General features: G+C 38.6%; 1 protein-coding gene across 1 annotated transcript; it reads left to right on the forward strand.

Annotated features, from left to right (window-relative positions):
* The first annotated feature begins 3,742 nt into the window (after positions 1-3,742).
* Positions 3,743-34,404, forward strand: dbpa (D site albumin promoter binding protein a). The gene is made up of 5 exons (XM_054605577.1): positions 3,743-4,691; positions 9,723-9,979; positions 10,932-11,157; positions 29,221-29,474; positions 32,229-34,404. Exons 1-5 carry the CDS (start codon positions 4,514-4,516, stop codon positions 32,442-32,444), a joined length of 1,131 nt encoding a protein of 376 aa, XP_054461552.1. The 5' UTR covers positions 3,743-4,513; the 3' UTR covers positions 32,445-34,404.
* The last annotated feature ends 37,685 nt before the right edge of the window (positions 34,405-72,089 follow it).

A 72,089-nucleotide genomic window follows, 5' to 3' on the forward strand; every position in this document is an offset into this window, starting at 1 on the left:
AACAAATTGAAATAATTAATAATAATATAAATAAATACTATTCAACACAACATTATGCTTTATAACAAGTACATAAAATAGCAACTCCAGGGCATAGAGAATAAGTACTACACACAAAAATATGATGATTTTTTAATATTTAATATTTTATTTTTATTCCTGTATTTATTTTGTAATTTAATTAAATTAGTTAATTTAAAAAAAGAAATGTACTTTAGTATTATACATTTGTAATTTTTTTATGTTTTATATTTATTTTAATTTAATTTTTTTACATTTGTTATCAAGAAACAAAATGTGATTTTCTATAAAAGGTACATAAAATAGCATCTCAGGGGGCATACAGAATAAGTACTACATACAAAAATATGATTATTTTTTAATATTTAATATTCCTGTATTTATTTTGTAATTGAATTTATTAAAAAAAAAAAATTACTTAAGTATTATAATTTTAACTTTTTTTATGTTTTATATTTATTTTAATATTTTTTTTTTTAATTTGTTATAAAGAAACAAATGTGATTTTCTATAAAAGGTACATAAAATAGCATCTCAGGGGGCATACAGAATAAGTACTACATACAAAAATATGATTATTTTTTAATATTTAATATTCCTGTATTTATTTAGTAATTTAATTTAATTTGTTAATTTTTTTTAAAATATTTTTTACTTTAGTATTATTATTTTAACTTTTTTATGTTTTATATTTATTTTAATAATTTTTTTAAATTTGTTATAAAGAAACAAATGTGATTTTCTATAAAAAGTACATAAAATAGCATCTCAGGGGGCATACAGAATAAGTACTACATACAAAAATATGATTATTTTAAAATATTTAATATTCCTGTATTTATTTAGTAATTTAATTTAATTTGTTAATTTTTAAAAAATATTTTTTACTTTAATATTATAATTTTGTCTTTTTTTATGTTTTATATTTATTTTTATATATTTTTTAAATTTGTTATAAAGAAACAAATGTGATTTTCTATAAAAAGTACATAAAATAGAATCTCAGGGGGCATACAGAATAAGTACTACATACAAAAATATGATTATTTTTAATATTTAATATTCCTGTATTTATTTTGTAATTTAATTTTAAAAAAAATAATAATAACTTTTTTTATATTTTATATTTATATTTTTTTTTTATAAGTATTATAATATTGTCTTTTTTTATGTTTTATATTTATTTTTATATATTTTTTTAATTTGTTATAAAGAAACAAATGTGATTTTCTATAAAAAGTACATAAAATAGCATCTCAGGGGGCATACAGAATAAGTACTACATACAGAAATATGATTATTTTTAATATATAATATTCCTGTATTTATTTTGCAATTGAATTTATTAAAAAAAATTGTACTTAAGTATTATAATTTTAACTTTTTTTATGTTTTATATTTATTTTTTATAATTTTTTTTAATTTGTTATAAAGTAACAAATGTGATTTTATTTTTCTCAAACACTAACCCCCCCCTCCTCCTCCTCCTCCCCCTCTCCAGACGGCCTGTCACGAGGCAGGAGCATGGGGAAACCTGTGGGCGGAGTCTGTGACCTCATTCTGACCAATGGGAGGCCGAGAGAGGCCGAGAGTGACCTACATTCAGCCAATCAGGACGCGGCAGGGTCGCCGGTAGGCAACAGTCTACGCGTGTCGAGGCCATGTGCTCCTCAGTGTTCTGAGAGACGGGGACATTTAAAAAGGAGGAAAACAGAGCTTCTAATGGGATTAAACACAAATAAAACACTTTAAATTATATGATTTTGAAATGTAACAGAGTATAGTTGTTTTATGAGTAAAGACACGTGTTAATATGTTAAAAAAACATTTAAAAATATGTTTTTTTAGCTTAGATTTATGATAAATGACAAAGTAAATGTGTTTTTTGGTATTTAATGTTTTTTATATGTTGTGTGTCACGTTGTGGGAAAAACAACAATCACAAATCCCACACTTCTCTCTCTTTATGGGTTTACTACTCATACTTTGGGCCTCCCTGTTTAAAAATGACAGCGTGAGAGAAGAACAGAGGGGCGTGGTGCGTTCACGGCCCAACCAGGAAGTAAATCGGCTCAGGTGGGCGTGGCTTACCTCAGCTGCTGTCTGTGATTGGCTGAGGTTGCTGGGACGCGTTGTACTTTATGCAAATGTATGCTGCGTTCAGGAACAAGCGGAGGAAAACTAGTACGTGTAAAAAAACATTTTGGGTTCACATTAAACACTATACTGCTAAGTGAAAAAAGTGGACTGAAAATTATACTATATATATAAATAATTAAAATATATAAAATAAATGTAAAAAATATAATTATAATAGCTTCAGAATTCTGCTCAATGTACATTTTTTAGGCTACAAGTTGGCTTTTTTATTGCATGATTGAAGTCCAAGTTAAAGTCTTATGTTTTTAGTTATTCTCACTTTTGTCTTATTTGTAATTAATGTTATTAAGATAGTGGTGAAGCCAGAGACAATTTTCCACATTGTGTACAATATAGTTTCTAAATAACTATTATAATAAATTTAAAATAAGTAAATTTGAGTTGTGTTTCCAAATCAGATTAATAGCTAAAATCCGTCGAATACAATAGAAAATCCCTAAACCTTGCCAGAAGCCATTATCATAAACAAATTTCTTCAAACCATGATTCCTTTATGAAACAGACATTTCTGTATAATTATTTTTAAATTTGAGCACCATTAGTGCCTTAGAGTCCCATTACATTGGAGTTATGCGGCCAATTTCTCAAAACAATCTAAATTCACAAAAGTACAAGAAAGCGTATATATATATATATATATATATATATATATATATATATATATATACATTTTTTCCGTAACCTGCTTATCCAGTTAAGGGTCACAGGGTGCTGGAGCCGATCTCAGCTGTCAATGGGTGAAGGCAGGGTTCACCTGGACAGGTCGCCAGTCTGTCACAGGGCTGACATATAGAGACAGACAACCACTCACACTCACATCCACACCTACGGGCAGTTTAGAGTCTTCAATGCACCTAAGCTGCATGTCTTTGGACTGTGGGAGGAAGCCGGAGAACCCGGAGAGAACCCACGCTGACACAGGGCCCCTCTTGCTGTGAGGCAACAGTGCTAACCACTACACCACCGTGCAGCCCCTATATATATAAATATATATATATATAATATATATATATATATAAATATATAAATATATATATATATAAATATATATATATATATATATATAAATATATATATATATGTATATATAATATATATATTTATATATATAAATACAGTACAAAATGATATATATATATATATATATATATATATATATGACCCCAAAATGATATATATATATATATATATATAATTTTGGGGTCAATATTAAATATTTAATGTTCTGTCAATATATATAATATATTTATATATATAAATATATATATATAATATATATATAAATATAGTACTAATATATATATATATATATATATATATATATATAAGTTGACCCAAAAAATGATATATATATATATATATCATTTTGTGTGTTGAAAACTCATCTTTCCCATCTTTCCCATGCGTCCGTGAACGCGTGAGGAGGATGGAGGGGGCGTGGCCTCCGTATGCAAATCAGCCACGCCCCCTTCTAGTGAGCGGTGACGTCACACCAGCAGCCCGTGTTGGTTCCAGCTGACTGGCAGAGAGAGAGAGAGAGAGAGAGAGGGAGGGAGGGAGAGAGAGGGAGGAGGATAAGAGCCACCAGTCTCATCTATCTGGCTCTCACACTACTGGATATTATTGTTTTTTTGGGGGTTTCTCTTCATTCTCTTTATATTTTTCATTTCACAAGTTTATTTTTTATTCTTTGGAGACTTTTATTCCCGCAGCGCCTCTCTGGTCTAATCCTGTGTGTCTGCTCTGCATGGGACTCCACTGCCGCTTCTCTGCTTCTGCTTCTATTCCATTGCTTTTCCACCTCGGGATTAAGCTCAATCAATCAAATCAATCAATCAATCAATCAATCAATCGATTAATCAGGCAGAACAGAGGGTGAGTTCATGAGTTTCTTTTTTTTATCTCCAACAAACTCAAATAGAAAAGAGGGTGGGAGGACTTCTGCCTGTGTCCGCTGCAGAGCTCCAGGACCAGCCTCCCTGTGCGTGTTTATTACTGAAATAAATAGAAATAAATACATAACACATGACAGGTCTCAGTGTGAGAGGATGCATTATGCACTACACTCCCTGAGCATGGTGCCATTTTGGAGATAAGTGAATTCTCTTTTTGTTTTTCTTTACATTTGTCTTCTTTCCTTCATGGGACGCGCGCAGTGGACAATCAAGTGGAGATCTTGAGCGCGCACCTTTTTTGACGACGCGCCTGTCAATTAAGTGTCGCTAATTGGATTATTTTGATCTTGAACTCACGGTCTGCAGGTTTCCCCCCCCTCACCCCCTCCTCCTCCTCCTCCTCCTCCTCCTCCTCCTCCTCCTCCTCCCTTGGAGTTATGTCAAGGCCTCCTCTCACTCAGCTCCTGCCCCCGGACCTCCCCTCAGGGGCCACCAGCCCGGCTGGCAGCGGCCCCCAAGGCGGACACCTGACCTCCATGACCAACCTGAAGACGCTGCTGCAGCTGCCAATCAAGGCCGACCAGAGAGCCGCCAAGGACTGCTGCGAGATGAAAGGTGAACGTGTGTGTGTGTGTGTGTGTGTGTGTGTGTGTGTGTGTGTGTGTGTGTGTGTGTGTGTGTGTGTGTGTGTGTGTGTGTGTGTGTGTGAGAGAGGGTTCCTGTAGGATTCTTAAAGGGACAAACCACAGCTAACAAGTCACTGCAGGATCATACAAGAGAAAGGAACCTTAAATGTACTACAAGTGCATTCACATGTACTACAATAGTACTTGAATGTACTATAGGTGCATTGGAATATACAACAATACCCTTTAATGTACTACAAGTGCATTTAAATGTACTACAATACACATTAATGTACTACAGGTGCATTACACTATACTGCAGTACACTTTAATGTACTACAAGTGCATTTAAATATACTGCAGTACACTTTAATGTACTAGAGGTGCATTTAAATACACTGCAGTACACATTAATGTACTACAAGTGCATTACAATATACTGCAATACACTTTAATGTACTAGAGGTGCATTTAAATGTACTACAATACACATTAATGTACTACAGGTGCATTTAAATACACTGCAGTACACTTTAATGTACTACAAGTGCATTACAATATACTGCAGTACACTTTAATGTACTACAAGTGCATTACAATATACTGCAGTACACTTTAATGTACTACAAGTGCATTTAAATATACTGCAGTACACTTTAATGTACTACAAGTGCATTTAAATATACTGCTTGAATTACAATATACTGCAGTACACTTTAATGTACTACAAGTGCATTACAATATACTGCAGTACACTTTAATGTACTACAAGTGCATTTAAATATACTACAATACACTTGAATGTACTACAAGTGCATTCAAATACACTAGAATACACTTGAATGTACTACAGGTGCATTACAATATACTACAGAACACTATAAAACTACATAATCCTCAACTATAAATGCACCTTAGAGACTTTTGAAGCCACTTCAGAAATAGTATCGTAATATTTTATTGATATAATATGAAATACAGCTTAAACCAATAATTGATTAATCAATTACTTGATTAGAGAACATTTTTCAGGTCAAAAAAGGCCAGAAACTCTTTGTTTTAAGCTTCTCGAATGTGATGATTTTGCTGCTTTTCTGCATTTATTTGGGTTGAAGGTTGTCGGTCGGATAAAACAAGCAATGTGAGCATGCCAGCCATTCCTTTAAAATGTTATAATCTACATTTTTCATTATTTCTTTGACATTTTGATTAAAGAAAACAAACGGTATATGAATCAATAATCAAAATGATATATTAGTTGCTGCTCAGATATAATAAGTATTTATTACACAGCCTCTATCTATCAATATACGTCTAAATACCACAGGAATATTACCGTGATAATTCACTGCTGTGTGTGAGTGAGTGGGTAGGTGTGATTGTAAAATACAGAGGCCCTACTTGTCCAACACACACACACACACACACACACACACACACACACACACACACACACACACACACACACACACACACACACACACACACACACACACACTCAGTTTTCACTTCAGCTCTCGTCCTGCTGGATTTTCATATTAAACACTTCCTTTTTGCATTTGGTGGAAAAATGAAATGATCATGAAGAGGAGGAGGAGGAGGAGGAGGAGGAGGAGGAAGGGTTTAAAAAAAGAATTGCAATCTGTAACGGATTCCATCAAAATGCAGCAGCAGCAGCAGTTTGCGTTCTGATCCTCAGCTCTGTTTAAATAAAGGTTAGTGAGTGGGATTGAATTGTTTCCCATCCACCAGCTGCCATGACAAATATTAACCAGGCTGCCTCTCCTTCCACTCTCACTCTCTCTCTCTCTCTCTCTCTCTCTCTCTCTCTCTGTCATATCTCCCAGTCTGCCGCCGTCACACACTGGTTTTCTGTTGGGCTTGTAAGGAAACGTAGATTAAATCCCTTTGAGGTGTTTTTAAGGTCTAATGTCTCTTTTTTCTGTCTCGGTGAGGACGTGATAATGTCCTCACCAGCAGAATGTCTGTCAAAGAGTCGGCCCTCATAAGTATGAATAGAGAGAAACAAAGACTCCCTGCTGGGGTTTCTGGCGGCCCCTAGTGGCCTCCTGGTGCAACTACAGCTCCTTTTTTTTGGTTCCGTTGCATGAGGAGGAGGAATGAGGAGGAGGAGGAGGAGATGATGGTGAGCTCGGCTGACAGGCCCTCCATGGAGCCAGAAAGCAGCTCAGAGAGGCCCCGGCTTCAGCCTCTTTGTCAGCTCCCATAGAGTGCACTCTCTCCTAATGATAGGTGATGCATTCAGGGGTCGTGTTGAAAAAAAGAAAGAAAGAGAGAGATGTTGCTGTGTGATGTTTTTTTGTTTGGTGTCTTTCCGCGATGCAGAGTCAATGTTTCGCTCCTTCGTCCCCTCCTGGCGTTGCTTTGTGTTTGACGCCTTCACAAACACCCACTCCATCCAGCTCATCTCTTCCTCTCTTTTGTTTTTCTTCCTGTCTTGCTCTCCTCTTCCTCTTCATCACATCTCTTCCTCGCTCCCGTAGCTGATTTACATTTCTTTTACAGTACGCTCTCATCTCTCTCTGTCTTTTTTTTCCCATTCCCCCTCCTCTTCCTGCTGCTCTTAAAGGGATTTTCCTAATTTCTCTTAATAAAAGTCACATTTACATTGTTATTTTTCTTTTCCTTATTTGGAGCCTGCAGGTGCATGTTTGTTTTTAATCTGTGTGCAAAGATTTAGTCATTTGAATGAATCACTTGTGCAAACAAATGAGTGATTTATACTCCTGATTATCTTAATTATGTGCTCTTAAATGATCATCACGTCACTGTAGCAGGAAAGTTAAAGGTTGTTGTGGCTTCACGGTCCGCCTATCAGCTGTGTTTTGGTGAAGTTCCCATATTTATACAGTTGTGAGGCTGCACAGTATGTTTGACTCTAGCTGCTATCTGCTGTTATACCACTTTGAAGCCTCAAGCAGTGAAATCTAAATAAGTTGCTTTGATTTAATGCAGCTTTGTTTGGACATAAATGGAAATGCGTTGTTTTTTTATGCCTGTGCAATCCTTTAAACATAGATTCTGTACTTATTCGCCTAAAACACGCAGAAAAAAAACTCGAAATATCGCAAAAAACGTTTTTACACTTGGTCAGGGTGGAAAAGTTTGTAGTGATAAAATCAAAATGCAACAAACTGCAGTGAAAGCAGACTTCTAGAATAAATCACAACATACATGAAGTGACTTAAAAGTATACTGATGCTGCAGAAACAAAATGTAACGTTAGTCAGATTAATGCACCGTATTTCCACCATGTTTCTGCAGCAGTTCTGTCTGCTCTTTTTTCTTTCTTTCACTATATAGTCCTTTGAGTCTGGCATTGGACAGACTCATTTAAAAGAAACTGTCAGGTAGAGGAGGATGATGAAGATGATGATGATGGTAGAAGAGAGACTATGATGGTCTTGACTCTGCTTCCTTTCCTCCCTCCTTCCCTCCTTCCTCTTCTGTTTCCACGTTGTTATCTCCCGTGTCTTTATGTTCTTTAATCCCTAAATTTAAATTTCCGTGCCTTCCTCATGTTCTCCTCGTTCTCTCTCTCTGTCTCTCGTTCCCTCTGTATTATTACACACATCATCCCAGCCCAGTTAAATATGCTCTTTTATTACTATTTCATTGGGTTTTTATTATTTATTCAATATTCACTGTTGGAGGCGTGATTCTGTAGAATAATATTATCAAAGGGATCAGGGCACAAAAACAATCGCTCCTCTTCTTTCCGTGTGTTTCGGGTTAAGTTTCGGTTTCTCGCTTCACTTGCAGCGTTAATTTCTTTCTGTTGATTCTTTATTGACGTCTACATCTATCTTTCCATCAACCCCCCCCTCAGGTCAGAGTGCACGGTCAGTCAAGTCGACTTTATTTATAGATACCTTTTAATGATCGCAACTAAGTGCTTTTCAGAAAGCAAAGGACAGCGGCTTAAACCTCCAGCACTGTTCATCAAACAACAAAGCCCCCTCCCCCCCCCCCAAGCTGTTTGTTGATCGCTGTTTGTCTTTTGAAGGGATTTTTCTGATAAAGCTGCACACGATTTTTTCGTATTCTTGTAAATAAATGCAAAATCTGGATCAAACATCTGAAACATTGGGATCGAAAAAGCTATTTGCCCCTCAGAAATGACCCAAACTGTATCACTTTCTGAGTTTAAACCAAAAAAAAGGTACTTTTTCTGAATTGTATAGTTACATGTGGCATTAACAGACAAATACTAAAATATAGCATAAGAGATTCATGAAGTCAGCAAAGTGACATCTAAAGTTAGCATTAGCCACCATAAGCTAAAGAAAAAAAACAGAGTGTCTTTGCACATTAACATGGGTGTTTTGATATGCATCATGTGCCGCTAGTGTGTGTGTGTGTGTGTGTGTGTGTGTGTGTGTGTGTGTGTGTGTGTGTGTGTGTGTGTGTGTGTGTGTGTACCCTTAGGAGATCAAACCTGTGACCATCTGGCTACCACACTCTTTCTTTAGTGTGTGTGATGGAATTTCGAATAAATCGGTCTGTGTCTGCAGTTATATCAGATTTTTTTATTTTTTGGGGGGTAATTAGGGATGGAAATCAGCAGATGAACAAAAGGATAACTTGCTTCTTTAGTTCATCATATATTTGATATTCAAATGAGCTGTTTTAGAGATTAAATTATATGACTGCTGCTGTTTCCAGAGTGAACACAGTGGGATGGACTGCATTCGTTGTGCTTTTTCTACAGTCAATAAATCACTGCCACATTAAGCTGAAGACCGTTTGATCACCGTAAACAAACAAGATAGTCAGTCTTTCTCTGCACTAGCAAGTCCTTTTTTTTTTACAGCAAGAAACAGCTAGTGACCATTTTCACTTCCTGAAACTCAATCTCATTCTTTCTATCTGCATACTTTCAGCCGGTATCGTCTCTTATCTTTCTCTTCAGCCCCCAACACAAACCCACTGATGAGTGATACGCTGCATTACCGTCTAGATGAGCTAATCAAACATACCTCTCGTTCTCTGTCTCCAGACAAAGACAAGCCCTCGGAATCTGACGAAGACTCGCAGGGTAACAGCGGCGGGGCCGGAGGGGCCCCCGTGACCGGAGCGTTGAGGCCCAGTTCCCAGTCGGCGTTCCTGGGCCCGCTGCTGTGGGAGAGGACCCTGCCGTGTGACGGAGGCCTGTTCCAGCTGCAGTACATGGACCTGGAGGAGTTCCTGACGGAGAATGGGATGGGGATGCACGGCAACGGGCCCAGCTCCACCAGCGCCCAGATCCCCTCCCAGGTAAAGACTGATGGAGACCAAAAACCCACAGCGGGGAAAAGAAAAAACGTCACTTCAACCTCGACGGGCTGCAAGAAAAAGGTTTATTTTTATTTGAGAAGGTGTGGCAGTTAAAAAGATGTATAAAGAGAATTGAATCAGTGCTGAAGATGGCGCCCAGTTGATGTTGCTCAGTGGTGCATGAAGCAGAAAAAGCTCACTAGCGTTTTCTTTAACCAGCCTCGTTCTCAGGCTCATTCACACAATTTACCTTAAAAGAAGAAATGATCCACTGAGTTACAGACGTCTCTTTTCCAATGTAACTCTATGGGAAGAAGTGACGGACCTGTGAGTTGTAATTCCACCGTGTGGCCACTACTTCAAATTTGCATCCGAGCCTGGTGAAAAGTTAAAAAGCACAATATTTGTGTCCTTCCATCATCTGTTTTGCTCTGAATCCTTACTAGCTCATGTTATTGTTTGCGTTCTGCACCAAACTTTTAAGTTCTTTCCACTAGAACAGATGCTTGTAGGCTAGCCACTGCACAGAAATGAAATGCTTCATATCTAGTGACAAAAAGAGTCTCGCACTGAGAAATTGAACATAATTTGCTGGTTAGCTTGTCAGCTTGCTTTCTCTCTAGGGGGTTATTTGCCTCACTCTGTTATGCTGTGTTTAGGTGGCAGTTACGTCTAAGTAAAATTCAATAAAAACACCAATAAAATTGACTCAGCTAATTAAGAAATGGCTACAAACATGTGACACAATAATTTGAAAACAATAAAAACGTCTAAATTTGGCATGTGGTCATAAAAAAGGGCGGTCAGAGAAACTGCTGCTATGGACAAAGTTTGACCAGTTTCATTTTGGATAATTGGACGAATCTACAGGAAGTAAAGGAGAAAGGATTTAATGCTGTTCTCTGTGTTGATGCTTTGATTTTGACTGATGATACTTTTCCTCTCCTCCCAGAGCTCCCAGTCGGCGGTGCCAAACCAGAGCTCCCAGTGCCCTCCATCTTCTCCTCCGCCCTGCTCCTCCTCTTCCTCCTCCATGTCCTCTTCATCCTCCTCTTCCTCGCTGCTGGGACTGGAGACCGTCCAGCCACAACCGCCGCCACCACTGCCACCTCCACAGCAGCAACAGCAGCAGCAGCAGCAGCAGCAAGGCATGATGGGAGGAAACGAGTGTCATCATGGTGAGTGAATGAGGGATTTTAAGGGGGCGGATTTTATTCCATTTTAACCAGTTAAGATGGAAATTTGATAAATAAGTTATTCATTTTCAATTAATTATTTACTTCAGAGACTTTTAAACAGAAAGAGGTGATAAGAGGACAGTTCTTGATATCTTTAATATCTTAAAAAGTCTATGAGAAAATGACTCTACTTCTCTCTTGATTTATTCCCTCAGTAAACATTGTAAACATGAGTTTATGGTCTCAATCTCTAGTTTCAAGTCTTCTTCAATACAGCATGATGTTCATTTAGTAAATGATGCTCCATTTAGAGTCAAACAGACCATAAAGCAGGGGATGCTTTAGGGGCGGGGCTTACTGTGATTGACAGGTCTCTATCTGGGAGTTGTCAGTATTTTCACAGTGTGTTTTTATTTCATGAAAGTTAACATTATGGTCTCCTCTTATTAATAGTTCGGTTGTTCTTAGCTCCACTCTCTTGTTCTTAGCTCCACTCTCGGTCAAAAACAAGATGGCGTCCACTTCTTATATGGTCAGAAAGCTTTTCTTTGTGCCGACCGTGAGACTCCACGTTAGATTTGTGCACCAGCTAACCCAGTCAGACATATATGGAGCTGCACATGCACAGGCTTTGATGGGATCTGGCTCTAATGAGGACACGAGGAGACTCTCGATGATACATTGCATTAACTAACTCACTCCTTCAACAGTAACCAGAGAAGGATTTTGTCTAATTATATCTCCGTGTGATAAACGGCAGCTCTCCTCTCTCCAGCCCTGTTTTTTTTCATCCATTTTATATCCATAATTTATTGTCCCCGCTCTCTGCTGCTTTTGATGTGAACCAGAACTGAGGGAACATCTGTCCGTCTGTCTTTTATTTTTATTTTTCACGTCAGACAAGTTCCAATTACGGCTAATTCGAACCACAAAGCCGTTTCTTTATGATGCTGACGGTCGTGTTTTGGGATTCTCAGACTCATCACAGCATGATGATTTATTGAAGACAGATCCACACATGTCTTTGTAAATGATCTGCAGTTGTGTAGACATTTAAAGGGAAGGATGAGACGATGAGGGATGGACTTTGTGAAAGACTGTGTGACGATTGTTTGATTACATGTTACACATTCAAGAGGAGGAAGTCAGGTTACTTAAAGAGCGGCAAATTCTTGTTGTGGTGTCTGTCGGAGGCGGTTGAAGGGTCAAACAAACACAGGAGACCGGTGTTCATGTCCCGTGTGAAACTAAAGTCAACGTCGACTCTTTTTAAGTTACATAATGTCACTATATTACTGTGTTTTGGGCTAAAATAAGTTTGATTCATAGCGTCATAGTTTAAAGCTTCAAGACACTGACTAAGCTGCTGTTTTTGATGATTTTTTGGCAGGTGGGTTTACTGTAAATACCAACAAAAAAATAGCGAGAATCTCTCTCCATCTTGCAGGGAAAGGCTGCATTACAGTCTTTCGTGGTTTTCTCTGCACAGGAGACATTTTTTCCTTGACTTCTTTGAATCTTTAAAGGGCCGGTGTGAAGCATTTTGCAACATTGGAATATAATATTTATAACTATGTTTTCATTAGTGTTAAATGACCTAAAACTAGGAGTAGTTGTGTTTTTGTTAGGAACAAGCCCTTCATATCCACATAGGGAGCAAGTCCTCTTCACGGAGTCCTCCATGTTTCTACAGTAGCCCACAACAGACAATGTGAGCGCTGAGCTCAGGAGAAAGCCCTTTACGTTTTAACGTTACCTCTGTAGTTCTCCAACAAGCTTGTGAAACTGCGTGACTCCAACAAAAGCCAATTTTTAAACCAAGGAGGCCATTATAACCAAATCAACGATATTCCCCGAAACCTAACCAAGTAGTTGTGTTGCCTAAACTTAAATGAGTTGTCCAATGTGCAGAATGAAGTTTATTTTGAAAAACGCACAGAAAATGAGGAGACATTTTTAGTAAGATATCATTTGAATCATTGTATGAGGATTTGTTGTGTTCCACCTGACGCTGTCTAAATGCCGCTGCTCCTAAATGGTGTCAACACAGTTTTTGCACTCGCCGGCTCACGTTACATCAGTCTTGGAAAGGGAAGAGTGAGCGGAGAGGTGTTCGGCTGGTTGCAATCCGCAACCACGTAGCCAAACGCCACTAAAGTACACACACTGTCCTTTTAAGGCATTTTTTTCCTCCCAGACAACAGGTTTACAACGCTAACATGGCAACACAACTTGGGAGATGTGATTTATTAAGGTTAAACTTACAAAACAAAAGTCCCTTTCTTATGTTGCTCTGTACCCTGAAACCATCAAAAGGAAATGTAGAGTTGAATTCCATTAATTGATTTTGTTGGGCAAACTGTTAACAAAACAATAACAAATAGACAAACAGTCGCGGATGTGTGTGGGAAAGTCAATTTTGGTCTCGGCTACCTCCTGAGGGAAATATGTATTTTATCTTTAGCTTCTAAACGCTAATCTTTGTGCACCAGCTAGCAAACTTTGTCTGTCCGTCTGTTTGGTCCTGATGATTTTTGGAAATTAAACTGAAAACAGTTTTCTTTTGCTGCTTGAAACTGCACCAATGAGAGCGTGGAGAGTGAACCAAAACCAATGAGCTGAAAGACTCTAAAGGAGCTGCAGAGTTGCATAATATACTATATATTGATAAGTGCAGCTTTAAAGCTCTAGTAGCTTGGGTAATGCGAAGACGCACAACTACAGATATCAGAAACACAATGCAAAAATGTACAACCTGTTGGCAGTCACATGATACAAGTAGAAGTGGCAGCATTTGTTGATCATCACATCAGTTGCTGAGATTGGAAACTCTCTAAATAAGCAAAGGGTCATTCTTTCATGTTTTCACGTAACGCCAAATGTTGTTTGTTTGTTTTGACGTATCTGATTTTAGAGATTCATTTTTAGGTTTTGGGCGTACGCGGTTGCTCCTTCCGCTTTGTTGTTCACATATTATTTAGGAAATGTTGCCTGACCGGGTCACTGCTTTTAATCAGGTCGTCAGAATCAGCTCCGTACTTCATCATTTTTCCTCAACACTTGCTTACATATTTTGAATTCAGTGTGTAGAACGATGACTTTGTACGCAGCAACAGTCAGAGAGGTAGAAACAGAAAGAGGGACACTGCCCAGCAGGATCCGATTATGAAAAAAACTGACTGGAACATCGTGAACGTTGTTATAAACAATAAGAGAGGAGATGTTTCACTGTGAGAACGAGCTGCAGAGTAGCTCAAAGAAGGAAAAAAAAGAGTTGGAAAATGAGACACAGACAGAGAGATGCATGAAAGGAGTAGCAGTGGAGAGAATACCACTGGATACTGCTGCAAGGCTCTGCAAGTGTGTGTGTGTGTGTGTGTGTGTGTGTGTGTGTGTGTGTGTGTGTGTGGGTACTGAGTGTTTCTGTGAGTGTCTATGAATACGCCATCTGTGTGTGTTTGCGTGCATGAGTGTCCTTTTGTGTGTGCAGTTCGCTGAACTTCTGACGTGCATATGAGAGTGTCCTCTTTGTTTTGACATTTGCATGCAACTGTTTAATGTGAACATGCTCTCTTGTGTGTGTGTGTGTGTGTGTGTGTGTGTGTGTGTGTGTGTGTGTGTGTGTGTGTGTGTGTGTGTGTGTGTGTGTGTGTGTGTGTGTGTGTGCGCGCTCTTTATTCTGAATTATAAACACGTGACTGAGCTGACATGATGCATCCAGCCAGAAATCCCTCAGGTTCCTGTGGAGCAGAAGTGTTACTACAGATCTGCAGAGAGAGAAAGAGGGAGATTCAACAAGAGAGAAAGATGGAAAATATACTGGTTATAATAATTTGATCCACATGCACATGTTTGGTTTGGATTTAATCAATTCTGTGCAAATGAGAGAAGAGTTCAAAGGGAGCCGAGACCACAAAGATACGGATGCAGCTGTTTATTATTTTGCAGATTTACTAAAGTAAATGCTTCATATTAAAATCTTTGAGGATTTAAACTCAGGTATTTAGTGGAAAGTGGACAAAAGAGGAGACGTAGTGGATTAACTGTGCGTGGATTAAACTGCTGTGGTGGATCTGTACACAAATATTCCATGAAATAATGTTGGTTTTCCTTTTATTTCTGCTTTTCCTTTACGACACAAAACCTGATTAAACCTGGCAAGTTCCGTGATCAGTTTTACCTGATTTTAAGCAAAAATACTTCTTTTTATGATGTGCATTTTACGATGCTTTAATTTTGACCCTTTTTTGTCCGCACACATCTTAAAGTAGAAAATAATGTCTTTAGTGAAAGCATGTGAAATAGATTTTCACTCAGATTTCTGTATTATTTATTTAATAAATGAGGTCTACATCACAGTTTTAGCTCTAAAGAGAACCCTTTTTCTACCTGCATGGCCTATTTCTCTCATTATCAATGTTCAGAAATTCATTTTTCTGGATGATTTAGAAGAAGCTCCTCATTTCTAGAACTGCAGAACAGAAAGTTCTTCCCAGTGTAAACTAATAGCCAAGTCAGCTCCACATTTGTCCAATCTCATGTGTGCAGCGTCCATGTTGATATTTCAGTCAGTAAAGAAAATATTTTGTCAGGTTGAAGCCCAATTCAATCATCTTCAATGTCTTTTTGCTCAACTCTCAGTAAACGCCCTCCGAGCTACAACCAGTGAAATCATCTGTCTATATGTGTATATGTTTATTTTCTCCCCTAAAGACCAAGTCATAACTAAGGCAGGGACACATGAATCACCTTAACTTACAGTTTAAATCAAACTGTTATCAGGCTGCAGCTTCCAGGTCAGTTCACTCTCACTTGTCATAAACCTTCCTAATCAAACACAGATCTTTAAACCTCAGATTTCCGTGAGCATACTCAGTGAACTGCGATATGATTGAGAAGGAAGCACCTGCTGCACGAATCCATCACAGATATTACAAAGACGGCCTTTAATAGCGTTCACTTATCAAACTGAAGAACACAAAGAGATTACTGCACGATAAACTGAAGCAAAGGAGGACCTGGAGAGAGAAACCCCAGATCTGAAGAACCATTGTTGCTTTGCCTTTGGGCTGATCTGGCCACCAGAGTTCATGGGAATACGTGCAGCTTTTAAATCCTGCTGACGGACTGACAGGGAAAGCAGAAGTGATGAAGCTTCAGTGGGAAGCTCAGATAAAAAACAAACAAGCCAACAGTGGAATACGGCTTCTAAACCTGAACAGGCAAACCAGAGTTTACACACACACACACACCAGCTAAATTGGGAACTTGACATTTACATTTTACTTATTTATGTACCAGATTTCACGGCTAATGTTTTAAACATTAGCAGTTTCATCTTAAGTTGCAATCTTCAGAGGGAACGGGCTGAGTCTCAGCTGACTGATATCTCTTTGCCCACAAGTTGTTTGAGGCTTTGAACAACCACAAATTTATACAGATTTTAATACCCAGACATTAAGCACAAGTGTTGAGTTTTATAATAAAACTGTAGCATTACTTATATTTCCTTTTTTAAAGTTTTCTCTAATAGCAACACGACACATTTATGTTTTTTCCTGTAATATCTCAAACTCTATTTGTAGTGAAACTCGCTACAAATATCAAGTTTCCAGAGCGGATAATTCTTTATGACTTTGGTGATCCTCTGACTTTTCCTTCTAGCACCAGCAGCACATCAAGGTTCTTACTTACACTGTTAAATATCTTAACAGCCACTTAATTGATTCATTGTTCCCAGAGGATGTATTTTAATGAGTTTAGTGATCCTCTGACTTTTCCTTTTGCGCCAACATGAGGTTGAAGTTTGTATTTTTTATTGAAATAGCTCAACAACAACTGGATGGATTGCTGTGAAACTCTGGGGACTCATTAATCTTCCCCAGAGGATCAATTTGAGTTCCTAACATTTCATAAAGCGCAATCATCAGATTAAAGACTAAAGACACTCGTTGTTAAATGCTAACCTAACATTGTTAACATACCTGCTAAACATCAACAGCATTTATCTCAAGTGCAGAGTTGTTGGCTGTCGACTCTTAAAGGTGCAGTGTGCAGGATTTGGCGACATCGAGAAGTGAGGTTGAAGTTTGAAGATTCTTCCGTGTGCCAAGCGTGTAGGAAACGCTAACTACCGTGTAGAGCTAGTGTTTGGTTTGTCCGTTCTGGGCTACCGTAGAAACATGGCGGCCTGGCCTGTGATGAAAACACGCTCTGTATGTGTAGATATAGACGACTCTTTCTACTGAAAACACAATAATTCATATTTTCAGGTTTTTAGACATGAAAGAAAACATACTTACAATATGTTTGCCGCTAGATCCCTCTAAATGCAACACTCCTTTAATACAGTATTTCTGGCCCTTGAGCTGCTGTGTTACATTATTCAAAATACATATAAATATATTTGATCTATTTCTTTGTTTTTACTGCTGAGGGGAAAACATATCAAAACAAAGAACATAGAAAAGGTCAGCAGTCAAAGTGCTGCAGCCCGTATCACTGCAGTGGCTTTCTCCTGCAGACAAACAACCGGAGCACTGATTAGACCGTCCTTGGCTGCAGGAACGACATGCTGTGTGTGTACGACTGCCACAGCTTCTAACCAGAGACCACAGCAACCATATACCAGTGTCTAGACTGGAACAATCCCAGACAAACCCTTTAGGAACCGTCAATCAGTGAGATGACATATGCATTGAGAGTCAAGGTGTTAAAAGAGGTCTGTGCGTTGATTTAGGAAGTGACTAGCTGTCTCTTTAAAAGAGGTGAATGCAGGATAATGCCGAGCAGTGATTTAACATTCATGGCTGTGATTAATCTTGGCGAGGGAAGGGTTAAACGAGACACTGACTCTGCACTCTGTAACACTGCACAGAGATAGAGAGAGAGAGGGAGAGAGCAATGCTGGAGGGGGAGAGCGAGTCAAGAGTGTTCGCTGTGCATGTTTTGAAATCTCTCTCCCTCTCTCCCTCTCTCTCTCTCTCCCTCTCTCTCTCTCTCTTGCTGTCTCTCACACGATCGGGCCATGTGCAGCCGCCACGTCACGTGCCGCTGCAGAAAGCATCAGAGCGAGAGAGCCAGCATGCAAGAGAAAAGAGAAGAGGGGAGGGTGGGAGTGAGGCGATGAGAGGGGAAGGGAGGGGCTGAGGGAGGAAAGGAGAGGGAGAGGAAACTGTGGAGATTACAGAGAGAATAAACACTGAGGTATAAAAAAATCTTTAGGATGGCAGAGTAAACAGGGAGCGAGGAGGAGAATCTTAATTGAATTTTAAAGCAGATCTTTGCTCAGCAGGATAAATATACTAGTGAGAAAAGACATAATACTGCAAATGAGTCACTAATAACTGTACAAATTCACATTTTTTTCCATTGCAGCATGTCCAAATATAATATTCCCTTACATGAACCCATACAGCTCCTGAATTTAACAAGTTGCTCAAACTAAAAAGACAACATAAATAGTTTGACATTGCCTCCTAATAACAACATTGGTCAGTACCTTCCAGAATGCATTTGACCTTTTAAAAGATATGACCTTTTCATGTTGATGTGCAGTCAATTGCGGTTAAAAGCAGAATTACACCGGCGTGCACCAACTTGTACACCGCCACCATCCTTTTTCCTCAGCAACGGCGTGCAATGTTCTGCAACTGTATTCTGCATAAAGTGCGTGCTACGGGCGATGCTAATGTGTGTTTCACTTTAAGGTCATGTCCACACTGACAATGGCTCTGCATGAAAAGCAAAACAAAAAAAACCAAACACAAGTCTGGTTGCAGCAAGGCAGTGCAGAGTCTCTGTACTGCAAAGCACGAGATTACTTTGGAATGTGGACAGAGATTTAAAAGCTTCTCCCAGCATTTGATAAATCGCTGTTCAGTGTTTTGGCTCCTGATAAGCCTTCAGACTCATTGATCTGAATCTGGCCTTACTGGGTTGTATGTCGTCATCTCACTGGTACCTCAAACAGGCGACCGCTGCATTCCCTCATAGGACCGGTTTTGTTATGGTCATTAAAACTACCTGGTTAATGCTGCAGGGACATTATGATCATGGTTAAAAGAAACCAACATGTCAAAGTCAGAAGCTTTGGCGTCACTCTAAGAGGTTTTGCACTGTTGGTACGTCACTCGACTTAAGACTTATGGTTGGAACAAACAGTATTAATACTGTTGTTTTTCTGGTCAGGACAGGATATTCTGTTTGAATGTATTTCTGGTTGGAAAGTCAAGTGTTATTTTATTTTATTTTGTTTTATTTTATTTTAAATCATTTCCACACAAAATACTTAATAAAATCCAGATATTGAAAGAAAATAAAAGTAACAGGAGAGGCCAGGAAGCCACAGGCATATTCAACGCACCTCCCCTGTTTGAGAAAAACAAACAATTACAAAAGCAACATAATTTAGAAAAATACAACAAAAAATGTAAATGAAAACAAAAAGCAGGAAAACTAACCAATCAGTAGACAAAAATCCAATCAAAACAAATTAAAACATGAAAAACTAGGCAGTGATTCCACATTAAACCGAGTAAAGTGTTTTTATGTTTGCTGTATACTAGTAGTATTATATATAGTATTTATGGAGACCTGTGCTCTGTTGCAGGGTTAAGTTATGGGTGAACCTACAAACTCTCCTCCCTCGTGGGGCTCCGGTCATGTGTCCAGTGTCTCAGAATCGGCTCCGACTATTGGCTGCAGCCTGAGCACTGATTTAACAACACATGGTGACATAACTCCCAGTCAGTGTGTTGACACGAGGAACAAGACTCCCAGGGTGTGTCACCTGGACTCAATTGTTTCTTCTGTGTGTGTGTGTGAGTGTGTGTTTTGTGTGTCCTCTAGCGCTCGTGCACACTCATGTGAACGTGCACGTGCGGGTGTTTGTTTGTGTGTGCAGAGGCGAGTCCCGGCCTGCTGCTTGGGCGTGTGAACACAGACGTCCATGCGTGTCTGACAGTGAAACCACAAAACCGAGACCAAAAACAGATGTTTAAGATGTGAGCTGAGATAAGAGAAGTAATAATGAAATGATCACGTGTGCGTACAACAATGGCTAGAAGGCATATTTTGTTATTTGTATTCAACACTGATTAGATTTCCTTTCTCTTTTATTCTTTGTACCAACATTAATGAAAAGATAATGTCATTTAATTTAGGAAATAATGTGTTTGTGCTTCTTTTAGTACAGCTTTTAAAAGAAACAAGTCGCTCTGCTATACAAACTACATTAAAACACAATCAATAGTTTAAAAAATGAAGTGCTAAAGTAGTTAAACTAACCTTATTTAAAAAAAGAAATATACATATATTAATCAAAACTATAAAAAAAATCCCAAACCATAATGCAGAAATCAATGTGTCCAGTTTCATGTTTGAATGCTAGGGTGTGTATAGTTGAACAGGAGATTAATCAACAACTATTATGGATTATATCTTTATTAATTGTTCTTTACAGCTTCTTAAATCTGTGAATATGTTTATTTTCTCCGTTTTACCTCCTCGTAAATGAAACATTTGGGTATTTTTGACAAGGTATTTGCCATTTTGGGCGTTCTAAAAGTATATAAACCGAACATTTAATTAACCAGAAACTTAATCAATAATGTAAAATAACTCTTAGGCCCTCATGGAGTGAGCGGTCGTGGTTTGTACATTTCATTAAAGGATCTCGTAGCTGCTGCTGTGAGGAGATCTGGTGTGTTTGAGATGTAGAGAAAGAGGCCAAACATGGTGACGACGGAGTGTTTACGTTACGGGGAGGGGAGCCCTCCTTATGTAACTCACTTCCTATATCACATTCCTCGGGTGTATTACATTTCCAGCGCATGTGTCTCTGTGTTTCTGGCACAAACAGCTGCTGGCAGACTGAACAGGTAAACCAAGCGCTGATCTTTATCTGCAGTAGCCTAATAATACTACTGCTACTTGTTCATGTAGTGTTGGTACTAGGATTGCTGATATTAGTACTGCTGTTTGGTCTACTGAGTGTACAGTTCATGCAAGTACTGCTGCTGCTTGTACTATTACTACTAATACAAAGAGTTACTTCTGGTACTTCTAAGTCCTGCTGCTGAAAGTACAACTACTGAAACTTCTACTGTTCTTGTGTACTTCTATTGAGGCCACCACTTCAAGGACTGGTAGTTCTTATGTTAGTACTGCTGCAACTGTTGTTAGTACTACTGATAAGTTCATTGCTAAGATGGACATTGGACTGTTTCCCGCGGTCTATTGACTTGTATATAAGGAAATGCTGATTGTTGCTGGTCGTCATGGTGACTTCACATGTTTGTGCGGCCCAGAAGCAGCTCCAGAGAGACAGATAGTTAGTCACAGCGGCACCTCATTGGATCACTGTTTGTAACCGGTGCAGCAGTAAAGCATGGTGGAATTGGTGGGTTAGCTAACCAGCCAGCTGTCCGCTAGTTTGTATTGTATAATATGTTGTATTTATTATCTGTTTCTATGTAGTTGAGCTGCTGCAACACCTGAATTTCCCCCATGGGGATCAATAAAGGAATATAATAATAATAGCTGATCCCACCATGCTTTAATGCTGCGGTGTGCTTTCCAATGCTGTGACAAGAGTGTGCTGAAAAAGCGTTGAGTTGTTAAATTTGAATAATTTATTATGGCTCTCTTCACTTCGTAACGTTAATACTCCACTGCTCGTTTTAGTTGCTACTGCAAAACATCACCTCAGTGAGTCGGCAACTTGCTGTAAGTTGCTTTAATTTAGGTTGCTACAATGGTTGCAATGGCAAAAGTTGACATACAAATGGCTGCTGCTCCGTCTATCCCGTTACGTTGATTTGAATGTGACTCACCGTTTTGCACCGATTCTATTTCTATGGTCAGGATATGTGGGATGAGCCCAAAGCCATTACATGGAATACACCTTTAATTAATGGGACACCCAACAAAAAACATGTAATAGATCATCTTTCTCATAAAATGCAAAAGGTTGTTATAACTTTTCTCACACAAAATTACATTTTGTCCCGACCTAATTGAGTTTAAATGCAGGTAAGTAATTACCTTTGATGAAAACTCTCTGAAAATTACACTTATCGATTACATTAATCACAAAAGAAGTTAATTGTTACCTCCATTCTTGTATAATTAGCATAATTGCAGTTGTCCCAGTAATTGCGTTGTTTCCCTTTTTTACATAACAAATTACTGAAACAGAAAAATGGCTTAAACAGATTTAAAGGGAAATGCTCTGTTGTGCTTTATGATGAAGATGATGATGATATATTCGATGTATTTGAGGAGGCTTTTGTACTTTGATTCAGTATTTTGGGTTTCATACATTTCCCAAAATGCCTTTCCCCCGACCCCCCAGAGAGCAGCGGTACATTTATTGTATTCAGCTGTTGGTTCCATGCGGACTGTAGGTGTATCAAATGAAAGCATAGTCAGATCAAGCGAGCGATTAGTCATGAGGAAGAGTTGCTCACCTGACTCTCAAACCTCAACCTCTCTATTTTCTGCCTCCGTGGGCGTCTCGGCCCACATGAGGCGGATGATTCCTCCCTGAACGCTCCTGTGAACACCGGAGCAAAATGGCGGCTCAAGAGAGAAAAACTGTTTGATATCAGTTTTTCTTCTCTGTTGGAATCCTTTTTGAAATAAAGTTTCTGAAGTTGCAATACATCGATCGAATTCATCAGTATGCTTCTGTCGGCTCCGTCCGAGGATCAGCGCTTCACCATCCTGAGGCGAATCCTGTGATGGAGATTTTAGATGACACGGCAGCCGTTTGTTTTTCAAAATGAAGGATTTCAAACGGGATTGCTTGACTCGACAAGAATATGAATAAGAAATGAAAGCTCTAACTCTGAACTGCAGAGTCCTTGAATTTCACCAAACGAGACCTTCAAAGACCTTGAACGTTAATGCAGAAACATCAGCGTTGCTTTTTTGTTGGAAACAGTGATTTTGGCACGAAAATGCACCATTTTGAATAGAAAATAATTGAGTATTAGCTGCTTTTTAAATGCAAAAATAATAATATATGCACAGCTTTCAGTCACTGATGGACAGGGAGAATCAGAGATTGACAGAAAAGAGAAAAAACACATAATCTCAGCTAAATTAATGAAAGCAGAGAGAGAATCTGAGAGTCAAACGGCTGCTTTCGCCCCAAATGGCTCCCGCTCACAGACAGGAAATGAAGCCACGTTCGGCTGGCTGTTTACCCGGCAGCAGCAGAGAGCCGTGTTCTTGGATCAGATTCAACTTTTTGCCCAAAATGGTTGTTATTAGGACGCGGCTTTGGGCAGACTTATCCAGGATCAGCCGCGTCCAGCTGCCAGAGAGTCAGAATCAAGCCAGCAGCAGTTCATCTGGTGAGAGTCGCTGCTTCACCTAGAAACAGATGGTACCCGAGGATGTATCGGCGGATAAAGGAGGAGGATATATGCCGCAATGCATTGTGGGCATGTAAAAAAGTACTCCCATCCAAAGAGGTTCATGATGATTTTAGGAAATTGTGCATAAACATGTTGCGGATGATTGTTGAGAAGGATAATCTATAATCATCAATTCTTTTGGGGATTTTTTGATCCATAAAATGTAACCGCAGATTGTCCGACCATCAGTGCAATAATCTAAAGATACTTAATTAATGATAAAAATTACTTTTTTTATTAAACAGTTGCTTATTCAGCAACATTATCATTCATCTGGAGTCGGTTGAGAGCTAGTCCCAAACTGTGTCTGTCTGCTGTCAGCTGTTGAACATGTAGTGAACAGTGGGGTTTTTTTAGAGACTTTTTTTGTGCTGATTAAAGCTGCTGCTGCGTAAAGTTGCTTGCCGTAAAACCAAAACAATGAGCTGAAAGATGCTAAAATGAAGATTATTGCAATATGAGAAAATATGTTTTTCAGGACATAAAAGGCTGTGCTTATTGTGCAAACGCTCTTAAGTTCAGTGTAACAAAAAAAAGACAGTTTAACACAATTTCCACAACATAAACATGCAAAAAAAGTTCTTTATAATATAAAAAAAACATTCATCAAAATTGATAAAGACATTTACTGTTATTAATTATAAAGACATATATTATATTATTAAAACTGTGTTTTTTTACACTCATTCCTATCAGGCCTCCATGCATGCTAAACAGGAGCAGTTATAGTCGAAATAATACACAAATAAACACTTATATCTGCTTTGAACTACACTATAATCTCTTATAAGCCATTTATTAAATGTTTAAATACTGCCTTCACCCTTTATATTACTCTATTTTTGCATGATGCAATGCTTTGTTTGTGGTTGTTGGTTGCTTTCCCGTCTTCTTCTCTTCTTCTTATCCCTCATATTCATAACAGAAATCGATTAAATGTGAATTTGATCAGCGATTGTTTATAGTTACTCTCCCACTGGAGCTTCATTGATTTATCCCCTATTAATGTTGGTAATTCCACTGTTTGGAGTCATTTATTTGCGGGTTGCATCATTTATTTCAGAAGCAAACAGTAGCGTTTGAGCGCTGGCTCCAGATAACGACACCGAGGAAATCGAAGGGTAATCAGGTTCGGACTCCTCTGCCCAAATGTTAAACTCTGCAGGACGACGGGTTGCCAAGACTCTGGCTAATCAACAAGCTTCTGTGTTTGGAAGTCCTTGTGACTTTTTTTTTTTACAAGCCATGGGTTGATTGCAACTGGGCACTGGGAGCCTACAAAACACATAAAAACGTTTTCCACTCTTTGGCTCGGAGCAAAAGGAAACAACTTTAGAGGATTATAACTGGAGAGCAGGACGATGCATTCATGGCACTCTAGCTTTTATGTAAATCCAAGCTCTTAAGCCTGAACATTTAGATATACCTTTCAGTAGTGATGCAAGTACATGTGTATATATTCTCACAAAATGTACAGATTGTGAAAAAGTAATAATAATTTCCACTTCTTATGATTGGATGTAAACACAATCATAAGAAGATTTAATCTCAGTTTGACACGAGTGTGAACTCAAACAAAACCACTCACAACGTTAAATCACCCAGAATTCAATGCTCTTGTCTCTGCACCGCTCTGCTCATTGTGTAGTCGAGTGTTTTCATTTGGATTTGTGAGGAGTGGGGGGTAAAAACCATCTTACTCAAGTGATTCGCCCCCTTCATGCCACCGAGCATCATTGTTGTATTGTAGTTGATGCGCGTAATAAAATGAATGACAGCTCGAAACAAAAGCAAATCAGTGTCAGTCGTGTTGCTCTGACTGACACTTCCTGGTTCACAAGACGGTTGCACAGAGTCTCCGACGGCTGAGGACATTTCTGTTTGTGTGTCAGAGTAAAACAACATGGAGCTACATAATGCTGACTGTTTAAAATCTATCGTTAATAAATGGGGTTTTGGATGTTATCCTGCTTCTCTAGTGGTAAAACATTACGTACTGTATCTGAAATCTTTCCACTACTGTTTCAGTCGATATTGGTCACCAGCTCTGCGGTTATTTATAATCTGTGGCTTGAAGCCTGGAGCTCAAAAAAAATAAAAAAATAAAAAAAGCATCTTACAAATGCTGCCACAAAACTGTTCTGACTGCTGCTGGATGATTGCTCAACTAAGACGTGTATTCCAGAGAGGAAAAATCACTTTTTATTTTCTCCAATTATCACAAAATAATTGTCTGGGAAGCAGCTTGTGTAGAGATATGACTGGAAATAGACTCTTGTGTTACGTTCAGAAAATAGAATAATGCAGAATAGCTGCAGGGTAAAAGCACCAACGAGGAGTTTTACATCCACTGCTACTCAATTTACTACAAGCATCCAAGAATAACTTGACCTGACACAACAAAACCATGTTCTTTTATAACTTCCTGCTATTGAAACGTTTGATTTATTTGATTTTTATTTAATTCTATAACATTGATTTCAAACACACATGTGATCTGTCCTGCCATTAACTCCTGCTGGAGTGCAATTGAGGGGAAAAACATTGGAAGCCACAGCAGCAGCAGCAACCAACATTATCTGTAATCTTTCAAAAGAGCTTAATTTAACACAAAACATGCCAAATATGTCTGATTTCTGAGCAGATTTTCTTTAATTTCCTTGGTGTGGTTCACATTTGATCGTTTCATATCTGTATTCAGTGACAAAGGATGATTTTTCTCACATGAAGCACCACAAAGGGTTAAACAAAATCCTGATCTTCCCTGCTTGCTGTACTGTAAATCCGGCATGCTGTGAACTCGCTGCCCTGCTCATCTTTTTTTCTGGCTCGATACCGACACCTGGTGGTGAGTCGGCGTCACTGCGGCGGATGTTGAGAAACAGCAGAGTGAGGATGCTGTTTGTTTTTTGTGGATTTTTATATGAGAATATGAAGATTAACAGCGTCCATGTGTTATTAAATGTGCAAAAAAAACCATCAGGGAATGAGAGGTGGAAAAACAAACATTCTCACACTCACCGCCCGCCCCTTCTCGCCCATTTTGAATTAAATTTCGAACAAATTGTCCGCCGTCTATAAGGGGTAATCCTCTTTATGGCCATCTCGTCCCAGAGGGCCTCACTCTTGGCTCGCTGCTCTCTGGATGAAGCAGCAGAGAGACAGAGTGTTCAGGACGTCTCACTCCGACACGAAACACTACAAGGACACCAAAACCAATGAAGTCGCCTGTTATGTGGACAGTGGCGTAATTGGGGTAATTTCGGGCCCCTGTGCACGCTATAATGACGGGCCCCCTGGTTACTTACTGACGCTTTTATGTTTGACAGGCATGAATGCTCACTCGGATTGCAGATTCATATTATCCAGAAGCATCGTTGCATTTCTGTATACAAAAATACCAAAGGAAATATTAATTTAATTGACTTATAGTTTATTTATTGTTTTTTATTTATTAACTTTTTTTGTAGAATAAGCAGCATTTTATTTTGTAATAGTTTGACTATTTTATGCCCCAAAAATGAAAAACATGATGGAGTAGGGTTTGCCTTTTTTATGGTTTATATAGCAAATGGCACCATTTGTGAGTTAATGTTAATTATTTCTGCACTCACTATGTTTACGCTCCTGTATGTAACTGTTTATTCATTTTATGTGCTGTTATAGACAAGATCAAAATCCTTTTATGCTGTGAAATGATAAAACAAAATACACAAGTCCTCTACTGTATTTCTAAAGCCCTTTTGCAAAACATCCGTTACAATGTGCTCTACATCAAAGTAAGATCTTTTTTTATTTGAAAGTAAAGAAATGTAGGAAACGCCTTCAAAACAACATTTATAACACCGTCGGACACCAAACTGCTAAAAGACTACGGTGCAGTAAACTATAATAATTATGAGTAAAAATAAGCAAAGATACAAATTCAAATGTTTAAATTAAATATGTGAAATGTTGAAGAGATGTAAGGCAAACGTGTATACTGGCCTGATGTTCAGGTGGGCTGGTGCTCTCCACAATATGGCAAATTCAGTAATAATGAGGTCTGCAAGGGTATTAACTGATGTCAAAAGCTTGAAAAGTCATATTTGAAAATAGTGCATTTTGATTGGCTAAAGTCAAGAAATATTTAATATTTTTATTTACAATGGGAGCTGGAGGGGATTAAAGAAAGTGGGAGCGAAAACATAAAATAATTGATAGATGATTGCTGAACAAAAACAGTAAATGTACAAATAAATATTTAAATGAATTGAAAAGTTACACATTCTGCCATCATGTTAAGAGTTTGAGTGAAATGGGATCAAACCTCCGTTGAGGATTCTCTCGCCATCATCGTTAGCATGTTAGCCTTCAGCTCGGCTCGCTGCTCTCTGACATGTGACCGTCGTCAGAGGCCAGATGGGCTCCACAATCTAATCAGATAAAACCAGATGATGGTGATTGAACAGCTGAATGAGAGATGAACACAGACCTGCTGAGTCTGTGTTCATTGGAATACTCCAACTTCCAGTGTCTGCAGCCGAGCTTGACCTCTGACCTTCCACCGACCTTCTGTCTTTATGACTGTCACTAGCTTTGCAGTTGTGTCGTACGTCACTGCATCCACATCTGGCACGTTAAAGAAGATCTCTGTGAGCACAAATAGGCTTTGGAAATCTTTGACTTTTGCAGATTCCTGGTGGTTTTAGAATAAATAAAATAAATTTGAGTTATTGAGACGGGAAAACCAAGAGTCCGACAGCTGATTTGTGGATTTGTTAGTGAGCCAAACAGCCAGCAGTTTAAAGCACCGGTCCTTTAATGAGCTCTTTCTGTGGTAAACGATGCTCAGTTTACTGTGCTGGCTTCTATCGGGTTCATATATCAGCAGCTTCAGGCCTTTGGGGGCCGCGATGTTTGCCAACAACTGCATCAAGAAAGTAAAGATTTGGGCAACAAATGTTTATGGGCAAGAGGGAGCCAGAGTCATTTACTTTAAGACACTTTGAAAGGACTGAAGTACTGATAACTCCAACAAGCTCCAGAGGGCACAGATCTTTACTGACTAAACTATATAAAAAGTTTTATTGGCCATTAGAGGAACTTTAACTTTGAGGCACTTTGGTTACTGTTTGATATCAAAACAGTGATAGTTACCTGAACATGTAGTTAAATGTATTACACTCATCAGACCAACATTTTGAACTTAAAAGAAGTACAAACTGTATAATAAATACCTAAATAACCAATCGCCAAAGCAACATTACGTTTTTAAAACATTATTAGTTATGTAATGAATCTCATCTGATTATTTTAGAAAAAGTAACAGTTCATTTGCATATTTTTATTAGATGAAAATAAACAATGGTCCCCCAGGATGCCAACACATATTAAACATATTGCAATTTTTTAAAAAGCACTTATTATAAAGCAAAAAACAAAACACTGGTATGAAGTCATTGTGAAAATGTTTTACAAAGTCATGAAAGAGTGTAACGAAAGAATAAAGCACCTGTGACATATGATAAAAAAAACCTCTGGGGTCTAAATACAGAATCAGATCAGATTATATTTTGGGAAAAGTTAAATCGCATTTTGGAATAACAAACTGACTCACTCATCTCTCTCTCTCTCTCTCTCTCTCTCTCTCTCCCAGGTGGTCGGGCGGTGCCTCAGGACCAGTCACCCACCTCCACCTGCCCTCCGGGACCCCCCGGGCCTCCGGCGGCCGCCAACGGCAGCAGCGACATCACGGTGAACTTTGACCCCGACCCGGCGGACCTGGCGCTGTCCAGCGTGCCGGGCCAGGAGGCGTTCGACCCGCGGCGGCACCGCTTCTCCGACGAGGAGCTGAAGCCTCAGCCGATGATCAAGAAGGCCCGAAAGATGCTGGTCCCCAACGAGCAGAAGGTACTACATCTCCCACAGTGCTTTGCTGTTCTTGGATAGTATAATGATCCTGACAGGCTAAACAACTTAAAAACTATTTTGCATGATGACCGAAAGATACTTATCTTTGATGGCCGATGAGTAGATTTGTGTTTTTTTATGAATAATTCAGAAAACAGGTTTCTTGTCTCGAACTTAGTTTTACTTTGAAATTGTCTGCAAAACATCCTTATTGTCAAGTAAATATTGTCTTTAATTTGAGTTAAACCTTATTTTCTTAGAATAAGAAAAAAAAAATGAAGTAAATTAATATTTTATATTATATTACATTGGGTATTTTATAAAATCCTGTTCTTTTGATTCTAGCAAAGCGAACTGCTTGATTGTTCAAAAGACCCAGTTATTTACAGAGATTTCTTGAAATTTGTGATTTATATTAGAAACAGATTTAAATATTCTTACAGCGCTAGCAGATATTTTTTGGAATCGTATTCTCCAGATTTCCTGTAATAAATTCACCAAAAACCAGCATTAATCAAAGATAAAGTCAGATAAAAATGTTGTTTTTTGGAATAAATGCACCAAAAAAACGCATTAGTCGCAAATAAAATTTGATTAAAGTGGAACAGAAATAGCTGAAAAACTGAAAATTTAAACGAGATGAGATGAAAACGAGTTATTTAAAATGTCAAACTACTTAAACACTTGAGTGCTTTGCAGAAACACTTACTCACGTATGAAAAGAGGTCAGGTTTATTCTGCAGGATGCAGTTCAGGCAGATTCCCCAGCAGCCACGTCTGAACTTCATCACGACGAAGGCCACTGCTCTTTTGACAGCTACCGTATTAATGCAAAAAAATAGAAACTTAAGGCGCATGATGCCCAGCAGTATTTACGTCTCCTGACGAGAGTCCTGCGATATTTTGTCCTCGGCTCGGTGCACAGAGAGAGGAGCTCTGATCGATGCCTCGTGCTCTCACAGTTCAGAGCGGAGCAGCTGCAGCTCCGGAGGCTTTTGTAATTCACGGAAGGATGAAGGCGCTCGCCTTGTGTTCTGTCTCAGGAGGTTTTATTAATCATTTGTATGTAGGTTGTTTGGAAGAAAATGATCTCTGAGCAACGTTAAAGATGAAACTGGGATTACTCTGCAGCTCCTCAGGAATTAGACTTTAGATTTATCTCTTTGTTTGACACCAACCCTCCGTCAAAGAGTAGGAAAATATGGCTATGATCTGAAAGATATTCCAGGATCACAACATTAAGGAGAGTTTGATTATTTTCATAAACAAAATTACTCTCAAAATGATAATCCCAGAACAGTTTTTTTTAAATGTTGCAAAAGGATAATGATTTTGCAGAGTTTAGAGTTGGACTGATGTCTTTGCCAGACGCAAATAGATCCTATTAAAGACTCTCTGTGGAAACACTATGAACCGTTTGTTCCTGCAGTGATTCCACCGACATAAATCTATTCAGATAGAGATCTCTACTTTCAATTTGTTCTCCAGGTCCAAAAGTTAAACGAAACAATCTCTGTGTTTTCCAATCGTCTTCTCATGAGACCCTCATCGACCATAAATCTTTTTTCTTGTCCCAAAAACAAGTTTAGCTTAGCATAATACTATTTTCTCTTCATGTCTTTATTACTCTCCATCTCACATTTACAATCCTAGAAGTTGCAAATTATTTAGCATTGTGGGTAATTGCTCAGACCATTTTATCATTTTGTGCCTTTCTCTTCTTGTGTCTTTGTTTCTATCTGTTAACATTGTTGTGACAGCCAATATGTACTTTAAGCAATAAAACACTGGGAGGTGTTCCAATTTAGGAAACTAACGGATGAGGAAGAGTCCGTTATTTTTCTAGATGAGAACAATTTGAAGTGTTTTATTGTTCTTATACCACGGCAGCCTACTACAGGAACACTCGACATCACAGCAGTGACAATACATTCTAGTCTTGACTCATTTTTATGACGGGAACACTATTAAAACATCCATAGAAACGTGTTAAAACCATCACTGCAGTGTAAACCACTTCTCCACCCTCCAATGTTGTACAATCTCATTGATGACATGTAATGATTGCAGCCTTTCCGCCCTAGCAACAAACCAATCTCGCCTTATATCTACATATATGTTATTAAACCTGTATTCCTTTGGATACTGTCTGAGGTATCTTGTTTTTAAAATGTGTGACACCTGCCAACCAATCAGAAATGAGTATTTTCATGCATGTCTTTTCGTGCATTGATATTTAAAGAGAAGTGGATACAGCGTTGGAGGCGGAGCTCCTCGTTTCCTAGCTCCTCCTTTAACCCCGCCTCCCAGCACTTAGTCTATCCTCGTTCTCGGACTCAATTCACATTAAAGGGGGAATTAAAAAAAACTCTGCTTTAAAGTTTTCCGACTGGGAACTTATTTTACCTCAAAGAAAATGATCTGCTGAGTTACAAACATCTCTTTCCCAATGTGAGTCTATGGGGAAAAGTATTTTTAGGCCTCATGGCATCACATGACAGACCAGGAAGTTGTAATTCCTCCGTTTGGCCACTATGTAAAGTATGTGAAGTTGCAACTATTCAACTGTTGCCTCCTTTTTTCCTTCCCTTCTTCCTTTCCTGTCACCTTTCCTCTCATCACATATCCGACCTTCATAACTCATCCCACGTTCTCTTCTTTTTTTTGTCTCTCTCTCTCTCTCTCTCCTCCTCCCACCCCTTCCTCCCCACACACCACAACATACCACACCTCCGCCGCCGCCGCCGATGACAGGATGACAGGTACTGGAGCCGGCGCGTGAAGAACAACGAGGCGGCGAAGCGCTCGCGGGACGCCCGGCGGCTGAAGGAGAACCAGATCTCCGTGCGTGCCGCCTTCCTGGAGCGGGAGAACGCCGCCCTCCGCCAGGAAGTGGCCGACATGAGGAAAGAGCTGGGCCGCTGCAGGAACATCATCAACAAGTACGAGAGTCGGCACGGAGACTTGTGAGGGCGGAGGAGGAGGAGGAGGAGGAGGAGGAAGAAGAAGACGACGAAGGAGGAAGGGGCGGGAGGAGGAGGAGGAAATGAGAAAAAATAAAGGGTACAAGTCAAACCCAACAACAGCAGCACTTTAGTTGAAGTGGCGAGAGGAGGAGGCCGGCGTAGATCTGCAGTAGGCGCTGTGTGACACCGAGGCGCAAACACCAAAAAAAAGTGCGTGCACGCTGTGCTTCAGGATGTCACGACAGGAAAAGCACAGCGACGCCATCTTTGTTTTTTGTTTTCCAGTGTGACTCTCTTTGTACATGCTGCTTCGCTGTATCCACTCGATGTACTGTTTCACCGTCGTGTCACCTTCGGCAGCTTCTCCGTCACCCTTCGGTGCTGTGTGCTTACGCCCGGTGTCGCGCGGCGTTTTTCCGCAGGTAGTGCGTCCCCCGGCCGACCCCGCTCCGGGGCCAGTTTCAAACAGGGTGTTGAATTCACATTATGCCAGTGAAATCTCACTTTTTAAAGCTCAAGGGCACGGATTCAAGCCAGGAGAGGTCAGATGTGTAATTTTTTTCTATAAATAGGACAACAAAAAATAACATGTATATTTTTGAAGTGGGAAGGAAGGCAAGACTAGTCCAGCAAAGAGGAGGAGGAGGAGGAGGAGGAGGTGCAGGGTTTTCGTCCATAACGCAAAGAGATTTTGACAAAGGATTATTGTATATTTTTCTATTAGCAGAGATAGTCAGGAGGAGGATTTTGGAGATAATCTTTTGTATATTTTATATATGGGGCGGGGAGGGGCTGTTAGCTGGACAGTCACGGGGCCACACGAGATGCTTTTCCTCCCAGCTGTTTTATCGCAAAACAACAGATAATCTATTTTCGATTTCACTGAGCTGGTTAGTCGCGTGGGCCGGAGGCGTAACAGAGAATGTATCACGGTTGAATCAGGTATTTCACACGATGCGAGAAGAGGCGGGGCATCTTAGTAACGATTGTTTTTCGGGGCTAGAGGAGAGAGAGGGGCGTTAGCAGGAAGGCGGTGAAACAAAAATTGTATAGTTTTAAGAAAATTTTTGTTGTTCGTCTTTGTTTCCCTTTGTGGGCTCGTTCAAAGCACTTGATTTGTTATCTTCTATTTGATTCCGTGTCTCCGATTTTTGGAAATAATCGCAGGGTTTTTATTTTGAAGGTGAGGGAGAAAAAAGAGAGAGGAAAGCGGGAAGCAATTAGCCAACAGAACAGCTGGATGTGAGCAGATGTTTGAAAAGAAATAAGGTGGAGAATTTCGCTGGCAGGTTTGCATTTATAGTGAAGGTGTCTCGCTCACACACACACACACACACACACACACACACACACACACACACACACACACACGCCGCAAACTCACATTGACGGACAATGTGTTAGCAATAACACAACGTGGCTGCAGTATTTCTCTCTCTGTTTACTCCTCGATTTTGTCCAGGAAGTGCAAAAATGAAATGCTAACGGGTTTAGGGTTGATTTGCCCAAATTGAACAGTGACTGAAACCTTCAGCATGCAGACACACAACAAACACACGCACACACAGTCCTGACCCAGGTTTTAACCCTTATTGTTGTTGTTGATTATGGATGTTGTTATGGACTTCTATGGTGCTGATCGGATCTGATCCTTCACCTGACGCACACACACACACGCACACACACGCACATAAATCCCAAATGCAAACACTTCCGGTATCTCAAACACAGTACTGAACTGCCTATACCCTTTCTTTGTCTTTTATTAGTTTATTTTTTCTTTCTTTTGTTGCATATTGTATCGATAAATCGTATATAGATTTACACACAAACACTTGTCTATACCTCTCCTTCAAACTTTTCCCAATGAGAAACGAAAAATGCACCCTACTGCTACTGTACCATACAACTGTACTATTGAATAATAAACTATTCTCTCACTAGATATATATATATGTGTATATATGTATATATATGTGTATATATATATATATGTATATATATATATATATATATATATATATATATATATATATATATATATATATAAATATAAATATATGTATATGATATATGCTTGAATTATTGTGATAATAGTTGTAATATACATAATTGAATATATATTGCAGAAAATCCCATTGGAATCATTTTGTCAGTTTTTTCTCAGGTGTTTTTGTCTGAGTTATTAAATACACATTAAAAAAAAGTATTTGATTGGATCACAGAATTTTGTGGTTTTGTTTGTTTTTTCTTGATGCAAAACATTTCAGAGCTGACGGGTTTCGATTCTGTCGTTTCACGGTTTATTTCTATCTCACTATGGGACAAAAAAACAATCTGCAGACCAGCTGACCGTTCGCTAAGCCCCGCCCCCCCTTCATTAGTGTTGTCATGCCCGTCAAGCCTTGCATTCTAGAGCCCCTCATGTTTACCTGTTACTAAAGCAACAGTGGAGGATTTGTTAATGTGGTAAGTGCTAAGTACCTGCAGTTATTTTAATGGCCACTTGAGGCTGTCTCTATTCAGCAAGAAAATCAAAACAAAAATGACCTTACCACTGACCTTATTTCAGACTTCAAATCCCAAAGCTCATTGACTTTCAGACGAGGGACCCAGAAGTGCAAAAACACTGACTCATTTCCAGGTTGACTCATTCCTGCAGCACTTTATTGTTCATATATCTTATGCCTCAGTGACATATAGCTCAAATTTTGACATATTCCTTTATTATGGAAACACACACTAGTTTATTTTGATTGATCTGCTGCCTCCAATATACTCACTAGAGCACCAAATGTGGATTAATCCGCCGCTGGAAATAGTCCCAAGCAAATGTTCTATTTCCTCACTATGTAAGTAACATTTGATAAAAACTACTGTGACCAGATGTTCTAGGAAATTGCAGAGCCTTTTAAAAGAATTAAACTTTATATTTGTGAACTGTTTTTAAGATTTAAAAAAAAAACACGTATTTCTTTCTGAACTTTGTGTTTTGGGTCAGGTTAGGGAAGTCTTTAAGTATTCAGAGACGGACTAACTCATAGATGGTTTTGGTCTTTTCATGGAATTTGTTGACAATAAGCAAAATTCAGAGCCTTGATTGGCATCTTGATATGTATCTCAGACTATACCATTCGTTGTCATGGTTGCCTGTTTGCCCCTCCTCCGCTCCATCCAGGCTGCACTCTATTTCCAAAAACTGGATTACCTCTCAAAACAGATCCCAGAAAACAGGTGACAGCACAGGCTCTTCATCCGTCTTTTTCTACACCCTGAAATGTAAATAATCCAAACACTCAAGCATTTTCTATTTGATCTTAAGTCACCCACCAGTTACAATTTACACACATTATTAATATTTCCTCACTTTTATATTTTCTCTCATGTTATTATTGCGCCCACTTCCCACTCTATGTGTGAGATTTGAATAAATAATTAAACCTTTTACACAGAAAGTGCAGCAGCAGACCATTGGGAGGCACTCAGACCCTTCTGACAGCTTTACTGTGGAGACATCAGATCCACAAGGAGAGTGTGCGTGTGTGTGCGTGTGTGTGTGTGTGTGTGTGTGTGTGTGTGTGTGTGTGTGTGTGTGTGTGTGTGTGTGTGTGTACGTTCACACTTCACAACCGCTAGTTCAATTCACACATTCAAATGAACACTTTCTGTTTATCCACTTGAAATACTGTCTACCACATATTCATATTATGTTCTAGCTGCACTATTTCATGTCTCAGGGTTCAAGATTCTTATTGCTATTTATTTATGAAACTTGAAACTAGTCTCAAAACTTTCGCACAAAGACATTAGGCTTATGCATGTGATACGAGCATGTAACAAGCATGTAACGGGCATGTAACTGGAATTAAACAAGCTCGACCCTGCTTCCACGCTCGTCTGTCAAGTTGACTTTTGAGACTTTAGAGACGAGGATGAAATATAGTGTTGCAGGAATGAGTCAGCGTTTTCATACTTTCGGTTCCCTTGTTTCAAAGTCAATGGGTTGTAGGTGAGATGCCTGAAATAAGGTCTGTGGTTAACACAAGCTTAAGAGATTTCAAACATTTTGTTCTCTGTCATAATATATGTCAGTAAACACCTCTCTCTTGAATTCTGATGCTTTTTATGTGTCTTAAAACAGTCGGTTGCTAACAAGTAGCTAAATGGGACGACTAAACATTATCACGCCGCCTTTGATGGTAGTGGTGTCGACGTGAAGTCATGTGATCGTGGTGTACTTTGTTTATAGCCTAATGTTAGCTTTTTACTTCTGATGACTGCATTCACGCTTCCATTCGTTTGCGATGATTATCTTGCTGAACAAAACCTGCAAGTATCATAACCGTTTGTTTGCCACAGAGTTTATTTTATGCAATAATCCAAAATCCAACGGAAAATTCCCATTGGCTCTTTTTCAAGGGAACAAGTGTGATGCTAACTTGTTACACAGAGATATGTGTCATCCCTGCAGCGCTCTCAGGTTCATGTTCAAAAGTTTCAAACGGATAGAATCAGTTCTCCGTTCACCAAAAACACTTTTTTTGTATATCTGAACATGTATATGTGCGGTAACATGTGCATCGGCATGAATGCTTGTCCAATATATGTGTTTCCATGACTACTGATATGAATTGTTGGTCCCTCGGACAGATTAGACAGCGAAGCCCCTCAACCTCAGTTATGTAACACAACACAACGCCTCTGTGTGTGTGTGTGTGGGAGTGGATGGTCTCACCACCTGTATCTGGTGGGTTGTTTCAGCTGTTCGCCGATGTTTGCGTCACCGTCTCCCCTCTTTGTCACGCCGTAGACCATCTGCCCAAGCTGGTGCCGGCGGTCCGAGCCAAAGCGTGCCCGCTCCGTGCCGAGCGGCGCCAGGTGGTGCCATGGCCCTTTAACCCTGCTGCTGGAGGTATTCAGACCGGGGGAGAGTCCCACAAAACAAGGCTTCAAAGTCCTTTCAATAACATGCAGATACATCTTTGAGGTAAAGTCACACAAATCAGCAGGCAAGAAATGATAAACATTAACATACTTTAGCAACAAAACAGAATAAGAAATCCACAAGATTTTAAAAACAGAAAAAAACACATCGAAGGGAAACAGTTTGTAGGAAACTAAGCAACTACGTGTAAAACTTCTTGTCTAAGACTATGAGGAGATTCACCTTTCAGATTTCAGATTTTTATGTTTTTAATCAAATGACCTAACCCCCATAAATGAACAATTACACATGAATGCATGCTTTCATGTGAGAAAACCCTACTGTTACCACATTTGCAGTCCCTTCAGTGGGAAACAGTGGCTCTAAAGAAACTGGTTGCATTTCTTAAGTGAACTTTTCTAACCGTACTTTATCATTCATGAAATAAATCAAATAGATTTTGTGTTCAGGTCTCTGTGTTTTAGAACGCTAACAGCTGAGCATCAGCATTTCCATCGAGCAAAAGCAGGTTAGAAGTTGAAGTTTCTCTTTCCAGTAATTTTTCAATAGTTTTCTCTGTACAGTTTAAGAAACTTCTCTGAAAGAATGAGAATATGATGAAGGTTAATAAATCATTAACAATAATGTTTAAGATGTCCTGATGACAAAAAAGAAACACGTGAAGGAATGAGAGAGAGACACTGAGTCAGTGTCCGTAAGAATATTAGAAACACACCACAGGTTGGAGAATTCATGCTACCATGAAAGTGTGTCCTCCAGGAGAACTGGGTGAGAGGTGAGTTCAATGTTCCACCTCGAGTCTCAATGGGAACCAGATGTCCGACCTCCAAACAGACGTGGAGTTCAGACATTTCACCTTTGTGTGCATTTCTTCCAACCAGCTTTTCCTCTAACAGGATTCAATTCCATCACATTTACTTCACAAGTTCATTAGAATCACTTAAATCAATGAAGGGAAAACCAGACACAGATTGTAACTACAAAATTGGACAATAAAGTCTCAATGAAAGTCACTAATTAACTTGTTTAAATCAGTTTATTATTCGGAAGATTGCAAACACTTCTTTTTTCCTGCCTGAAGAAATATCTCCTTTACCTTCATTCTGCTGGTATCGATTTAGTCTCATCGGTTGCCTTGACAACCACACTGGCAACACGTGCATGTGTGTGAGTGTGTGTGTGTGTGTGTGTTGTTTCAACCTCCCTCCAATTCTAAGAAATATCCCCCCTCAAATTTCCACTCATTTCACCATCAAAAGAACGTCTCATCATCGGCGTAGATGTGCATTGAAGTCATGCAGGTGGAAGCTGCAGCGCCTCCTAGTGGTCAGCTGTAAAGAGAAAACAGACAATTCTGTATGATGAAATATGATGAAATGTTAAATACCATTGAGGACACATTTATTCCATGTAGGAGCTAAACAGTATTAAGAAACAGCAGGGGTGTGAAAAAAACCCAATCCAGATAAATTACAGGTGTTTTTCCACATAAAATTGAAAAGCATCAGAAACACAATAGTTGTTAAGATTGTTGTTTATTCCTGTGTTTGTGAATCTGTTAATTTAGGCGACAAATTAGATGTTTAAGAGCTCACTAATTACACTATCATTACTACGAATTTGCACCGAAAGTAATATCCCAGTAATCCAATTGAAATTAAAGACAGTAATTAATTAATTGAAACAGATTAAAGCCCACTCGAAGCTGTTAGTGTTAATTCTTAACTGGAGTCTTATCGATTGTGCTCTTAGTTTACCACCAAAAAAACTACTTTTCAACCCAAGACATGAATTTGGTGGCATTGTTATACAGGGATTTTTGTCCAGGGACGATTTTCTCCACTTGTATTCCTTATTAAAGCAGATTTATTTGATTTCTGGAGACTCGTGGGAAGCGGAACAACCTGTAATCACAACACTGACAGATTATCACCAGTCAATATGGCGAACGTGTTGGTGAACATTTGCATTTTTACACATCTTGCAGACACAGAGCAACATAAGCATTCGTTTGGAGTCGTGTTTCTGGCCACCTGACACATTTAATTCTAATATTCAATCTGCATAGCTCGGTTCTTTGGGCTCAACCAACTCCTGGGGGAAATATCTGTCTCTTTAGCTGCTGAATGCTTCACTATGGTCACCAGCTAGTCTCTAACTGTGTACAGTCAATTTATCAGAGCGTTTTTCAGTGAAAAACGAAATAAAAACAATAATGATGATGATTCATTTGACACATGGGTGAAATTTGTGCAACTTTAATTGTGGCATTAATGAACTTTCTACATGTTGTGATCATTTAGTTGTCACAATATTGAGGCGATTGGTGATTCTTCTCAGAACAAACACTAAAGGGAGCGCTCTTGATGATAATATGCTGACACATAAAGGAATTAAACAGTTATTATAGTGAGTTCTAACTAGCTAATTTATCTCATTTATTAGTTTTTTAAGGTCTAAATGAGCCGGTGTGTTTTACGTGTCAGACATTATTATTGTCTTCTCGTCTATTCAAAGCAAGAAGCCAAATAGAGGCACTTTAAAGTTATATTTAAGGCCGACTTTTTGATTCCAAAATGTGTCATTTCATTTTCCTCAAACACACACTTTGAGAGGCTGCTGTCTGGACACATTTCAACCTTTGGCTCTCTTGTTTGTGTGAGTGTTTTTCTGTCTGACAAAGGGAGCAAAGGGGGAAAAGACATTCTTGAATCATTAATGGTTTTCATCAAAAATACCATCATCTATCTGTGTGTGTGTGTGTGTGTGTGTGTGTGTGTGTGTGTGTGTGTGTGTGTGTGTGTGTGTGTGTGTGTGTGTGTGTGTGTGTGTGTGTGTGTGTGTGTGTGTGTGTGTGTGTGTGTGAGAGCAAACAGCAGGTCGGATCGGGGGGTTTAACTGTCACATCTGCTGCAGTGTCATCCTCCGTCTCGCTGTGAGGACGTCACTCTAAACGTCTCTCTGAGGCTCCGTTTGCCCTCAAAAACCTTCAGCAGCAGCTCCACCTGATCCCAGGCAGCTGTCAATCACAAGCAGCCTCCTCCGGCCCATGAGGTCCGCAGATAGGTGTGTGTGTGTGTGTGTGTGTGTGTGTGTGTGTGTGTGTGTGTGTGTGTGGTGGGGGGGATTATAAAACCCACAAACCTTGAATTTACCTCCACTTTATTTATTCATGTTTATCAGAATAAAACATATCATATGGACAGTTTGCAAATTAAGATGGTTTATTAAAGGATTTATTACAAGTAGGATTACTCATTTTGTAGATTTATACATTTATTCTTATGAGTTATTTGCATAAATAATCATTATTCACACCCCGTATCTCAAACTCTTTAGGAACAAAACAGTGACCCTTTTTATTTTTTACTCTTTCTGTCAAAAAATACTGTGACTCTTTTGGACATACTATATTATGACAATTTTGGGGACTCTTTTCAAAATACTATACTAAGTCATTTATTACTTTTTCGACATAATATACTTTGACTATTTTTCGCCATTTAATACTTTTACTATATTTGATGTACTATACTATGCCTTTTTTATGATTTTTTTTGACATACTATACTATGACTTTTCTTTACTTTTTACAGCACACTATACTATGACAATTTTCTGACTTTTTTCAACAAACTATAATATGACTTTTTGACTATTTTACAACACACTTTACTATGACTTTTTAATTAAATATTTTTTTAAATATATACTATGTTTTTTTTACGACTTTTCTTGACTTTTTCTGATATCTTCTGACATAACTTCTATTTAATATTTTCACCAACTATAATATAACTTTTTATGACTATTTTTGACACACCACACATGGAATGATATAATGACTTTTTGCGACATACTATTCTATGACAATTTTAGAGATTCTATACTATGACACAATTATACAATTATAATTCATTTTCATGATTTTTTTCAATGACATGCTATATTATGAAAGACATACTATACTAAAACGTTTTATTAAATACTATACTATGACTGCTTTTTTCAACGTACTATACTATCACTTTTACATGACATATGTTCTGACCCATCCAATCCAGTAGGGTCTTTGTTCTATTTCCTAGTTGTTCTTTTTGTTGCAGGATCCTAGTTGTAAGCTGCTGAGCTACATCGAGAAGCATTGTCGTTCCAGAAATAAAAGCTCACCATCGGACTGAACTCTCCCTCCCGACGCTGACAGAGCTGCTGTTTGGTTTTGTTTGTTTCAGACATTTTGACACATCCATACATGCTTAAATGACTGATTACTGACTTTTGTATTTGTTATGTTCTTTCTGGATACTCTGTAAATAAATTCCTATTTTTTACTCACATACTTCTCTGGTCTCACATTATTGCTGCAGCTCACGACATACTATCCTATGACTTTTTTCAACATACTATACTATGACTTTTTTTTTTTCGACATACTATACTATGACTTTTTTTTTTTTCGACTATGATACATACTATACTATGACTTTTTTTTTTTTTTTTCGACATACTATACTATGAATATACTTTTTTTTTTTTTTTCGACATACTATACTATGACTTTTTTTTTTTCGACATACTTTTTCAACATACTATACTATGACTTTTTTTTTTTTTCGATACTATGACTTTTTTTGATTTTTTCGACATACTATTATGACTTTTTCTATTTTTTTCGACATACTACACTATGACTTTTTTTTTTTTACTTTGACTTTTTTGACATACTATACTTTGACTGACATTTTTGACATACTATACTATGACTTTTTTTTTTTTTTATGACTTTTTCGACATACTATACTATGACTTTTTTTTTTTCAACATACTATACTATGACAGAGTTTTTTGATTCTTTTTTATACTATACTATACTTTTTCTATATACTATACGATGATAATTGCATGACATTTTTCTACATACTACACTATGACTTTTTTCAACATAATATACTTTGACTGTTTTTGACATACTATATAATTACTTTTTTTTCCACTTTTTTTACACTTTTTTCAACATTATATTATGACTATACTATACGATGATAATTTTATGACTTTTTCGACATACGTTATTAGAACGAAACTGACTGGCTGCCGAGGGGGAACGCAGGGATTGGATGGCCCTGAGGGATGACTTTTTTTTTACATGCTATACTATGACTTTTTTCAACATACTATACCATGACTATCAGAGTTGGTGATTGTTAATGTCTTAACATTACAATGCCTCATGCATTTTATTTTGAAACACAGAGCTCGCCTGAAAACTAGAAAAGTGTCAGAAATCTCGGCAGCAGTGTTCTCCACTTAACTCTGGATTTACCAGTTCAGTGGAAGGTTTGCTCACTTGACAACAAACAAATGAATCAGATCTATACTAGAGTCCGGATCTGATTCATTGATAAGTTGTTGCAGCTGCAAAATAAATATGTTTCAATAAAAGACAGGGTACAATGACTAAATATGAGTAAAACAGATAATTTAGACAATATAAAGTAACTGTGTCTTATGTTTATCTGCAGATACTTATGAATAAATAAATAAACATTCATATCTCCGCTCTGCAGACCAAATAAACATGTAGTTACTGTTTAAAAAATAAAACAATAATGTGTGTCCTGCAGGCAGCGATAAGCCTCTTTTTAGAATGAAAGCAACAGGTGACGGTCAACCAACCACTGAAGATCCTGTTAGAGAATTTCATTAAAAAGAAAATGCAGCACTATATTTTATTCCTGGTAGCTTTGATTATCTGTTATTTCATACGCCACCACCCTTATCTCTGCTTCTATTGATCCGTCATAACTGTTTATGCTTCGTGAGGTAAACACGTGAATGAAACACATCATGCACTGAAGTAAAAGCCCCAAAACTTTTACCGTTTTTGTTCATCATATTGAATTTTTTTAATGATTTTTAATTTAGAATCCAATTCCCAAATATTCCCGCCTTTACTAAGTACCTCCACTTTCTAATGAATGTAGGTACCCATGGTGTTGTAGACCAGTATGTGGTCTAGTTCAATCAAAAAACAGCTGGATGAGCTGAGGTTTAGGCTTTTTGCCTCCATAAGTTGTCTAATTAAATCCTTTTGTGATAACTCCTGCACATCCATTTCTGTGTTTGTACTACAAATTAGCTTGTTTATGATTCGTACAACCAAATGCCGCATTTGCATGTTATGTGATCTTTTTATCCAATCCAAGCACATATCTGATCCCCTGAACCAGATGAGACGTGGTTGCCATGGTGATTTGAACAAGGCCAAAAGTCAGCCAGCTTTCAAGAGCGACAGAGAATCAGGGGTTAAGCCGAAAGTTACCTTTTAATCTCACATATTTGTTGAAGGCCACGTCAAGCTTTAGCTATCGATCAAGAATAATATCAATGCGTTTTGTGGTTGAGTGCATATTGATTATTCTTATCATGGCTTTAGATGGAGGACATTTTTTCCCGATGGAGGCTTCAACCACAGCTCATTAGGACTTCAGCACACATACAGAGAATTCAACTCACATACATACACTCTCATGCATTCAGTAGTCCCTATACCATCCCTCCATGTGACCACAGATAAATCAATTGTCTGTCTCTCTAACTTTTGCCCCTGAGCCTTCTAACAACGTTGACTCGGTTTGACTCTGAGGCCGCTAACGATGTGATGGAGCGCTCACTTGTGTGTTGCTGCGACTGTGGGAAGCCTCGTTCCGCATCATCTAATCCTCATTAGGTGCATCGCAGTGGCTGAAAATGTTCCAAATATACGGTGAATATTGACAATATTGGTTGTCTTCAGGAGTTACTATACACAGAAAAATGAATAAATCAAGTGAAGCTAAGTACATGCATGCAAATAACCGGCAGATAGCGAGTTATTTAATTAGTTTCAGTTTTCTCTATTAGAGTGTATTAAATTAAGGATGATTTATTCAGTGTAATTGAATATAATTGAGTGTGGGTGCTGTGGATATTCCACCCTAACACAAAATGTTAAGAGTTATGTCACCACAATATAACAATTTAAAATCACCAACTAAAAATGTCTGACCTCTAACGACCAGATTAATGTCAGCTAGATTTACTATAAGTGCTTGATTTTTAAACATTACGACTACAATTGAGAGAAAGGGATTTTTTTTATGTTTTAAGGAGTCATGTCGATTCCCTTCCTGTATGTGGGAGGGTTGTATTATCAGCAGCCACAGGCTCCAATTTATGGAAAAGCAGCTGTTTTTGTCAACTGGAAGCTCCTAACAGCTGCTTAGTACCCTGACTGTGAGGTGTGCAGCATACAAAGCACTAATGCACAGTTCAGTGAAGCTTCTATGTGTAGAATTATGAAAATGTACAGAAACAAATCTAACTTTTGCAGCACTCAGTTGTTGTTTTTTTGGCCACTTGGCAGTCGTGCAATGACTTTTCTTTCTTACTTCAGTAATTACACTTTTGTGGTTATTTTAACCCAAACAACAATCTTTTCCTTAAAATCTCAAAATTTGTTTTGTTGCAAAAATCTAACAAAGTATTTCTCGATCTATTCCTAAACTAAGTAAAAACTTAACTGAGTTGTTTCCTGTGAAGACGGCAGTTTATTTTAAAAAGACTGTATGCAGGTTACATGTGGAAATTGCACTTGTTGCTGGCTTTTGCTAAAAAAAGCACATAAAATGTGGAGGAATTTATTGTAACATATCATAGGAAACATCGTATGAGGATATGTTGATAAGCTAGTTGGGAAAAACAGCATTGCCATCATATCACCTACCTATCAAGTTGATATGACTAACATGCTAGCATCTTTATCATGGAGTATAATCTTGATCAATGCAGCTCCAATATTCTCTTGAGGGAAATATCTAAATGTCTCCTTAGCTGGTAAATGCTTCACAATGTTCACCAGCTAGTCTGCAACTTTCTCTGTCTGTTGTTTTTTGCTTAGCAGAAATTGTACGGTGGGTTTATCAGGGATTGTTTGCAGAAAACAGCTTTCTAATGCGACTGGAAATAATACAGATGAGAGCATTGACACAGAACCAAAACATTTAAGTTGCCAGTGAGAAAACCAAAAGAATGAGCTCAAGAATCTAAAACTAGAGCTAAGAGAGCTAATGTTGGGTGGAAAATCTGAATATTTTGTTATTAGCATAGAGGGGAGCAGTAAGTCTTCCACAGTATAAAATCAATAGTTGAATATATTCAAAAGATGGATCAATACAGTTCAAAACCCTCCCTGCCGATGTCTTTGAGCCCTGATACAGTAATAATTGTAAACTTCCTGCTGCATTTAAGGATTTTAAACACATCAATATTGTTCTATTTACACATCTGTAGATTTTCGGTTCAAGCTGACCGATTTTGGAGCACAGCTCCCTGACAAACAATTTAACACAGAGTGGATTATCTGCGTTAAATAAAGTGGAAGTAGATTGGTCTAGAGGGATCGCTCTAAGCAGAAGATACTCCCAAAGTAAGCGGCTAATTGGTCCGCAGGGAGCAACCAAGGGCGCTTGATGTGAAAAAAGAGACCTTTTAAACCAGCTTAAGGAAACAGAGGAGCTTCTTACATCATTCAAAACACTCACCTGCATTAACGCTGCTTAGAGGGGCTTCCTGAGCTGGTTTTGTTGGGAGGGCAGAGTAAAACCAGTTTGAATTGGGGGGTCTGTCTGAAAAAAGTGAATGTTTTTTTCTTTAATTGCCAAACTGAAGGTGCTTGTACCTTTTTTTTGTGAAGCAAAAGGTTTAAAAATGTCTGTTAACAGTGTCTTAAGGTCATTTTAGTTTTTTTTAGGTTTAGGATTAAGATTAAAGTTCTAAATTTACAAAAAAAACCTATTCTATTAAGATTAAAGTGGCAAATGTAAGAGGTAAGTGGCAAATTTCGTTTCTGTGTTTCATTCCTTTTACAGTGAAAAAGTGAAAGTGTGTAATTAAGGTAACACACTGTGTTTGGAGTAATGTCTTCCAGCTTAATTTGATCATTACTTAAGAAGAAGAAATAGTTTTTTAACTGGTGATTGCATCTCATTATTTTGTAGTCCTTTTGTTACCAACATGCTACTCCTTACAACACCTGTGGTTTATGGTATTTCCTCTTTTGCTGACTCAAAACCACTGTCAATGTTTCTTTTGTGTTTTATATAGTACTATTATCAAGGCTGGATTACTTACTGGTAACGTTGGAAACTGCCACGGGGCCTTGAATGCTTTTAAATGGTTGTTTTTTCTTAGATTCACTTTTAGTCATTTCATTTATCACAAATCTGTTTTGAGAAACCCATCACTAAAACAATTTATAAAATGGTTTAAGGCCCTGAGGTGGCTGTGCAGTAAAGGCAGAAGAAGTCCATTTACCGCCAAAAATTCTACAAAATGTGATTGTCAGCTGACCTCTAAGAAAACTGCTTTTGGAGTTTGAGAGGTATGAGAATTGAATCCAGACCATCTGCAGGAAATTAGCACCCGGTTCATAATGCTTGGAGAACGGAGTTTTATTCATTCATCAGTGTGAACGTGTGGGAATATGAATGGATAAATGTTGACATGTTGACATATTAATATACGTATTTTAAAGGGGGTGGGAAGTCCATATTCCTAGATTCATACGATAACTGGATATAAACACAAGAGATGAAAAGACCCGTCATTCATACATTCACTGAATTGAGTCACTAAAATCAAATCTGACAAGATGAAAGATTTGCCAAAAATTCAGTTTACAAGCCGAGATTCACTTTAAATTAAGCAGTAATTAGGCTAACGAGCCAAAAAAAACAGAAACGCTCCAAAAAAAATGTTGCCCTTTGGGGGAAACAAAGAAAACAAACTGTGTGATTGCACCGTAAAATGTTTCTATCCAGGGGTCCTCGGTGTGAAGAAAGCAAAGTTTGCAAACTGGAGCTCCAACCACAGACTGAAAGTATTTATTTCATTCAGCGTTTGATAGAATTTCAAATTAAATTGGTGACTTAGCAATAAGGCGGTGATGTGAAGTGTGAAGAGGCTCAGTGATCCGTCGGTACAGTAAGTGTTCCTCCTCTAATGACTGTTTATGGAAGGCTGCCTGTGTGAATGAACGTTAATGAGCTTCTGGGAAAAAAGCTTATTGAAGAAGCTGTTGCCTCTTTACTAAGACAAGGGCTCTCTCACAAGAGCCCAGCGTGAACGCCCTAAACACACACACACACACACACACACACACACACACACACACACACACACACACACACACACACACACACACACACACACACACACACACACACACACACACACACATTATGGAGAGTATATGTGTTTATAGTACATATATATAGAACCCTTGCACTCATTTACATTTGCTCATATGCACGGATAACCTGAGGTTAATGCATATGGATGATGCAAATGTTCATACACAAACGTGCCTTCATCCTGCCCACACCACACACACACACACACACACACACACACACACACACACACACACACACACACACACACACACACACACACACACACACACACACACACACACACACACAGATGCTGTGTATTCTTCATCCAGTTTGGTATGCCCCATTTGCCGTCTCATTTGCCCACTGGACCACAGCTCTCTGTGTGTAGTGTTGTTGGTTTCTTTTGCCCACAGACTCTAATTAACGTTGTGTTGCCTCTGAGAGTCGTTTGCCTCGACATCACCGCTGCTCGCTCTGCGGCTAATTACAGCCGCCATCATACCACAACGATAAAAATGAGGGCCGATGCAGGTCAGGACTTTGTTGTTAAAAAAATTGATCTCAGAATTTAATTTAATGTAGTTATTGCAGGATGAAGATTTTGTGAGTTGTGCTTTGTTTAATGATTTTTTTTAAAAGGGTTTTAGAAACTGGTGGTTGGACAAAAGCATGCAGATCTTTTAAGCAATAACAGGAAATGGTTCTCACCATCTTTAAACATTTTCTATAAATGTTCTATTGTGGAGGGACATTGGAAGCTACAACAGAGGAACTGCCTTTATTTTGAGCACTTAAATAAAACACAAAACTCTTTTTATTGATTCAATGCCGGGAACAATCAACTGAAATGTGTTAAAAATCAATACGAAAGATGTTGTCTCTTTTGAGTGTCTGAAATTTGGTGCTTTCCTTTTCTCTTTCTTCGTCGGTTGAGTAGCGAAGAGTTTTGAACTGTTCATATTTAATCACAGACAATGTTAGTTGAAGCACTTCAAGCTTAGGATTTGGATTTAACTCCTCAATTAAATCATCAGTTTAAAATATGAGCAACTGTGTTAAAAATAATCTGATTCTTTGATGCTTAAAAAAGTAAAAGGTTGAAGTCTGAGGACATAAAACTTAATAAATAAGTAAAGTTTAAAGACATTAAAGCTGTATTTTTAAAAAACAAACAAACAGCTGAGCTTTAACACCAAATACATTGTGTATAGATTCGGGATAAACTTTCAAGCAGTTCAAATGAGTTCACTTCCAGATTCTGGGTCAATTTTGAAAGAATGGAAAACTCTTCTGAACTTTCTGCATCTTGATGTTTAGACACTTCTTCTCCATGGCAACAGCTGCTCACAGAAACCCGTGAAAAAAGAGATGATTTCTTAGAAATCCTGTTGTTGTTGTTGTTGTTGTTGTTGTTGTTGTGCTATCAGCTGATCTGTGTCTCAAATGCTGCCAAAAGCCCACTTCTACGATACTACTGAACTGGCTTTGAAGAAAGAAGTCATGGTTGTCTTTAAAGGTGAAAACACACACACACACACACACACACACACACACACACACACACACACACACACACACACACACACACACACACACACACACACACACACACACACACACACACACACAGCAGCTCAGAGGCACATTTCCTGAAAGTCATTTTTCCAGGAGCTGTGAAGGCAAAAGGTTTTCTAGGAAAAAAGGGACCCCTGTAAATATACTCTGTTACATCACACACACACCACACACACACACACACACACACACACACACACACACACACACACACACACACACACACACACACACACACACACACACACACACACACACACACACACACAAAAGGCCCCTGTGTTCTTACCAGTCATGCCTTTCTCTGTTACATCACAGGTTTAACCCCTCAAGTCACTCTCTCTCCTTCATCATCGACCTTTTTCCCTCCTGACCTTTGACCCGACATTCCTTCTCACTTTCACTCACTCCCTTCCCTGGTTTCTGTCTCACCCTTTCTACCAATATCCACCCAGATTCCTCACATTTTCTTCCTACCTTCCTACCCTTCCCTTGTTTGCTTTTTCTTTTCCTCTGTCCTTATTTCTCTAGACTTCCTTTCTTTCCTTATGTTCTTTCCTTCTTTTGTTCCAATTTGTTCCTGTCATTACTTTCACATCATTATCTACTATCTGTCTTCCTTTCCATATTTGTCTTTATCATCCAGCTTCCCTAAAGTTGCTTCCTTCCTTTCCTACATACCACTATGTCCTCATCACTTCTCTCTCTCTTAGTCTGAATGATGGCGAAGGACATTAAGGTACAATTAAAGGGAAATACGGCCTCCTTTTCCTTTGTCCTAGACTTCCCTTCCCTTGATTTTTTCCTCCTGCTTCCTTCCTTCCTCTTTGCTAATTCCCTTCTGATTCATTTCCAATATTACTTCCATTTCCTGTCCTGGACTTGCTAACTTACTATCCTTCTTCCCTCATTCTCTTCCTTACTGATTTCCTACTTTCCTTTTCCCCTTACTTACTTTCTTCCTGTTACTTCGTATTTTCTATTTTCTCTTTTATGATTTGTAGTTATCCCTCTCTCACACCCTTCTCTCCTTCCCACTTTGCACCCTTATCTCTCTCTGACAGATTTTCTACTGTTTTCACCGCTTCTCTTCTTTTCTAACTTCCTTCACTTCTTTTTTTCCCTTCTTCTCTCCTGATTTGGTTCAATCCCTTTTCTTCAACACCTTTTCTACTTCCTACTTTCCTTTCCTACTTCCCTCCCTCCCTCTGTTTTGTCTCAATCCCTCTCCACCTCTCATCTCCCCTACACTTCCCTCCTTCTCTTCCTTCCTGATTTCATTTCATCCCTTTTTCATCTTCACCTTTCCACACTTCCTTCCCTTTATGTGTATATATATGTGACCTTCCCCACTCTTCTCCCTTCCTATCCTTTCTCCTCCTCTATACTTCCTAACCTTCCTCCCTCCCTCCATTGGAATTCATCAGCCTCGCTCTGCTCTGAAAGGATGACTGGCTGTTTCTCTTTTCTAGCTCGCCAATTGGATGTTGTCATGGAAACGGCCGCTGGAGGGTTGGCTGTTTGGGGCAACTCTCGTCCTGCAGAGGTGGAAGAGGTGATGCTCTGTCATGCGTAATGTGTGTGTGTGTGTGTGCGTGTGTGTGTGTGAAAGCATAAGTAATCATGTGTGTTTGTACTTAATGAGCGTGTTAAACTTTGTACTGTACTTGACATGCATGTGCGTGTGTGTATGTAATGATGCGTGTGAAATTGATTTCTCACCCCGGTGTGTGTGTGAGGGAGAGATAACGAGAGAGAGGATATTGTTTGCTCAGTCACCTCGCATGAATAGTGTCCGGGCCCTTTCAACACCTCTGAAAGCTCAGCTGTGTGTGTGTGTGTGTGTGTGTGTGTGTGTGTGTGTGTGTGTGTGTGTGTGTGTGTGTGTGTGTGTGTGTGTGTGTGTGTGTGTGTTTATCTGTCACGTTTGACAGATAAACACACACAGACATTAGTATTCTCTTCCACTGCGAGCGTGTACATGCTGCAGAACTGTTTCTGACCGTGTGTGTGTGTGTGTGTGTGTGTGTGTGTGTGTGTGTGTGTGTGTGTGTGTGTGTGTGTGTGTGTGTGTGACAGCAGCCCGCCCGTTCGTGCATCAGTATTCAAACATGTTAATGACGGTGCAGCACAATGTTGAATTTCCACATTATCATGCTTTCTGCATGCTTATGAATGTGTGAATCTGTGTGTGTCCATGTATGTGTGAGTGACAAAGTAAGATTAGCTTACACACACACACACACACACACACACACACACACACACACACACACACACACACACACACACACACACACAGACACCTCAGGGAGCCCCTCAGCTGGAGCTCTGTTTGTGTGTGTGTGTGTGTGTGTGTGTGTGTGTGTGTGTGTGTGTGTGTGTGTGTGTGTGTGTGTGTGTGTGTGTGTGTGTGTGTGTGTGTGTGTGTTGTGTGTTTGTAATCGTGCCCTTAGCTGCCAAAGAAGGGCCAAGAAGAAGAATGAGGTGACAATCTGAGAATAACAAGGATGGATAGAAAATGCAAATCTGGCTAAGAATGGATCGTAAAGAATTTAAGAGGGCATGACAGCACTATTGTTGCTTTCCTCTGGATTAAAAGCAACATTTAAGACAAGTACAACAACAAAAACATCCTTAATCCTTAAAGTGGGAAACCATCTATGCAGAACAAATAGAAAACTCATTTGTGTAGGTTTTTCTATTGCACTTGGAGAACACGTTGCAATATTAATAATACCAAAACTCAATAACACGGAAACATTATGAATGATAATTCCAAGGGCACCCATATATTAGAGGAAGATGGCCTGGAGGTGAAAGTGTGGAGTCAATGTGTGATTAACTTTATTGTTTCCCTGAGGCGAGCAGCAGTGGAGGTGAGAGACGAAAATGAAGCATAAATATGATTTAAAGTTGTAATCCTCTAGATCCCCATTGTTTCTGGCTCCATCTTTGTTGCTTGTGACTGACGCCTCTGACAACAGCTGTGACGGAAGCCACATGGGAGTAACGAGGTGAGGCAAAGGTCATCTGTTAAGCACATTTCAACAACAAGGAGTCTTTAACATAGGACACAAAGGCATTAGAAAATAAGTTTTAAAAGACACAAAGGGCAAAAAGGAAGTACAATGAGGCTGTTTTGTGAAAAAGGATTGGGTTGAGTTAAATTTCCGAGGTTGAGATAAGAAGATAAAAAAACAAAACATGTATTTTAGTGTCTGTCCAAAGTTCATAAAAGCTCCTCATCGCCTCTAATGCGAACTCATTTACATGTTACATCTCATTTGTTCATCTGTTCTCGCACAGACATGTAGGAATTAAATTTAGTTATAGTAGGAGTAAGTGTTGGAACTATTTCTTGATGGGTTATTTGACCTTTTAAAGGTGCAACATCTTGGATTGGTGGCATTCAGATTACAGCTCTCAACGTGACGACGACAGGTGCCGGTTAGCAGCTAACGGTGCTTACAGCGCTAACAGTGCTAGCGTTGAATGTGCTGACGGAGCTAACGATATTTATGAGGTTATCAGAGAGCAGCGCAGATACTAAAAGCATATGTGACCAGACCAGCTATGTCAACAACATACGGAGAAGCTCAGATAACAACGCACACAGAAGGCGAGTGAAATGACTTCCCAACGCTCTTTGCAGTGAATTTGGAGGTTGTATCTATTTCCATTCAAGCCGTCGTCCCACTTGAGGGCAAACCATCCCAATGCACCCGAGGTTGTGGTTTAATAAAGATTTAGTGGTCAACAAACTGGACTCTCTCCGTCCCCCCTTGAGAATCTATCCAGGAAAAATCACAAACAGAACAGGTGATGAGGCAGAGCACCTGGAGAGTCCAACTGCTTCGGGGAAAATAGTGAATCTCTGACTTATAGTTGAGAATACAACACCGCTCTAACTCAGGTTATACAAGCACAGAGCCCTGGCATCCCATAATGTATCCCCACAGAGACGACCCCGAAGGGACACCGACTGTAAGCCTTCTCCTGGGTCTATAAAGCACAAGACTGGTGGGGTGTAACTCCCATGAACCAGCCTGTATTCTAAGACCACGAGACCCACAATGCTCCTCTTGAATCTGAGGTTTGACGGCCGGAGCCTCTGGTATACACTATTTTAAATATATATTTATAGATTATATATACACATTCAGGTAATGCACATACCAAAGGTCAGCTAATAACAGTATCACATAGTTGGGACCTCTTGGGGGGGTTTGTACGCTTCATTAACTCGTTGTGTAAAGTGTTGTAAAGCTCTGTGAGCATCTAAATTTAGTTCCTGGAAGTAAAACAAAGTATTTCAAACTTAGTGAACACTTTTAACTCTGTGGGGAATAAAAGAGTGTTTAGAGGGAGATGATGTTTCACGATTTGTTTGGTCGACCAAGACCTTTTCAGACAGAAAACACGCCAGAAAGGTGGGCCTGAAAATGTGCCGTGACCAGTTCACATGCTTCATTAAGCCTGCCATTAAGTGTGTACGGAATATAACATCTGAAAACAAACATGCTGAGTCTGTTTTGTGGATGCGTGTGTTTGCAAAACAAAGCGCAAAAAGTATGCAACGTATTTGACTGTATTATATTAATATCTCATCACTCGCAAAATCGTTTTTAAAATGAGAATGAGCTGTGAAATGTACAAATTGTGCACACCAAATATCTGCCTGTTCTCATTCCAAGGGCGATTTGTCACGACCCTGGAAGTCTGATTCTGACGCACAAGCACCTTTAGCGTCAGAATGACAGGCACCAGGCTTTCACGTCACTACAATATTAATCCATCATCACTATTAGATGATAAGAGGGAGTGTGATGACTAATGAAAAAAAGAAACACTGGGTTGATGCTGTTTATTTCAAATAATTGTGACTTTCAAGTTACATGTTTTTCCTACAAATCTTGCCTAGTCCAACATGATGTTTTTCCTAAACAAAAGTGTCTTTCTTGCCTTTTTGTTTTTGTGTGAATGCACAACTTTAATTTAACTGACTATATGTCAGTAAGTGGGAATGAGAATGTTTCTGAAATATAAAGTGTAAAGATGTACACCTTGTAGTAAAACCTTGTTTGTTTTTTTGTGTATTTTTATTATTATTTATTATTTGCTACCTGCACAGCTTTCAATAAAATGTCAAAAGTTTATTTATCAACTTTTTTATCGAGCCACCATCTACCTGTGTCAATAACATTTAGATTTAACCCTTAATGGTGAAGCATTCAGTAGGAGCTGTATAAGTTAGTAATTGATCATCATTCTGACGCTTAATAACAATGAATGAAATTTCACAGTTATAGTTTACAGGTAGATGTGATGAATTATTGGAATGGATATAAAACATTCTGGTGCTGTTGTTGACATTTTGGGACTTGTAGTAAAAGTGGAAGCTGTGACTGACTTGTCAACCGGATGGATGTAGACTGACTGACTGACTGTACATGTGTGTATGTGTGTGTATGTGTGTGTGTGTGTGTGTGTGTGTGTGTGTGTGTGTGTGTGTGTGTGTGTGTGTGTGTGTGTGTGTGTGTGTGTGTGTGTGTTCTTGTTATGTTTCCCTTCAGAGCCGATTATGGTAATAAGACCATCATGTGATTTTGAATATGGAGAGAGAGGATACAGAGGCTGTGAGCTGAGCTGCATTGCTGCTGGCTTCAGAGGGGATTTACAGGTCTGTGTACTTTTAGGGAGAAAGCAGGAGGTCTTTGTGTGTGTTTGTGTGTGTTTGTGTGTCTTTGTGTGTGGACTCTCTCTCAGCTTTCACTCTGTCTTACCACCACTTTCCTCCCGTGGTGATCCTCAAAGTGCCTCTCGTCTATTGAGGGTTTTCTTCGTCCTTGAATCTCCTTTCATGATATTTTGCCATTTCCCTTCATTCTCTTTCCACCGGGGATAACTCGTCCTCCTCCTTCCATCTCCTCTCATCATGCTGCCTCATTAGCCTTCATCCCCCTCCACCTCCTCCAATCACCTTTTCTCTCTCCTCAGCGTTTCCCCCTCACTGTCTTTCCCTCCATCGTCCCTCTGGCTTCGTCACTCCTCTCTGCTTACATCTTTGAGTGCGAGTGATTTAAGATGTGGATTTACAGTGAGGGGAGGTGGAGGAGGAAGAGGAGGAGGAGGAGGAGGGGAGGAATGCCAGGAGAGAGGAAGAGGAAGGGTGGTAGAGTGGAGAGGAGAGGATTCATGGGTGAAGCCTGGTGCCAGATGAGCGGAGGAGGAGGAGGAAGTTGCCCATTGTTGCCAGATGTCAAACACATGTTTCTGATGCTCATTACCCATGGATAGACAGGGCTTTTTCTCTCTCTTTCACACACACACACACACACACACACACACACACACACACACACACACACACACACACACACACACACACACACACACACACACACACACACACACAGTATACAAACACACACATATGCTCAAACATCTGCGTTACTATTGCTCCCAGTCCCCTCGTAGTTGTATAAGCTCATTATGCCTGAATGCTGCGCTGGAAACAGTCTGTTCTACTCAAGTTAACGATATCGTGTTATGATGCTGAAATCCCCAAAGTCAAAATCCCTGATCTCTACTAAGTGACTGTTAAAGAGTAGTGAGACCAGGCTGACATCACACCGACACAGGAGGGAAAGCAACACGTTAGCAGCGCCAGAATGCTGATATGTAGCAGGTTTGATGGTTACCATGTTCAAAATATGTGTGTTGCTACGCTATTTGCTAATTAGCATTAAATAAAATGCCATGGCCAATGGGCATTTAATTAGTTCTAAGATTAGTGGGTCATAAAAGAAAGAATTAGGCAATTTAAAGTTTTAACCTGAGGATGAAATGAAAAGTTAAGAGGTCACAAAAAATGATTTCAAGGTCAGTTTCTCCAGTAGTTGAGATATTTCCCTTAAAACCACAAATGCCAAACCTCAGGATGGAAAAGAGACACTGCATGTTGTGAAGTAAGGTTTTTCATATTTGGACAGCTGTTTCCTCCCTCTGTTTCCAGTCTCTATGCTAAGCTAAGCCTACCACCTACTGGCTCCAGCTTCATATTAGACCGACACATGCTTGGAACTCTGCACTACTCCGGAGCAAGCAGCATCCGGCCAACAAAAGTCTTTAAAGCTGTTCCAAATGGGACCCGTTCGAAGGCAAACAGCCAACAAGATGCCATGAATCATACAAATGGGCAAACACTTTAGTCTCTTCTTATAGTGCTGCAGAGGTTGAACACACAAAAAGAGACAGAAGAAGAGGGGATTTCAAACCTTTTGCACACGCCTTATAGACATTGTTGGATACAGCCTACCTTATTCCAATGTCTGGAAGTTTGGTCTTTTGAAGCAAAGAAATACATTTGCCTTAGATCTTTGTTGTCAGATTTATTCTCTCCCTTGTTTGTTTTTTCGAAAAGCTCAGTTTTCAGGTGAGAAATAAACTGGACATAAAGACAAAATGGAAAGAAAAATATGTGGCTGCAAAGTGTGGACGCAAATCTTTTGGAATATCACGTCAGATTATTCACACAATATTATCATATTTGTATTAAAACATTTTAATTCACTTTTCTATACAACTTCAATACCGGTATAACAATATAACGGTATATCACCCCCATCTTGGGGTAATGGGACACAATGTTATTTTCAAATATACCCACCTGCTGATCAGTATTAATCTATTTATCAAAAGATGGAAATAAAAACATAAAATATTTTCCTCCATAGTTGTCTTCCTCCCTTTCTCCCAACCCACGGCTATTACTCGTACGTTTTTTAACGGAAAAATAAATAAACTGGGAATGCCATTCACGTTATTAATATGTAAATATTAGCAGAGCTATGTGTGGGGTCAGAGTGGGGTCAATTGGCAGATTGGGTTGCATTGTTCCTGTTTTACCAAAACAGATAGCTGACAAGTGAGTAAGAGACATTCTCAGTGATTGCATGCATGTTGTATTACTACAATTATGTTCCAGAAACACTGTTTATGCTAACTGTTGACCTCATTATGAATTTAAATAATTTTCCTCAAATTCTATTCTTAATCTCCAAATTGTTTTCATTTTGATATAATTCATTTGTTGAATTATGGCTCAAATAAAAAAAAACACACATGTGTAAATCACGCAGTAGTCTTCGCTGAAGTTTGTCTGTCCACTATTTTTCCCTCTGCTTTACTGCAAACATACAAGTTTTGTTATTAGCACAATTAAACTATGTTCGTATCAGTACATTATTCAAAGAGCAGTTATAATTGGATTGTGATGAAACTGATTTCATTGGGCTGCAGAATCCTCTACAGAACATCTACATGCATCTCTTTTCCTCTGACATACAATCAACACAGACTAAACTCTGTATTTCTTCTGCAGCCATCTTCATAACTTCTCAGACCGCTCTTTGCATAAATTCAGTCCGTCCTATTTGCTTGCTAATGCACAGCACCATCATGCGCATAATTGTGCTCATTTAGGCTTTTCAGAAGCTAAGCTGCCTTCCATCACTGGAGTGCCTCTGTCTTTAGAGATTTCATATTTCAGAGCGGTGAAGTATTCGACATGTCGACAATTGGGAATATTTTATTATGTAAATGATCCCCTCTTGTTATGTCTGTCTCACAACCTTCCCTATTTGCATTGCTAACAGCGGCTGAATGGCTGTGTGATGAGCGTGTCGGTGAGTTTGTCATTTCAAAGCCATTAGCCGGCCGCTAACACAGTGATTGAAAGGATGATGAAGCTGTTCGGCCTCCTTATTGTCCTCCGGTGAACTGTCTGCCTGTCCATCTATCTGTCCCTCTATCTGTCCACATGGTCACATGCTTTTTTCTCAACCCATAAAGGCACATGCATGTAAGACATTTGTCTTACAGTTACTTTTGAAAAGTAACTGTAAGACAAATGTAGTGTAGTATAAAGTAGCATCAAATGAAAATACACAAGGTTCTTGTAGTTTTTTTTAAAGATTCTCTATGCAACGTTCTCAGCATTAATATAGCAGCAAACAACTATTTGCTATGTAAAGATTGAGAAGAGTTATGTCTAACTGAGCAGAGAATGAAGTCACTCTTCCTCTGCAACTTATGCTCATATAGCAGTTTGTATAATATTTTGTGAAAAGTTACACCGATTCTTTTAATGCATTTTCTATGAAAACCACCAACATGTGTCACTTTCTGCTCGTTAAATGCAGTTTTTTCAGAATAAACTTCCGTCTTCCCAGGAAACAACTGAGTTAGGTTTAGGAAAATATCGTCTTTTGGGTTTTAATCACTACGGGAGGGACGTAACTGAACAAGTCAGGTGATAAACAAATCAACATTTCCTTCTCGTTGCAGATGGGGAACAAACAGTGGTCTCCTGGCTGAAAGATTGTTTTTGCTGGACCCATCCAAATCCACCTCCGCCAGCTCTGTGTGCGCTGTTGCGGTCCTTTTACTTCTTCATGAATACGTGGATAAGATACAAAATGATTTTGGGGGATATCAGCGAATTATGGTGCATTATTTTTTGTATGTACGGCTACGAATGCTGAATTAGACCGACCTGACAGCTGATAACGTTGTAGGGTAACGTCCAATTAGTTTGCTTAATTTGTGTTGTACTTTAGAGATGGAAATTACTTTAAAAATGTGCAGTTAATAACATCACAAATACAATGAAGAAGGAGTAAACAAGATACTTTTTTGGTGCTTCTGCAAAGGCAGCCAGGACTCTCTTTCCTCTGCTCTCTGCACTCTGTTACAATATCTTCTCCCATGTGGTCACTCTTCTCCTAAAAAGTCTTCACTTTCTCCTTCCATCTGTCTTTCCTCCATCTCCTCTCTGTATTTTTCCATCATCTCTATAATGTGTCCGGGGCCTTCTGGACCCTCAGCACCAGCGGCAAACATCAAACAACACCCGGTGTCTCAATCCTCCTCACTTTGTGTCTCCTATACCTCCTGTGTCTCTTTATCTCTCTGTTTCCACCATCCTTTCTTCTACAGCTGCATAAAGCTCCCATCCTGTCAGTGGGAACAACAAACTGTGGCTCCAGCAGCAAAGACTGCCCATTATAAACTAATTGAGACCCTGTAGATTTGCTCAATTTGCCCAAATTAAATTCACTGGGGGGAAATTATGTCCCTGAAAAATGCAAAGTTAAGAATTTTATTAAGCTCTTTGAAAAGGAGCAGAAAAATCTCAAAGAAATCCAAGCAGATTAATTAGTCACTTCTCCCTGCCTTTTGGAGTTGACAATAATGTTTGAATCCTATTGGGAGTAAATAAAATGTGCTCACTGGGAAACTGAAAAATGAAGAGCAAAGACAGATGGAAGGGTTGTGAAGGTAAAAAGCATGCCATTACATTTTGTTTCATATTTATTCTCATTATTATCTACCCAAGATCTTCCTTGTTGCCAGTGTTTTGGTACTTTTTGTAAAAAAAAAAAAAAAAACGTTTAATGAAATCTTAAGTAAAGAGGTAAAAAATGAAACACCAAAGTATGGTTTACATTTTATACTACCTTGTCATTTGCAAGTGCCTTCATCATTTCAAGTGTTGATTGTAGAAATCACTCTCTTTATTTCAATGGTGGCAATTTTTCACATACCAAACTAGATCGACTACGCTCCACAAAAAGTTATCGTGATGACTGGAATGATGGATGTGGTGTAGCATGAGGCATTTCTGAGATGCCGGAGTTTTTCCCGATGTCAGACCAATGGGTTCAAGTTTAATCCATTTTTTTTAAACCATTACCAGTTATGTTCCTCATCTTAACAAAGTGTTTTAGTCTATAACCACCAGTTAGCAAGCTTGTTAGCCCGGCCGCTAACGGGACATATTTGTACCATTGATTCCATTTACGGAATTAACACAGCTAATGAGCAAAGATAGCTTCCTCCATTTTGGACTCTCCACCTCTCTGTTCTTTCAGAGGTCAACACTATCCCGATTGATTGGGTCAACTGTTCAAAAAAATAATAACTAAATCCTAAGCAAGACTTTTCACGTTCACATTTTGTTACGTGATGCAACATTCATGAAAGTTCTAAATAATTCGTATTTTTATAGGATGCATGAAATCATTTTTGTAAAGACGTAGAGTTGATGTCTCTGTACACGCCACACACAAACAAAGTAGGTTTACATATCTATAAAAAAGGCCTGAAAAATGTCTCGGAAAGTGTAAAAGACTGCTCTGAAATTGTGTGAAATGTAGCCTCTTTTAAACGGAGGTCCGCTCTTCTTTCAAAATGACAATGTCCTTCTAAATAAAACTGTCGTAGTGCAAAATCCTAATGGACTCATGACTGCCCCCTATGGCCAGAGGGGGCAACAATGAGACCGTTCTGCACTCGGACAAGCTGCACAGAGGAGAGATTTATTCTTTAGCTGTATTGTTTTTAAAAAGGGGTTTACAGGAAAGAACGCATAAAAGACGAGGATTAGCTGGTTGATTTGACAAAAACACTTTCTAATGATCCTCCCCTCCTCCGATAATATTATATCGGCAGCACCAAGCTACCAACGAGACAGACAAAGTGTTTTGATGACCTTCTTCTTCTCCTCCTTAATCGCTCTTCCTCACATTACACCACCTCTGATCTGTCCTCTCCTCCGTCATCCTGTCCCGTCCCCCACTACCTTCCTCACCATCAGATTGTCAGACATCAGCTTGGAAGCCGAAGCTGACGACGGGCCCATCCAATCATCCCATCTGTTAGAGCGAAGGTGTCTGACAGAGAGAGGAAGGTGTGTGTGTTGGTGTGTTGGTGTCAGTTTGTCGATACACAGATGTGAACGTGTCAGAGTGTAAAAACTGTGTGTGTGTGTGTGTGTGTGTGTGTGTGTGTGTGTGTGACACATGGGAATCCGTCCTGCAGGAAGCTTCAGTGTGGGTTTGTTTATGCAGAAGCCTAAAGTGTGCAGGAATATGTATGAATGGAGGTGCAGAATGTGCATACATCTAGGCTCACCTGCTCAGACAGAGTGTAGACATCACACACACGGGACTAAATATACAAAAGTGTGTGTTTGTGTGTGTGTGTGTGTGTGTGTGTGTGTGTGTGTGTGTGTGTGTGTGTGTAGGTGTGTAAGAGAGAGAGAGCAGTTTGGAGAAAGGTGGACGTGATGGAAAAGCAACTTTGCACTACGTGTTAAAAAGTTCTCTCATAGTTATGGAGTCTCTTTCACACTCTCTCTCTCACCTCACACACACACACACACACACACACACACACACACACACACACACACACACACACACACACACACACACACACACACACACACACACACACACACACACACACACTCTTTAACTAATCAGGCTGCAGGAAATGAACATGGCTCCTGTTATTGGTGGCTCTGCAGCACAGTGCTGCCACCCTCTGGTGTCCTCGAGCCACTCCACTACATTTGAGTTCGACCACAAATCACCATTTATTTTATAATACACTTCTTAATTGTGCTTTACAAGAAAACCCTATGTTATGATATGCTGTGCATTGTTGCAGAATTGTTGGAACAGCTGAGCGAGAGAAAATCCTTTAAATTGAAGAGTTGTTACAGAAATACACCACAACATCTTCACTTTCATCATTACATCATTTTGTCTGTAATTTAACTAATATTTTCTGAAAACAAATGAAATGTCCAAGTACAACAACAATACTTAACCTGGTTTTCATGGAAGTTTCTAAAATAAAGTTTTCTAATTTTCATGCGACAACCTGTTTCATTATTTCTCTATGTTGTATGTTCCCCCCCAAAATTTGGACATTTCTAAATGGTACTGGCATATACTTTTTTACTTGTCATAGGAATATGAATTTGATATTTTCTATGTTTTAAGAATGCAAGTCCATACTTACCCACAATGCTTTATAATAAAATAAACGTTTCTCCAGTACATATTGAATTTCAGTTTTAATCTAAAACTGACATTATTCCTGATCTACCCAGAGCCCTGAAAGTAACTCAAACACCGGACACAAGATTGTTTCATAACCAAAACTTGAAAAACAGCAGACTGTTTTTTTTAATACAAACATTATATTAAAATATATGTATGAAGAAATGTAGTTTCTTTGGCCCAGGAAGAGTTTCTTATACAAAATAAACCTTTTTTTATTTCCCTCAGTTCCTGAAAGGCTCGACTTCCTGCTGATCCAACATTTTAGTAGATGCCTGATATACTATGTTAATAAAACGATGGGTAAATGCCCAATATATTCCCTCCACCCCAAAGACAGTGCTTTGGTTGTGTATATATTTAGCAGGAAGTAATCGTGTATTAACCATTTTACACCCCATGAATATTTATAACCAGTGTGACCGTACTAACTTAAAAAAGCAACCACCAACCGATGTATTATTGATGTAAGATGCTAATATTCTGTAACCCAGAGGATAAATGTGAGCAGCTTCTTGGCAGTTTGAGTTTTCTTATAGAGAAGAGTGCCACACTGATAAAAAATAAAATAAAAGCACCTGCCTGAGGCTCGGGATGGGCTTGTTTTTAACTAGGCTCCATAAAAACATCTTCTATGAGTCGGTGCTGACTCTCTGCGGTTAGACCTTGTTACACAAAGGAAAAGCAGCTCGTACAGGGAGGCGTCCTGGTGAAACATGAATCCGCTTCAGAGAAAAGGAGGATTTTTCCAGCCAAGAGGGAGGCCGAGGAAAGGATTAATAATAGAAGGCTATGGGAGCTCAGGGATCTTTAGATTTTACTGTGATTCAGGTTGAGGCTCTCTGTGCAACTTGAAGAAACAGGTAGACTTCCAGAAAATACTTCATTAATCCAGATAAAATAATTTTCTTCTGATATATAATTATTTAGTTACGTTTGATCTTTTATTTAAGGAAGTGGGTGGGTTTGCACTAAATTTTGAAATGTTTTCAGGTGCAATTTAAGGATATTAAAAGTGATTTTTAGTGCAGTTTTACCCCCAAATATGAGATAAATTAACGTATAAAAATAATACATTTTTTTATTTATTTCATGCATGGGTTAAGGTTGTTCTTACAAAATAGAATAAACTTTAAATTCACTGGAAACCCTTTCATCTGTAACTTATTTTCAAAAACGGGGTGCAAAATCAGGGTGGTTCAAAAACATAATGAAAAAATGAAAGGATTTTAAAATATTAAGTCGTTCTTTATAAGTTTTGATGAAATAAGGAGGTTTTTTAAGGGGGTACAGAACCCTTATTATTTTCAATAATATATATGAGTGATGATACATTTCATTTGAGAACACAAGACACTGATTTTGCCTGTATAAGTGATTAAATAAAAGCCCTTTTAAGGCAACAATAAAGAGATATGAGTGGAGCAGCTTTCCACTTGTGTTTAAAGGAAGATGAGAGGCTTTTGAATCAGTGAAACAAAATGAGCTCCCAGTGTTAGTGAGCACTAGATCACATCTAACGTGTTGATTACACTCTGACAAAACACTCGACGAGAACAAGAACAAAAGTGTTCGGATGGTGTGATGAATACGCATCATTTTTATCAAGAAATTTGATAAATACCGCACATGATAACGTAGAGTACAGGGTTGTCTTTAAATGTTGTCAGATAACTTCAGATCCTTAACTCACATAGGAGAATGAAGGACTTGTACTTGCAAAGGAGTGTGTTAACATTGTTGTATTGGTACTTTTTCTTTACCTCCCTCCACCTTTCTTTACCATAGACCCATTTTTTGTCTTTTTCAAGGGGAGACAGCAGGTCAACAGTAGATGCCACATAGAAGTGAATACATTATCTGACAGCTGGGAACCTGAGGATTCATTTGCAGCATAGTTTGTCCAGTTTTTCTAGTGATACATCTGTAAAGAACATTGTATTTGTGTAGGCTCCTATTCAAATATGTATGTATAAAGGCTTAGAACATTATAATGGAAGTATATGATGACCATTTTCGTGCTCAATTATGTCTCATAAGTTGTTTCTAAATGCAAGCATCTTTTTAAACTCTTGAGAATAGATAAATAAAGTCTTATATTGCACAAGTTTTCCTCTCTTAAATTTACCCTAACTTCACAGCGTAATTTAGCCTCCTGTACCAATGGATTCCTTAGGTTTTTATTTTTTATTTATATTATACCTGTACTTTAACTATTGCTCTAAAACTGAGCTGCTGCAGCCACTGGAAGACAGTTTAGATTTTGTACAGAATCTGACCAATGAAAAACATTAAAATACATTATTCTCACTGATGGTCTTGTTTACTTATGAAGGTCGTATGAAGGCATCAGAAATAAATTGAGACTTTTTCTCGTTTCATAACCAGGCATTTGTGGCTGATATATTTTTATATAAGACATTATTAGATCGTTAATACTGATGCATTGATGTAAAAAGCAACAATTTACAGGTGGCGCTAGTTATTAGTACTTTAGTTTTGGAGTTTGGAGGTTGGGAACAACTGGACTAAACTTCCTGAGGGGTCATGAGAAGATAAACAGAGTCACTCATCTTTGGTTATTTTGTGAAATATTTGATATTTGTTCACATTTGGGCCCCAAACAGTTATTCAAATAAATCTCTTTGTGGAGACTGCTTACTGAAAAGTGATAAGAGGCTCAAAGCAGACATTGTAAATGTACTTATGGTTGACGTTCATCAGTTAGACTGTGGTTTTCCTGCGAATCATCCATGTATAAATGTGTAAAAGTGTGCAAACCACGGCGGTGCAAAAAATAAAGAGCAGTCAGCAAACGTTCGCTGGATCCTGAAGGTGGAAATAAAGTTACACGCACGGTCGATAATGTAGAATCAGATAACATTTGGGAAAACAACCTTGAAATCCCCAGAAGGAGCTCTGAGTGTTATTTATTAAATTGTTTACGCTATTTTTTATTTTATTTTTGGCAGGAGAGTGCTCTTCACTTGATCACATAATCAACGCCATCACCGCCTGATTAATATCAGATATGAACAGGTCAACAGGATGCTAATGGGAGATGATAGGTTTGTTTACCAGAGGACAGCAGTCGGGGAATGTGTGTGTGTTTGTGTGTGTGTGTGTGTGTGTGAGAGATTTGAATTAGTCACCAGGGGATGATGTGTTTGTGTTTTTTTTTCTGTGTTGTGCGTGTAGGTGCTCGTAACTTCTGGACCAAATGATTGAGAGAATTATCCTCACTGCTCACCACACACAAATTACAGTGTGACGTTTCGTTATTTTGAACTGTCATGCTATGAAAACATCACAGTTCCAAGTTTGATTGTTAAATAATTAAGTCTTATTGGGTCATACTTCTCTTATTGTCGTGCTATAAGAAGGAAATGTTCCGTACTGGTTGTTTGTGCTATAAACTTAACATAACTTTTCTGGATGGCTATAAGAAACAAAAAAGTTTGTATTGTATTGATAAAAACATCACTGAGTTTGTAGGAGCTGTCAATAAATGAAAAAAGTGTTGAAATAACGAGCGAAAAGAATCTTGCAGCGGTAAATCAGTTCTAATGATGGCAAGCTTTATTTATCATGATATTTAGATATTAAAAATATTGAATTATATTTTTATTCTAAGTAACTGTACCCTCGAAAAATAAAAGGCCCCAAAGCACTTCAAAAATATGCAACTCAATGGTATAGTACTTACTGTGTATTCAGATTTTTCTCACAAAATATACCAAATATAATATGATGCATTATTAATCATTAAACTATCCAGAATCATATTAGAAATGAAAGCCCCACCTTGAACTGACCTTAAATAAATGTAAGAACATTGTGCTGATAAATCCTCTCGTCCACTCTGCACTTCAAGTAATAATTAGAACGTGGGACCTTCACTGTGTGGTATTATAAGTATTATTAAAAGTTAGACTTCAAAAAGAACATTTTGATGAATTACAAAGCTGTTAATGTCACTTTTTTAAGTTTTAATATGTCTTCTGGTTAGAAAATAACAGTTTAGATTCCCAATTTGGGTTCAGTTTATGCAAATAATGCATTTTTGGAAATTTGGAAAGAGATGTGAGAGCTGCTAAATAGTGCAATATAGGGATAAAATATAATATGTATAAACTATTATATTCAATTTAATAAAGTGGTGTATAGTAGTGATACAATGAATAAACTATAAATCAATATAAGCAGGATAATACAAATATATAAGTATACTGCAGTGTGTGCAGGTATAAATAGGTAGTAGAAGGAGTAGAAGTAGAAAGATGACTTTTGAGTAGGAAGACAAGCATCTGTGCATCTTTGAAGGTATTTTCCATTTTCAATTTTCCAATTACTGTGTAAATTAATATTACCATTTTATGCCAAGTCATGCCAAGACCTGATGAAATGATTGGCAGCCTGTCTGCTCAGCTCTGAGCTTAACACAGATAGATGAGGGACGCGGGAGGAAGTCAACTCGTCCCGTCGACTGACACGCCGTCAGATACAACGTGTACTTTGCCTAAATTGGCCAAAAAATGTCATCATCTTTTAGTTTGAGAACTCCTGTGCTCGAAATATGGTTCATTAAAAAATGTTTCCAGATCTCAGAAGATGTCCAAAAAAAGCTAATCCAAATATCTTATAAATGTAAAAAAAACCCGGTGAATTCGAAGTAATTCTACTAACGAGAAAAGTTTCCAGCAACAGTCTCCGTTTCAGGGGAATGTGAGGTCAACGAAATGAGATGTAGCTGCAGGAGTAGCAAATTGGGACCATTAGCTGACCTTTAGACATTTATTTCTCATGCATTTTCAGATACACTGTTCCAGAGCTGCTTAAAGAAAGCGCTGCAGCCTCGTCCACACATATTTTAACCTCCAGTTAAACAGTTACTTCTGAGCATCAGAGGGAATTCAACCCTCACCTCTGGCAGTGTTATTATCTCCCCTCACCTGTTTAGCTACAGAGGGACACCTTGATAAATTGCCCCTGAAACAATCTCCACTCGAGCCGTCATAACACGTTGTCGGCAAACAATCACCCAACCTCATTAGCATTGTGTATTGACATGAGAGTAAATCTCAGCAGAGAGCATTAGCATGCTGCGGAGTATTGATGTCCTTGTAAATCAACATTGGTGGCAAATACGGCAGGTAGGACGAGGACTCTGAGCACGACTCACTTCAACAAGTGTTCAGGGAAATAAAGCCGGGAGAAGAAGAGGAAGCACTGAGCTGGAAGGCCGGTGTTAAAGGAACATACCGCTTGTTTTTGAGTCTGTTCGCTACAGAAAATGAAGCTAACTTTTTGCACTTGTTTTACATTCATAGTGTCTCTCACATCGACAATTTCTTCTTCTTCTTCTTGGAATGTAGACATTTATTTAGAGGTGATGGGAGCAACACAACATCATTGATATTGCTCTCAATGTCGTGCACAATATAAGTTTTCTACTTTAGTTTCTTAAAGACACTGGTGTTAGTATTACTTCTTATACATTTAATACTTATTACTCTGCTGTTCAATAGGTTTATATTTTTAGTCTACTTCTTTTTCTTATTCTTCTGTTTTCATCTTTTATTAAACTTTGGCACGATAATTTCCTTCGGGATTAATAAAGTTTAATTATATCTTATTTTATGTTATCTTTTTGCCACCCACCCGATAGGTTTCCCGTGCTTTTGTTCCATAGCTCAGAGCAACTGATGGTGCTGACTGTAGCATAAAGACTGAGAAACGTCACTTATGGCCAGTAGGAAGAGAGGATGTAAAGCCCAAACAAACACTGGACTTTTATCCCAGGAGACCGCTGTTCATATTCATAAATCTTGACATATTTAACAAAGTTTTGTTTTGTAAATTACAAACCACCATACTTGTTATCCCCCAAACCATGATCTTTTCCTAAACCTAACCAGGTACTTGCATTGGAAGTTTATTTTGAAAAGAAACTATGCATATAACAAGTGGAAACTGACCAAACTGACAAAAATGTTGGTTGAATGACACAACAATTTGTAAGTCATTTTGCTTCATTCTGTCTGTACTGATAATGTCAATGCATCCATACAACTATAAAACAAGTGACAAAGTATAAAACGTGAGAGAATCCGCTTTAGGAAGTACAACCAGGAGACTGGTGTTCGAGGCATGTGTCCCTAAGTGGTGTTGTTTGTTTTAAATTACTTTAATGACATGTTTTTGAACTTATATAACGTTTTTACATAGATATTTACTTAGCTCAAGCAGTTATTTTAATCCTAACTATGATTTTATTTCTTAAACCTAACTAAGGGGTTTTATTGCCTGAGACGTTCCAAAACAAAATGATAAATGACAGACGAAAGTGGCTTAAAAATCTCAAAAGAGAAGTCTTGAATGTGTCATAATGACATGTGGAAAGGTCAGGAAATGCCACGCTATTCACTCACCCTCCCATGAAATCTGATCGAGCAACTGGAGGGTTACCTAAAGAGCATCAATTGGAAGCGTAGGGCTCCTGACAAAGCTGTCTTTGGGAGTGTGAGAGTGGTGCAAAAAACACTGGTGCATATAATCTCGACCCATGTATTTCTTTTTGTATTTTTGACCAAACCGTTTTAAAAAGCATGTGGAAGAAGCCTTATCAGACTGTCATTCAAGATTCTCATTTAAGTAGAAAGAAAGAAAAAACAAACCAGGCTCTTTATAAGAAATCAAAAGATATCTGTCTTTTTCCATGTCTGTCCTCAACTATGGACATATTCTGTTTTCTCACGCTGCCTCATCGACACACTGTTGAACCTTGTATATCATTACACTTAATAATAAATGACACATTTCATATTAGTCATTATTCTCTGTATCACACAGTTGAATAGACCCTTAAGAATAAATATGCATATCATGTTATTCATTTATAAAGTTCAACTGTTAAAGCTTTCAAACTACATCTTGTCTTTTCTGTCATTTAATTACAGAATATACGCAAGATCGAGGAACTACTTTACGTTAGAAATCCCTCATCTATGCACTCAAAACCGCGCTCAAACTTCACAAAAGTCTTTCAATCCCATTTTTAATTCCTTGTTTATTGTGTAGTTGTGTTGTTTCTGTTTCGTTGAATGTGTTCTTGTGAATCTTGGAAAAGATAACTTAATCCTGCCTGATTAAATAAGATTAAATAAGGAAAAAGAACTCTCTGATTTGACCTTTAACTTCTCTGTGCAAATTGAGCAAGGGAAGATATTTTTTTTATTAATGAATTAATAGAAGAAGGACTTGTACAACTTTCCCTGATTGGTTCTTCAAAGTTTCCATGGTTGTTAAAGTGGAGCTGAACTGCTCAGTGACTGAATGGATCAAAGCATGCCATGTTTTTAGTTGTATGCTTGTTTAACATGAATTAACAAAAATGTGTGCAAAACCAGCAAAATGCTAATACCAATTCAAATGGCAGATGTCTTCTTCTGCAATGGAACTCTTCATTAGTTGTGCTTGTTAAATGAAGTGTTTTTTGATTCTGTGTTGTGTGTTCCTCTGGGCTTCGGGCCTGGGGCAGCTGCACCACTTATTACACACACACACACACACACACACACACACACACACACACACACACACACACACACACACACACACACACACACACACACACACACACACACACACACACACACACCTGCCCATCCGCCCCTCCACTTTAACTGGAATCCCCAAATCTGCCGTTAATGGTGGAGTCCCCTCAGAGGCATTTTCCCTGTGTGTGAGTCAGCTGCCGGGCAAATCAGCCTCCATTAAGAACATCGACACGAATTAAAAGAGCAATGAATAAAGTTTAAACAGGCCCTCAGGAAAAACTAGAACAAGATGTCTTTGTTCGTCGGGCGTGAAGGAATTCTTGACCAACACTCGGCGAGTCATTCACTGTTTTTGAGTCAACTTCTACCTCCAGCTGGTTCTTTCAGACATGGAAGTTTTTATTTCCTTTTAACTAAATTTGGAGCTCTTCATCACGAGACTGAACTTAATTCCTTGTTTAATTTTTGTATGTTTTGTTTAATTTGCTCTCATTTCCTTCCAATTGATTTCTTCCCCCCTTCACTGTGCCTTTTAAATGTTCTATACATTTCTATGCCTCCCTGTAGACACTTTAATGTAAAGTTGAGTAATAAACTCTGCTATAAAAGTGAAAACAACCCTGTCTCCTACAAAAATATGTTCCCATAAAACTAAACTGCATTCTCAGTTATGATTCATATTTTTCTCCAGTGTTACAGTTGCAGTCTTAAACACGCATTCAACACAAAAACGCAACAAATTACTTGGTTATGTTGAGTACAAATACAATTGTTTTGCCTAAAATAACTATGTTTATTATGTTATTTAAGTTACAGATGTAAATTGAAATATGAGTCAACATTGATTTTTGGCTTCACACTGGAAACAAACAGCTGTCTCCATGGTGAAAGTCCTGTGTTTGTTGGAACCCTCCATCCATCCCAACCTATTTTCAAATGTATTTGCGATAAGTCAAAAACAGACTTAATCCTGGAGAAAATATTGCACGTTTCTGATGATGAAGTGTCATCGTTTGTAGGAGACCAGGATGAAATGAAATTGCTTTACTATATTTGAACAACTGGACAATACTGCTTGTGCATCTAAAAAGTGTTGAAAACAGGTCCAATGGAACATATCCGTTATTTTATTCTGATACATATCTTAGTGATATATTACCTCTTCACTAGGCGTTCCTTTAACTGGCAACTGTGCCTTTTCTCCTCCTTTGAAAATGTGACTTTATTGATTATATCAATTAATAAATGCAATTTCTAGACCTCAGTCTTGCAAAGTGCACAACAAAATGTCTAAATATGACCTGGCAAAGTGTTTTTTAACTCTTTTCAGGCCAGTCCATGTCAGGAATCAATCAAGAATGTTCCATTGTTTTTTTTATATATAGCTGAGACAAGGTTCTTTCAATGAGTTGGCCAAATACTTGAACATCTGACTCTCTTATTTATTTATGTGTTATTGTTCTGAAATTGTACTTTTTAAAAAAAAAAGCAAGGCTGAGAGAACAATCGTGTCAAACCACTCAGCTCTGTTCACTCCAGCAGAAAAAAAGCATTTTACTGTGAAGAGAGCAACCACACAAAAACAATACAACTCTAAAACCATCATGTCTTTCACCTCTATTTGATCACTAAACAAAAAATGTGAAAAATGTCTTTGTCTTTGTCCAGATCTATTTTTGTAGGCTAAAAAAAGATAGGTGCACTAACTATTTTTGGTTGAAGACTTCCACATTTTTTTTGCAATTTGCTGCATCTTTTATCCTTTATTTTATTGTTGCTGGGCAACTTTTGAATGAAAGTATGAACAGTATGCTACCTCATAGTTAATTGCACATTTTAAATGAATGAAAACATCTTTGTCCTCTTATAGAACAGTAGATTGCCTCCTGTTTTTTTCCCAATCAGATCATGGTAACAAAGCTTGGTAATTTCATATAGCTCAGTGTATCCTGCAAAAATCACCACAACAAAAAAAGAAATTCTTCTCCGAGTTGACTTTTCTCAACTCGAAATGTTCAGTGCACTCTTGTAAAAATAAGAGGCGCATAAAGTGGAGAAAAGCGATGAGTAAGATGCTTCACTCTCATTGTTAACATTAGAAAAAGCCGATCCCGTTGCTAAAATGCCCTCTGTCTCAATGAAGTCTTGTTGCAGTTCCTGTAAGCGACTGATAAACTGTAATGCGAACCTTTCTTAGGTATGCCACGTTTGTATTTTTGTGAAAAATGTGCTTGGAGAAGAATAATGAGGCCCAGGAGCTTTTAAGCAAAAAGTGGCCATATCAGCAAGTTACATGTAACTTGAGAGGTAAGAGGTTGCATCAAAGCTGCTTTTTCCTTGAACACATTGTAAAGAGAACTTATTATTCCCGACATGGAACAAGAGATCCTTCAGAGGCCGGTGAGCTGTTATGTATCGGATTCATTTTGTTGTCCC

The sequence above is a fragment of the Anoplopoma fimbria genome, chromosome 10 (genome assembly GCF_027596085.1).
Source record: "Anoplopoma fimbria isolate UVic2021 breed Golden Eagle Sablefish chromosome 10, Afim_UVic_2022, whole genome shotgun sequence".
In the NCBI taxonomy this organism is placed as follows: Eukaryota; Metazoa; Chordata; class Actinopteri; order Perciformes; family Anoplopomatidae; genus Anoplopoma; species Anoplopoma fimbria.

Bases quoted from the DNA above. Each gene is read 5' to 3' on its own strand.
- dbpa (XM_054605577.1), top strand. From the start codon at position 4,514: ATGTCAAGGCCTCCTCTCACTCAGCTCCTGCCCCCGGACCTCCCCTCA. The intron at 9,980-10,931 runs GTAAAGACTGAT...CTCTCCTCCCAG, and splicing joins GCGCCCAGATCCCCTCCCAG to AGCTCCCAGTCGGCGGTGCC. The intron at 11,158-29,220 runs GTGAGTGAATGA...TCTCTCTCCCAG, and splicing joins AGGAAACGAGTGTCATCATG to GTGGTCGGGCGGTGCCTCAG.